Source organism: Salmo salar, chromosome 12, assembly GCF_965601325.2.
Source record: "Salmo salar chromosome 12, fSalSal1, whole genome shotgun sequence".
Lineage (NCBI taxonomy): Eukaryota > Metazoa > Chordata > Actinopteri > Salmoniformes > Salmonidae > Salmo > Salmo salar.
The window spans coordinates 12,224,268-12,285,215 of NC_138302.1; the positions used below are offsets into that span (position 1 = coordinate 12,224,268).

Here is a 60,948-nt window from a genome sequence, read left to right on the forward strand (position 1 = left end):
CACCCATTTTTCAAGCTAGCATATAATGTCACATAAACCCAGAAGACAGCTAAATGCAGCACTAACCTTTGATGATCTTCATCAGATGACAACCCTAGGACATTATGTTATACAATACATGCATGTTTTGTTCAATCAAGTTCATATTTATATCAAAAACCAGCTTTTTACATTAGCATGTGACGTTCAGAACTAGCATACCCCCCGCAAACTTCCGGTGAATTTACAAAAAATTTACTAAATTACTCACGATAAACGTTCACAAAAAGCATAACAATTATTTTAAGAATTATAGATACAGAACTCCTCTATGCACTCGATATGTCCGATTTTAAAATAGCTTTTCGGAGAAAGCACATTTTGCAATATTCTCAGTAGATAGCCCGGCATCACAGGGCTAGCTATTTAGACACCCAGCAAGTTTAGCACTCACCATAATCATATTTACTTTTATAAAAGTTTGATTACCTTTTGTTGTCTTCGTCAGAATGCACACCCAGGACTGCTACTTCAATAACAAATGTTGGTTTGGTCCAAAATAATCCATCGTTATATCCGAATAGCGGCGTTTTGTTCGTGCGTTCCAGACACTATCCGAAATAGTAAAGAAGTGTCGCGCGCATGGCGCAATTCGTGACAATAAAATTCTAAATATTCCATTACCGTACTTCGAAGCATGTCAACCGCTGTTTAAAATCAATTTTTACTACATTTTTCTCGTAGAAAAGCGATAATATTCCGACAGGGAATCTCCTTTTCGGCAAACAGAGGAAAAAATACCAAAGGCGGGGGCGGTCGGGGTCATGCGCCTAAGCCCAGTCTCCCTTGATCGGCCACTTGAGAAAGGCGATAATGTGTTTCAGCCTGGGGCTGGAATGACGACATTCTGTTTTTTCCCGGGCTCTGAGCGCCTATGGACGACGTGGGAAGTGTCACGTTAGAGCAGAGATCCTTAGTAAATGATAGAGATGGAAAAGAAGTTCAAGAAATGGTCAGACAGGCCACTTCCTGTAAAGGAATCTCTCAGGTTTTGACCTGCCATTTGAGTTCTGTTATACTCACAGACACCATTCAAACAGTTTTAGAAAATGTAGGGTGTTTTCTATCCATATGTAATAAGTATATGCATATTCTAGTTACTGGGTAGGAGTGGTAACCAGATTAAATCGGGTATGTTTTTTATCCAGCCGTGTCAATACTGCCCCCTACCCCCAACAGGTTAAGACACTTGACAGAGAATTGTTACAGGGTAACTAAGGATGAATGCCCCAGGGAGAGTTGGACATGTGGAAAATGAAAGAGGGCAATCCTACAAGAGAAGGGCTGACATAAGGATAATATACTGATCTTACCAAAGACATTGTTTAGATATGCAGCAAAATTGATACATGGCTTGAGCCATGTATAAATAGGGGGAGTATGGTAGAGCAGACGATAGAACAGGATAGGATATTACTTAAACAAAAACATTTTTTGTAGAATTTCCATTCCAACATTTGGAAATTGACTTATTGAACTATTCCGAATTGAAGGGAAGAAGGGGTGTTTAACAATAACAGATAAGTATAGCAAATGGGTAGAAGCGTTCCCAACTTACTTGGTGGACACGATTATGGTAGCTAGAATATTAGGACAAGATAATATCCTTAGGGTTGGGGTACTGGAATCTATCTCTTTAACCTCTATGGGCTAGGTGGGACGCTAGCGTGCCACCCGTGGTGCACTCCATCAACAGCAGGTGCATTTCAAGAGCGGCAAATTTGAATCCAAATAAATGTCAAAATTCTAATTTTTCAAACATACAACTATTTTACACCCTTTGAAAGATAAACATCTCCTTAATCTAACCACGTTTTACGATTTCAAAAAGGTTTTACGGCGAAAGCATAAATTTAGAGTATGTTAGGACAGTACATTTACAAGAGTTGTGTGTAATGTTTTGTCAAGTCAAAGACAGGGTCACCAAAACCATAAAACCAGCTAAAATGATGCACTAACCTTTTACAATCTCCATCAGATGACACTCCTAGGACATTATGTTAGACAATGCATGCATTTTTAGTTCTATCAAGTTCATATTTATATCCAAAAACAGCGTTTTACTATGGCATTGATGTTGAGGAAATCGTTTCCCTCCAATAACCGGCAGTCAAGTCAGCGTCACAAATTAAATAATTAAAATTAGAAAACATTGGTAAAATATTATATTGTCATTTAAAGAATTATAGATTTACATCTCTTGAACGCAATCAACTTGCCAGATTTAAAAATAACCTTACTGGGAAATCACACTTTGCAATAATCTGAGCACTGCGCCCAGAAAAATACGCGTTGCGATACAGACTAGACGTCATGTTGGGGAGATCTAAAATCGAAAATACTATGTAAATAATCCATTACCTTTGATTCTCTTCATCAGATGTCACTTCCAGGTATTACAGGTCCATAACGAATGTAGTTTTGTTCAAAAAAGCTCATCATTTATGTCCAAAAATCTCCGTCTTGTTAGCACATGATCTAAGCCAGCCGGACTTCTCGTCATGAACGAGGGGAAAAAATATATTTACGTTCGTTCAAACATGTCAAACGTTGTATAGCATAAATCATTAGGGCCTTTTTTAACCAGAACATGAATAATATTCAAGGTGGACGAATGCATACTCTTTTATAACGTATTGGAACGAGGGTACCCAACATGAACTCGCGCGCCAGGTGTCTAATGGGACATCATCGTTCCATGGCTCTTGTTCGGTCAGATCTCCCTCCAGAAGACTCAAAACACTTTGTAAAGGCTGGTGACATCTAGTGGAAGCAATAGGAAGTGCCAAAATATTCCTCAGCCCCTGTGTTTTTCAATGGGATAGGTTTAAAGTCAATACAACACATCAGGTATCCACTTCCTGTCAGAAAATGTCTCAGGGTTTTGCCTGCCAAATGAGTTCTGTTATACTCACAGACACCATTCAAACAGTTTTAGAAACTTTAGAGTGTTTTCTATCCATATATAATAAGTATATGCATATTCTAGTTACTGGGTAGGATTAGTAACCAGATTAAATCGGGTAAAAATTTTTTATCCAGACGTGCAAATGCTGCCCCCTAGCCCTAACAGGTTAAATGATGGATGACATTTCAGCTAATCAGGTAAAGCCTATAGAATGCCAGAGTTAGAGATACCAGAACAGGTAGACATAGAAGTTGAACAAATACTAGCAGAACACATGAGAAGACTGTTTGTTAACCAGACCCGTATGTCCAAGATTTTGTGTCCAACAGGTGAATTACAGGAGAAGGTGATTCACTCGATCCAACCAGGAGACTGGGTGTGGATCCAGTCCCTGAGGAGAAAAAACTGGAAGCAACACCGTTGGGAAGGCCCATACCAGGTTCTGTTAAACCATTGCCTTTGCCATTAGAGAAGCTGAGAGAGTCACTGGGGTCCACGTTATCCACTGCAAGAAGGTATGTACACATATGAGCACTGCTGATCACACACAGAGTTAGGAGAAGAACCGAGTACCAACAGGGTCCGGGGGTTACCTCCTTAACGAAGATTTCCTATCCCGACCGTTCATCACTGTGTGTGCTCCTAGAGGTGTGAGTATGGGGTGGTACCTAGCAGAGAGACTAAGGGCAGGAGAGGGTTGGCGGTTTTTGGGAAGAGTAGAGACTCTGAGCTGCATCATAGTCTAATCTTTCTGATACATTCAGATCCACCATCTTCCGGTACTAATCATACGATACCGTTGTCATTGAGAACAAGTAGAAGATAAACTATATAATACACTAATGAGTGACGTACAGAATAAGGAATCAAAAAAGATCAGGATGTAGGTTTAAGGTAAACATTAAACAATTTCCTGGGAAAGAAGACAACTGTACAGGAATTGGGGTTGGCCAGATTGAAGTACTCGGCCAACACACCTAGGTTCACTTAAATTCCTGATGAGCACCAGTGTTATAGATACAAGAATGGCACCGAGAACTTAGATGATTTTAATGGCTGAAAGGTAATCGTTAATGTGACTGACTTAGGTTTGAAAGCACAGGAGAAAATTCTAAACCTCATAGCACCTATGCAACGGCTGTCTTCTGTAGAAATGGACCAAGGCGCAGCAGGTATGTGAATACTCATCTTTAATTAAAATAAAGGAGTAGAGCATCCACTTAACAATACAAACAATATATACGACAGGAACAGTTTTGCAGGCACACAACACGCAGTGCAAAAACAACTACCCACAAAACCAAGTGACAAACATACTCCTACATATATGACTCCCAATCAGGAACAACGATCCCCAGCTGTTCCTGATCAGGAGTCACAAGACCAACACAGAACAATCACACACACAAGACTGCCACGTCCTGACCCCAAAACTACAACAACAGCTCCATCTGCTGGTCAGGACGTGACAACCTATAACTGAAGTAGGTTGGGCTAGTACCAGCAAAGGACGCATACGACAGAAAATACCACAAAGGGTGGTTAGGAACTTGCGCCCTGGGGTTATTGGTCCAACCAGTTGGAATTAGTTATCAGAGACCTGTTATAGGAGGCTAAAGTAGACACAGGAGGAATTTTGACCAGGATGGGATTAGCTTTGTCTAGATGGATGCTATTGGCATCCTCAGGGAAGTTCCAGATGAATACAAAGCTATGAATCAAATATGTGAGGGCTTTAACACTACATTATTTTAGTAGTTGACAATAAATAAAAATGTGGATTGCATTAATGACATCTTTTATAATCAACAGAGATTCATAAATGAAACCGAGGATGCAGTAAAGAGGTTCTCTGACCAATTATCCGCCACCTCCCTCATGACCTGGTAAAATAGACAGACTCGATATGTTATTGGCAAAAGAGGATGGTGTAGGTAGAATGATTAGGTTCATTGCTGTACGTACATTCCTGATAACACAGCCCATGTTTGGGAAATGGAAAAGTGTTGTCAGAACTGTATTATGGGCTGCTTTCACCTGTATGAGGTTTAATCACCAGAACTCTAGAGAGATGGATAACGGAGTAGATGGTGAGATACGGACCGAGTCAAAGTTCAGACCAATGAGACGACAAGTACCTACCGCCGAGCAAGGTGGAGGATTCATTCAATTATGAGGAGCCCATGTTAGATGAGACCATCTTTAGAGATTCCTGAATTAGTTTGAATTTGTGTGAAATTTCTGAATCCAATAAAAATAGAGGTGTTATAATGTATGTGAAATATCTAGCAAAACGGGTGGATTGTAATGGAAATTATATGATTTTAAGCCCTATTGAGACTTGACAAGCTATCTGCTGAGATGAAGGGTGTAGCAGGGGAAGGCGAGGGGAATTGGATGAATATATTTTTTGGAAAGTACACATCTATAGTGGTTACTGGATTTCTGACCCTAGTGCTTGCGTTCCTATTATTGATATGTTGTGCTGCCTGTATAATCCCATGCTTAAGAAAGTCTCTTACAGAAGTTGTCAGAGCAACCGGAATGGTGCCTTTGATGGAATTGACCCCGGAGAATACTAAATCCAGCTCTGGGCAAAAGATGGATCTGTCTGAGGACGATCCTTGGTTTGCTGTTGAGGAAGTGGTTGAATAAAGCGTATACACAATAATTTCATATGTATTGAATGTAGTGGCAGGTGGATGAGAAGGTTGTAAGTACTGGGACAAAGTGTCTGTCCCACACATGTTAGGTGTAGCCACTGTCGCAAGAAGGTCTTCTTTTTATACGTTTTTTTAAATAATATGTTCTGAATTTATCCTGTATACTATTTGTCTTTCCTTATGTGAAGGTTTGAAGTTCCTGGGTGGCTGGTAGTCAACCTAGTACAAGTGAGGTGTAGCCAGAAGGATGTGAGGGTTTTTAACGAATTATCTAATCATTAAAATGGAGATATACACATTGTGTTGAGTGACACCCTAGGGGGTGTCAGAAGGGGGAATCCTACATTTCTCTGAAATGTGTTATTGGAGTATGTTCACACCCCAAGGGGTGTGAAAAGGGGGATTTTTAGGGTTGAACTGGCTATTTGTTTGCATAACCTATATAATATACCGGGGAAGCTATGCTACAATATTAAGTATATAAACTACGGATAAATCAACTGCTGAAGACAAGAACTACACCCGGTGACAGGAAGTGCGTCACTAGGCTGGGACTTGCCTGCACGCCGACGTTAGGATGAGCAAGTTTAAACCACGCTCATCCTCCCTCTGACAGGCCAGCATTGAGCGGGAACTATCTCTGTCAGAGTATATAAGGGAGAACAATAGGATGTGACGTTCTCTTCTCTGTCTGCCCTGCGTGGTGTCACAGCGAGACCGTATAGATACGAACAACATATTTACCATTCAAGTGTTTGCAATAATTAAAGAACAAAGAAAACTTGAGTTACTCTTTGCCAAATAATTTTTTCTAATACCAGATTTGAATTGACGTGACTCGACAATATCTAGCATAACAATCACTTGTTTATCTTTAAGAACCTGTGTTGTAAATGATCACATTATTTGTTATCAAGACAAAAATCTCATATGACGTGGTAATCCATTGGCAACTCTGATCACTAGCTAGTAAATTAGTATGGCTAGCTAGTTAGGCCGTCGTTTGTTAGGTAAAGTGACTAGCTAACTTTTTCCGAGGTAAGACTGATTCAGGTTGGATATTCGACGGGTATTCGCCTGTAGTTTTCCTTACATCCACCAACAGCAGTTAGGGACCGTCAACATAGTGACAAATCAATGTTTAAAAAAAATTCAGTAGCTATTTTTAACCATTACTGCTAAAACGTTCAAAACTGGTTCTAGGTAACCTGATGGCAGAAACATATATTGCACACACTTTTTTTTGTCAATTTACATCTCACTGTTTAAAATATATATATATTTTTAAACTTCAATAGTGCCTTGGTCATGTGACCCACACACCTCAAACAAGGTTCAGAATGTCCACTCAGTGGGCCTACACATTGCACACCGTTTTGTTTGTCCATTTGCATCTCATGAGATTTTACAAAAAATGTTAAAATATAAAAATGTCAATTGCTCCTTAGTCATATGACCAACAACCCTCAAACTGCTTTCAGAATATCCACTGAGTAGTCCTATATGTAGCACAAACTTTTGTTTGTCTATTTTCATCTCATGCGATTTTACATACATTTTCAATGCTTTTCAATGTTTCTAATTTCAATAGCTCCTTGTTCATATGACCAACGACCCTCAAACTACAAAGATTGGAAAGCAGCTGCGGTCATCCCCCTCTTCAAAGGGGGGGGACACTCTTGACCCAAACTGCTACAGACCTATATCTATCCTACCCTGCCTTTCTAAGGTCTTCGAAAGCCAAGTCAACAAACAGATTACCGGCCATTTTGAATCCCACCGCACCTTCTCCTCTATGCAATCTGGCTTCAGAGCTGGTCATGGCTGCACTTCAGCCATGGTCAAGGTCCTAAATGATATCGTAACCGCCATCGATAAGAAACAATAGATTTTACATTTACATTTTAGTCATTTAGCAGATGCTCTTATCCAGAGCGACTTACAGTAGTGAATGCATACATTTCATACATTTTTTCCCCCCCTACTGGTTCCCCATGGGAATCGAACCCACAACCCTGGTGTTGCAAACACCATGCTCTATCAACTGAGCCACAGGGGACTGTGCATCCGTATTAATTGACCTGGCCAAGGCTTTCGACTCTGTCAATCACCACATCCTCATCAGCAGATTCAATAGCCTTGGTTTCTCAAATGATTGCCTCGCCTGGTTCACCAACTACTTCTCTGATAGAGTTCAGTGTGTCAAATCGGAGGGCCTGTTGTCCGGGCCCCTGGCAGTCTCTATGGGGGTGCCACAGGGTTCAATTCTTGGGCCTTTCTCTGTATACATCAATGATGTCGCTCTTGCTGCTGGTGAGTGTCTGATCCACCTCTACCCAGACGATACCATTCTGTATACTTCTGGCCCTTCTTTGGACACTGTGTTAACAACCCTCCAGGCGAGCTTCAATGCCATACAACTCTCCTTCCGTGGCCTCCAACTGCTCTTAAATACAAGTAAAACTAAATGCATGCTCTTCAACTGATCGCTGCTCGCACATGCCCGCCCGTCCAGCATCACTACTCTGGATGGTTCTGACATAGAATATGTGGACAACTACAAATACCTAGGTGTCTGGTTAGACTGTAAACTCTCCTTCCAGACTCACATCAAACATCTCCAATCCAAAGTTAAATCTAGAATTGGCTTCCTATTTCACAACAAAGCATCCTTCACTCATGCTGCCAAACATTCCCTCGTAAAACTGACCATCCTACCGATCCTCGACTTCGGCGATGTCATTTACAAAATAGCCTCCAATACCCTACTCAATAAACTAGATGCAGTCTATCACAGTGCCATCCGTTTTGTCACCAAAGCCCCATATACTACCCACCACTGCGACCTGTACGCTCTCGTTGGCTGGCCATCGCTTCATACTCGTCGCCAAACCCACTCGCTCCAGGTCATCTACAAGACCCTGCTAGGTAAAGTCCCCCCATATCTCAGCTCACTGGTCACCTTAGCAGCACCCACCTGTAGCACGCGCTCCAGCAGGTATATCTCTCTGGTCACCCCCAAAGACAATTCCTCCTTCCTCCTCTCTTCTTCCAGTTCTCTGCTGCCAATGACTGGAACGAACTACAAAAATCTCTAAAACTGGAAACACTTATCTCCCTCACTAGCTTTAAGCACCAGCTGTCAGAGCAGCTCACAGATCATTGCACCTGTACATAGCCCATCTATAATTTAGCCTAAACAACTACCTCTTCCCCTACTGTATTTATTTATTTTGCTCCTTTGCACCCCATTATTTCTATTTCTACTTTGCACTTTCTTCCACTACAAATCTACCATTCCAGTGTTTTACTTGCTATATTGTATTTACTTCGCCACCATGGCCTTTTTTGCCTTTACCTCCCTTATCTCACCTCATTTGCTCACTTTGTATATAGACTTATTTTTTTACTATATTATTGACTGTAGGTTTGTTTTACTCCATGTGTAACTCTGTTGTTGTATGTGTCAAACTGCTTTGCTTTATCTTGGCCAGGTCGCAATTGTAAATGAGAACTTGTTCTCAACTTGCCTACCTGGTTAAATAAAGGTGAAATAAAAAAATAGAAATTGTGGAGTTGATAGTTGACCATTCTCAGCTATCTATAATCACACTGACTAAATGACTTACGATTACTGAACAAGTTAGACCGAGGTAAAGACAGTTTCAGGTTGGATATATGCGCTTTCAAACCTCAATAGATTTCAAACCACTTGAGCCGCACTCTCCAAATAAGCGTCATGATGTTGGAAAAATTGCGCACAACAAGACCTTATTTTATTCTTATTTTCACAATTTCCAAAGCTAATAAACAGTAGAAAATGTGAGCAGCATTCCGTATTCCTAGTTGAATTAGTTATGGAGGGTAAACAAAGTACAAACGTTTTTTTACATTCAATTTTCAATAGCTCCTTGGTCATGTGACCTACTGACCACAAACACAGTTCAGAATGTCCACTGACTACCCTTCTATATTGCACACCCTTTAGTTTGTCCCTTTTCATCTCAGGTGATTTAAAATGAATTTTAAAAAATGTTTCATTTCAATAGCTCCTTGGTCATGTGACCTACTGACCTCAAACAAGGTTCAGAATGTACACTCAGTGGGCCTACACATTGCACACCCTTTTTGTTTGTCCATTTTCATCTCACATGATTTTACATTAATTTGCCTGCTCTGCCCCCCTGAAGGACAGTGTCACTAACACCTATTCATTGACCTGGTGACCTCTGACTCCAGGCCTCCACTCCCTGCCCTCTCCCTGTGCCTGAGAGTGTACAGCTCCTTGAGCCCCTTGTCCATGTCTTATGCCTTCTACCCGTCTGCCTGGGATCTCTCACACTGTCTGGCCTCTGGCCCTACTGTGTGCACCTGGTAACCCGTAAGTAAAGAAGGAGGATGGTGGAGGAAGACCCCTGCTCTTATTCTCCAAGGACTTTAGAGTGTCTCAGAACTTTTTTTGAGTTTGTGTTGCAGGAAGTACATTTTCTGCTTGAAAAAGCTAGCCTTTGCTTTTCTAACTGCCTGTGTATATTGGTTTCTAACTTCCATGAAAAGTTGCATATCACGGGGGCTGTTCGACGCTAATGCAGAACAACACAGGATGTTTTTGTATTGGTTAAGGGCAGTCAGGTCTGGAGAGAATGGGGCATGCTTATTTAAGACGGTGAGGGAGGCATTTAAAAAAACAAAAAAAACAGGCGTCCTCAACTGAAGGGATGAGGTCAATGTCCTTCCAGGATATCCGGGCCAGGTCGATTAGAAAGGCCTGCTCGCTGAAGTGTTTCAGGGAGCGTTTGACAGTGATGAGTGGAGGTCGTTTGACCGCTGACCCATTACGGATGCAGGCAATGAGGCAGTGACCGCTGAGATCTTGGTTGAAAACAGCAGAGGTGTATTTAGAGGGCAAGTTGGTTAGGATGCTATCTATGAGGGTGCCCGTGTTTGCGGCTTTGGGGTGGTACCTGGTAGGTTCATTGATAATTCGTGTGAGATTGAGGGCATCAAGCTTAGATTGTAGGGTGGCTGGGGTGTTAAGCATGTCCCAGTTTAGGTCACCTAGCAGCACGAGCTCTGAAGACAGATGGGGGGCAATCAGTTCACATATGGTGTCCAGAGCACAGCTGGGGGCAGAGGATGCTCTGTAGCAGGCGGCAACGGTGAGAGACTTGTTTTTAGAGTTGGATTTTTAAAAGTAGAAGTTCAAATTGTTTGGGTACAGACCTGGATAGTAGGACAGAACTCTGCAGGCTATCTCTGCAGTAGATTGTAACACCGCCCCCTTTGGCTGTTCTGTCTTGTCTGAAAACGTTGTAGTTAGGGATGGAGATTTCAGAGTTTTTGGTGGTCTTCCTAAGCCAGGATTCAGACATGGCTAGGACATCCGGGTTGGCAGAGTGTGGTAAAGCAGTGAATAAAACAAACTTAGGCTACCAAGGCTATTACGGTTACAGAAGTCATCATAAGAGAGCGCCTGGGTAATAGGAGTGGAGCTAGGCACTGCAGGGCCTGGATTCACCTCTACATCGCCAGAGGAACAGAGGAGGAGTAGGATAAGGGTACGGCTAAAAGATATGAGAATTGGTCGTCTAGGACGTCCGGAACAGAGAGTAAAAGGAGCAGGTTTCTGGGGGCGATAAAATAGCTTCAAGGTATAATGTACAGACAAAGGTATGGTAGGATGTGAATACAGTGGAGGTAAACCTAGGCAGTGAGTGATGATGAGAGAGATATTGTCTCTAGAAACATCATTGAAACCAGGTGATGTCATCGCATGTGTGGGTGGTGGAACTGAGAGGTTGGATAAGGTATAATAGCAGGGCTTGAGGCTCTACAGTGAAATAAGCCAATAAACACTAACCAGAACAGCAATGGACAAGGCATATTGACATTAAGGAGAGGCATGCTTAGCCAGGTGATCAAAAGGGTCCAGTGAGTAGTGAGGTCGGTTGTGGTCACGGCGATTCAGACAGCTAGCTGGACCATGGGTAGCAAGTTGGCAGAATATGGTCTGACGATACTCTGACGTGTGTTTTATTTAACCTTTAATTTAACTAGGCAAGTCAGTTAAGAACAAATTCTTATTTACAACAACGGCCTACCTGGGAAAAGTGGGTTAACTGCCTTGTTCAGGGGCAGAACGACAGATTTTTACCTTGTCAGCTCGGGGATTTGATCCAGCTACCTGTCGGTGTGGTGGTTTGGTCTGAGTACTCAGATTGCCAAGCTGGTGGCCCAGTCGGAGGTGTGGTGGCTTGGTCTGAGTACTCAGATTGCTAAGCTGGTGGCCCAGTTGGAGGTGTGGTGTGTAGAGCCACCTCCAGAACCAGCCATAGAGCCACCTCCAGAACCAGCCATAAGCCAGCTCCAGAACCAGCCATAGAGCCAGTTCCAGAACCAGCCATAGAGCCAGCTCCAGAACCAGCCATAGTGCCAGCTCCAGAACCAGCCATAGAGCCAGCTCCAGAACCAGCCATAGAGCCAGCTCCAGAACCAGCCATAGAGCCAGCTCCAGAACCAGCCATAGTGCCAGCTCCAGAACCAGCCATAGTGCCAGCTCCAGAACCAGCCATAGTGCCAGCTCCAGAAACCGCCATAGAGCCAGCTCCAGAACCAGCCGGCTAATATTTTGAATAAGGTGTAATAAAACAAAACCCCCAGAAACAACAGTTAGCTAGCTAGAGAAGGTTAGCATGATAGCTAGCTACACTACACTGACAGTTGTCAGTGCTCCTGTTTGTTGATGTTTAATCAACTCCAACTAGAAATTCCCAGTCCGTGAATATGTATAAGTAGCCTTCCTCATTCTTCGGAGATGGAACCTAAATGTGCATTTCCTCTCTAGGACAGGAAATTACATAGTAATAGTGGTGGGAACTTAGGTGGGGGGGTCCTTTAAGTAAATTATATTTTTCTTAAGGCAGTTACAGGTGTTTCATGGCCATCAATGCCACCGGAAAATTCGAGGTCGGTATCAGTCGATACTTGTAAAAATGTCAATTTTTTTTACCCTTTATGTCATGGTATCCAATTGGTAGTTACTCTTGTCTCATCGCAGCAACTCCCGTACGGACTCGGGAGAGGCGAAGGTTGAGAGCCATACGTCCTCTGAAACAACCCAACCAAGCCACGCTGCTTCTTGACACAATGCCTGCTTAACCCAGAAGCCAGCCACACCAATGTGTCGGAGGAAACACTGCACCTGGCGACCGTGTCAGCGTGTACTGCGCCCGGCCCGCCACAGGAGTCGATAGAGCACGATGGGACAAGGACATCCCTGCCGGCCAAAACCTCACCTAACACGAACGAAGCTGGGGTAATTGTGCGCTGCCCCATGGGTCTCCCGGTCACGGCCGGATACGACAGAGCCTGGGTTCGAATCAGGATCTCTAGTGGCACAGCTAGCAACTGCAAAGCAGTGCCTTAGACCACTGCGCCACTCGGTAGGCCTAAAATGTAAATTCTTTAATGTATACCTTATACCTATGTTTGTCCTTTGTAAAGGCGTTATTTTCTTTGGGTGCTGCAATAGGTGGTCAACATAATTTTTTTATGTGACCTCTGCCAAGTATCAAGTGGTAGTGCATGTCTGGATTACGCGTTGCAATTTGACAGAGGTCAAAATTACGGATTGCAGCATCCAAAGAAAAGAATGCCTTTACAGAGGACAAACATAGGTACGTATTAAAGAATGGACATTTTTACATGTATCGACTGATACCGACTCAATGTAGTCGGAGGTACACTTCACCACAACGCATTGCCACTCACCTCCAATGAGTATCTTGGAGTTGAACATTCTCAGCTACAGTGATTATAAATCAAATATAATTTTGGTTTGCCTTTGCTTTCAACTAACTTCTAGATATCATCTCATCCTAGTGAGAAAGGTCAGATTTGTCAGTAAGCTAAAGCTAACCCAGAGCTTAAACTCAAAATGGCTAACGTTAGCTATTGTTGTCATGGCTATAGCAACGTTAGCTAGCTAGCTAAATGTATTAGTACATTCCTCGAGGATGGAATATTGTGCATGCATGGTTTATCCCTTAATTAGATGGCTAAGCTGTTCTAGTATTTGTAATTTTATTCACCTTTCACTTGTTGCGCTTCCTCTTTTGGATCCATCTCTAGCCTTCCATGTCTGTACCCAAGTCCATAGAGTCCCCGGGTTCAGGCTGTGGTGTTCCAGCCCAGAGAAGCTCACAGCGGGGTCCAGAGATGGTCTCAGTGAAGCTGTAGGACTCCAGTCAACTGCTGGAACTCAATGTGATTGTTAAAGAGGAGGAGAGAGGAATTGAGAAGAGAGCAGTCAAAGAAGAAGAGGTGGAGGAAAGAGCAGTCAAAGAAGAACAAGAGGAGGAGAGAGCAGTCAAAGAAGAGCATGAGGAGATGGTAGTGAAAGAGGAGGTGGAGAAGAGAGGAGTGAAGGGGGAAAAAAGGAGAACAGGGAAGTGTCTGCTCCAGATCTAGAGGAAGAGGAGGAAGAAGTAGATAGTATCACTGACCCAGGTCAGTTCAGGCGTGGAGATTGGTGACTTGGCGGCCACAGGGGATTCTAAAGCTGTTATTGTGCTTCTGCTTGAATCAAGTATTTTAAAGCCCCCTTCAATGCTCTGTTCCTGATTCTAACACAATATCTGTTCATATTCCCACAGGAGAGAAAGCTCCTACCCAGGTTCAGACAGTGAGCCAAGTTCCACAGCATCAGGAAACCATGAACAACACAATGACTTTCCACTGCTCCCAGTGTGAGAAGAGTTTCAGTCAGTTAAGTCAGAAGCGTTAAAGAAACAACAGCTAACTCACACAGGAGAGAAGCCTTACCCGTGCTCTCGATGTTGGATAAGTTTCAGTAGTTCTCAAAAGGTAAAGACACACCAGCTAACACACACAGGAGAGAAACCTTTCCACTGCTCTCGGTGTGGGAAGGCGTTCAGTCGGTAGTCAAATTTGAAGACACACCAGTTAAAATATCACAGGCCTGACACCGGACAGAGTTAATCTGCATTAGAAAGTCAACTACAAGGAAAAACATGTAAACACACCATATTTTTATGTAAATAGCATTTACCCACCTCACCTGTTATTCTACAGTAGAGCAGGGGTTCTTGTATTATCCATCACACTTCTTGTCTCTGGTCATCTCGATCAGTGCTCAGTATTTACCTAATCGATTGTTTTACCACTTCAACCCTGGTAACATGTTATAAACCTTGAGTGTCCTGTAATAAAGCCTGGATGTCTGGTAATACATGATGGTAATCATGGGTTTCACAGGTAAATAAATGTTGGAGGTGAAAGACTAATTTGAGTTTGGAACATTCTATATTGAATAGGGTAACAACCTTTTAAACCTGAGTATCATGTTGTACACATTGTATATTATGTAATACAAATCATGGGGATCAAAGTATAATTTTTTATTTATTTATTTATTTCACCTTTATTTAATCAGGTAGGCAAGTTGAGAACAAGTTCTCATTTACAATTGCGACCTGGCCAAGATAAAGCAAAGCAGTTCGACAACATACAAAAACACAGAGTTACACATGGAGTAAAACAACATACAATCAATGATGCAGTAGAAGAAAAAAAAATAAGACTATATACAATGTGAGCAAATGATGTGAGATAAGGGAGGTAAAGGCAAAAAAATGCCATGGTGGCAAAGTAAATAAAGTATAGCAAGAAAAACACTGGAATGGTAGATTTGTAGTTTGAAGAAAGTTCAGAGATAAAATATAAATAATATGGTGCAAAGGAGCAAAATAAATAAAATAAACAAATACAGTAGGGGAAGAGGTAGTAGTTTGGGCTAAATTATAGATGGGCTATGTACAGGTGCAGTGATCTGTGAGCTGCTCTGACAGCTGGTGCTTAAAGCTAGTGAGGGAGATAAGTGTTTCCAGTTTCAGAGATTTTTGTAGTTCGTTCCAGTCATTGGCAGCAGAGAACTGGAAGGAGAGACGACCAAAGGAGGAGTTGGCTTTAGGGGTGACCAGAGAGATATACCTGCTGGAGTGCGTGCTACAGGTGGGTGCTGCTATGGTGACCAGTGAGCGGAGATAAGGGGGGACTTTACCTAGCAGGGTCTTGTAGATGACCTGGAGCCAATGTGTTTGGCGACGATTATGAAGCGAAGGCCAGCCAACGAGAGCGTACAGGTTGCAGTGGTGGGTAGTATATGGGGCTTTGGTGACAAAACGGATGGCACTGTGATAGACTGCATCCAGCTTGTTGAGTAGGGTATTGGAAGCTATTTTGTAAATGACATCGCCGAAGTCGAGGATTGGTAGGATGGTCAGTTTTACGAGGGTATGTTTGGCAGCATGAGTGAAGGATGCTGTGTTGCGAAATAGGAAGCCAATTCGAGATTTCACTTTGGATTGGAGATGATTGATGTGAGTCTGGAAGGAGAGTTTACAGTCTAACCAGACACCTAGGTATTTGTAGTTGTCCACAAATTCTAAGTTAGAACCGTCCAGAGAAGTGATGCTGGACAGGCGGGCAGGTGCAGGCAGCGATCGGTTGAAGAGCATGCATTTAGTTTTACTTGTGTTTAGGAGCAGTTGGAGACCATGGAAGGAGAGTTGAATGGCATTGAAGCTCGTCTGGAGGGTTGTTAACACAGTGTCCAAAGAAGGGCCAGAAGTGTACAGAATGGTGTCGTCTGCGTAGAGGTGGATCAGAGATTCACCAGCAGCAAGAGCGACATCATTTATGTATACAGAGAAAAGAGTTGGCCCAAGAATTGAACCCTGTGGTACCCCCATAGAGACTGCCAGAGGTCCAGACAGTAGGCCCTCCGATTTGACACACTGAACTCTGTCAGAGAAGTAGTTGGTGAACCAGGCGACGCAATCGTTTGAGAAACCAAGGCTACTGAGTCTGCCGATGAGGATGTGGTGATTAACAGAGTCAAAAGCTTTGGCCAGGTCAATGAATACGGCAGCACAGTATTGTTTCTTATCGATGGCGGTTACGATGTCGTTTAGGACCTTGAGCGTGGCTGAGGTGCACCCATGACCAGCTCTGAAACCAGATTGCATAGCGGAGAGGGTGCGGTGGGATTCGAAATGGTCGGTAATCTGTTTGTTGACTTGGCTTTCGAAGACCTTAGAAAGGCAGGGTAGGATGGATATAGGTCTGTAGCAATTTGGGTCAAGAGTGTCACCTCCTTTGAAGAGGGGGATGACAGCAGCTGCTTTCCAATCTATGGGAATCTCAGACGACATGAAAGAGAGGTTGAACAGGCTAGTAATAGGGGTTGCAATAATTTCTGCAGATAATTTTAGAAAGAAAGGGTCCAGATTGTCAAGCCCAGCTGATTTGTAGGGGTCCAGATTTTGCAGCTCTTTCAGAACATCAGCTGAATGGATTTGGGAGAAGGAGAAATGGGGGAGGCTTGGGCGAGTAGCTGTGGGGGGTGCAGTGCTGTTGAATGCAGTAGGGGTAGTTAGGTGGAAAGCATGGCCAGCCGTAGAAAAATGCTTATTGAAATTCTCAATTATAGTGGGCTTATCGGTGGTGACAGAGTTTCCTATCCTCAGTGCAGTGGGCAGTTGGGAGGAGGTGTTCTTATTCTCCATGGACTTTACAATGTCCCAGAACTTTTTAGAGTTGGAGTTGCACAAAGCGAATTTCTGTTTGAAAAAGCTAGCCTTGGCGTTTCTAACTGCCTGTGTGTATTGGTTTCTAACTTCCCTAAAAAGTTGCATATCGCGGGGGCAGTTCGATGCTAATGCAGAACGCCACAGGATATTTTTGTGTTGGTTAAGGGCAGTCAGGTCTGGGGAGAACCAAGGGCTATATCTGTTCCTGGTTCTAAATTTCTTGAAAGGGGCATGCTTATTTAAGATGGAGAGGAAGGCATTTAAAAAAAATAACCAGGCATCCTCTACTGACGGGATGAGGTCAATATCCTTCCAGGATACCAGGGCCAGGTCGATTAGAAAGGCTTGCTCGTTGAAATGTTTCAGGGAGCGTTTGACGGTGATGAGTGGAGGTCGTTTGACCGCTGACCCATTACGGGTGAAGGCAATGAGGCAGTGATCGCTGAGATCTTGGTTGAAAACAGCAGAGGTGTATTTAGAGGGCACGTTGGTTAGGATGATATCTATGAGGGTGCCAGTGTTTGCGGCTTTGGGGTTGTACCTGGTGGGTTCATTAATAATTTGTGTGAGATTGAGGGCATCAAGCTTGGATTGTAGGATGGCTGGGGTGTTAAGCATGTCCCAGTTTAGTTTAGAATATTCAAATGGTCGGCAGGTAGTGGTCAGAGAGGCGAGCCAGCAACTGGAGGGTTGCCAGTTTGAATCCCAGGTCTGACGGGAAAAAAGATTGCCCGGAAGTGAACTGCCTACAGGAGGGTTTCTGGTATGGAATCCTAGATGCCATTGTCTGTTATTGTGCCCATGAGCAAGGCACTTAGTCCCCCCCCCCCACAACAACTTCTCTAGGGGTGCCCAGTATGGTAGCCCTCTGCTCCAACCTCTATATGTATGTGTGTCAAGTAACATTTCAGTCACAATTTACAAATAATGTGATCTTTATCTTAATGCTTTGGAGTTGCGTTTGAGTATTATATATTGAAATGAAGCTGGCATGATGATAATTGTGTATTGTGAACATGTTGTCACTTTAGGATTCAAGAAAAAAAGCCAACTTCTGATGTTAGCAGCATTGTAGCGAACAAAATAGCCACACACCTCTGCGAACCAGTCTAGCTTAGCATTGTTAGCTTGCTCTATCAGCAAGGCCGTTTCATAGTGTTTAGCTATTACATTCTCTAGTGTTGTGGTAATGGCAGTAGTCCTTAGGGAAGCAATGTATCAATAATATAATTCGCAGATGCTTCATATATTTTTATTTACTGAAAACCGTTCAGTTGCTAACTGCCTACAGTAATAGCTAACTCACTGATGGCAGCATAAATATAACGTCACTTCTGATTCTAGAACACAATGGAAGTTTACGTCCTTCCTCAGCAAATTCATCGCTCAGCTAAACAACTGACGACAAGGACTATTTTAAAAGGTGGGTTTATGATCTGTTGAACTATTTATGATTGTAAATAAAGCCTGGCTTCCATTATCAACCGTCAGTGAAAACCAAATTGGTGGAATAACGTGTACTGAGGGCCAATAACTGATCTAGTGTTAGTTAGCAAGCTTTTTTTTGTTTCTAACAGAGGAAGTCGGCGAGCATTTACCACCACCTTTGTTAGTAGCTAGCGAGCTTACTTGGTGTTATTGCTAGCAGAAGATACTGACCCTACCGTTACATTGAACAACAGTTGGGTCAGAACGCAATCATGGTTACATTAAGACAGATGGGTCAGAAAACGAACCTCAATGCTTTGGTGACTGGAGTCTTTGAAAAAAATACTGGGCCTTCCTCTGACATCGCCTAGTATATAGGTCCTGGATGGCAGGAAGCTTGGCCACGGTGATGTACTGGGCCATAAGCACTATCCTCTGTAGCACCTTACGTTCGGAGGCCGAGCAGTTGCCATACCAGGCGGTGATGCAACCGGTCAGGATGCTCTCGATGATGCAGTTGTAGAACTTGTTTCACCTTAGTGGAACCATATTCAATTCATATTTTAAAGCTAGAACAGAAACATTTAGGCTTTCAATAACAGCTCATAAAACTGTTAAAATGAATGTGTTATTTATCTACAGTATGATATATTGAAGATTCTGGAGGCAATTTTATTTGTCTCACATTTCAGTTGGATAAAATGGTTCAGTAGGATTCTTAGGACTTATATTACACCATACAAGTATTTCAATAATCGTATCCACTCATATTGCTGACAGCGATATAGCTGCCTCAAACTGTTATTACAGTCTGAAGTTAACCGCTTAGCAGATGAGCTGGCTGAAAATATATACATATACAGTACCAGTCAACAGTTTGGACACACCTACTCATTCAAGGGTTTTTCTTTATTTTTACTATTTTCTACATAGAATAATAGTGAAGACATCAAAAGTATGAAATAACACATGGAATCATGTAGTAACTTAAAAAGTGTTAAACAAATAAAAATATTTTTTATATTCGTCAAAGTAGCCACCCTTTGCCTTGATGACAGCTTTTCACACGCTTGGCATTCTCTCAACCAGCTTCACCTGGAATGCTATTCCAACAGTCTTGAAGGAGTTCCCACATATGCTGAGCACTTGTTGGCTGAGGTCGGGGGATTGTGGAAGCCAGGTCATCTGATGCAGAACTCCATCACTCTCCTTCTTGGTCAAATAGACCTTACACTGCCTGGAGGTGTTTTGGGTCATTGTGATAGTCCCACTAAGTCCAAACCAGATGGGATGGCATATTGCTGCAGAATGCAGAATGCGTGATGGTTTTTGCTTCACTTGGTCATGCGACAGGCCATAGCTCGGTGCAACCCAGGCCAGTTTGATCGAATCCCCTCATTGGCATGACCCTTCACAACAAGTTGATTCAGCTGAAGCCTCTGTGTTAGTGCTGGGATGGAACAAGAGCCTGCAAACCATGTGGATGGGCTGTCCAGAACAGGAGTTGCATGCCCCCTTTTTAACTAGGAGATGTCATTAAGCAGTTGAGTAATCTGTCATTATAAAACTGTTATTGTACATATTTGACACATTTTAGTAGGGCTTTGGGAGGATTGGATAGTAACTCTTGATCCAATACATGTTAAGGGTGCTTTAAATGACTGTCTGTGCTCACAAAGTAGTTTATCACCACAGACAGGAGTTTGGCTGAGACACCCCACCGCCAGTTCAAATCTAAATCTGGATATGAAATGTCACATGCTGTGGCATTGATCCAAAAAAACAACCAAGCTTGGGTCAGATAATTCAGATTTTATTTCCCAGGTCATATGTCTCTCTGTAAAACTATTACGGTGTCAGCAATGTGAGAACCTCATGGTCGACTAATAAGGTCAACATAATGTGCTGGACTGTATTGGGGTGGCAGGTAGCCTAGTGGTTAGAGCGTTGGGATAGTAACTGAAAGGTTGCTGGATCGAATGCCAGAGCCGACAAGGTATAAATCTGTTGTTCTGTCCCTGAACAAGGCAGTTAACCAACTGTTCCCCGGTAGGCTGTCATTGTAAATTAGAATTTGTTCTTAATTGACTTGCCTAGTTAAATAAAGGTATAAAATTGGATATCTCTGTGGTCTACAGTATAGGTATGAGGTCTTCACTCTTCATCATGCAGTGTGAAGTCAATGGAGGACTAAATGTAATATGAGTCTAATACATTTACAAGGAGAAACACTTGGATCAAATGGGGAGCTGTTGGGTTTTTCAGCAAGCTGTACAGATCTTTAGACAAACAAGTCTAAAAGTATTACTTCCTGTTAGTAACCTTCTCCAAACATTGCCTTGTTCCAAAACTGGGTGTCAGAAATACATGCAGCCTAAAGTCATTTAGGATTGCATGAAACCTGCTGAGCTGTTCTTGAATCTCTGTGATCCCATACAGTCGATGGCAGAGTTACAGGAAGTGTACCAAAGCAATAGATCATTTACAAGCCCAATATGTCCATGTTCAGAAACAGGTGTGTCAGAAATCACTGAACTCCCCTTCAGCTGCAGCTGTTGGAACACAAGCGTCTCTGGGGGAGCAGGGACTCGTCCTAGCCAAGCCTTTTAAAACAGAAAGGAGAAGTGACAGCCCAATCCACTAGATGACCCCACCAAGGATCACTGTTTAGAAGTTAAACCCTTCACATTCAGACTCACAATTGGAAGACTGATTTAAATCATGGGGAAAATTGAAAGCGTTCCTGTCTGCCTGTGAATGAGTTGAATAGAAGTTGTCCAGTTTAACTGCTGCTTTGGTAATAGCCTTGACCTCCAGGGTTGTGTTCATTAGGCACAGTGTAGCAAAACATTAATTAAGAAGCCCGCCACCACCACCTTCAATCTGTTTGATCGGAACCAGGGTTGTGTTCATTAGGCACAGTGTAGCAAAATATTAATTAAGAAGCCCGCCACCACCACCTTCAATCTGTTGGATCGGAACCAGGGTTGTGTTCATTAGGCACAGTGTAGCAAAACATTAAAAGGTGGTGGCCACCGGCTTCCTGAGTTGGTATTGATAAATGTTAAATTAATTAACCATCACAACTAAGCCAATATGACAACAATTAGGATCAACTTGAATTTGCAAATCAATTTTAATCAAGGTCAACAACACACTCCGTGCCTCTTGTCATGTTCGATTCAGTGGCCGTTACAGAGAACCTCATAACAAGTCCGTTAAATGTCACAAATGTTCCAACTTTAATATTTTTTTCCTCAATTACGCTTTAACATAATGTCCAATATATGTCACAAAATGCTTCCTCCAAAGGACCCTTCTAAGGTTTAAATTAAAAAATATATATATATCATAAATCATTAAAAAAATAAAAATCTGTATTTTGTTGTTCTAGTTTGGTGAGGAATCACCCCAACAGCTTTCTAATAGCTACAATAATGTGGCATACAGACTGTGACTTTCTAGTTAACCTTCCTTTCTCAAGTAGTTAATGTTTCTTCTTTCAGAACCTGTTCATAATCCTCTTCCTATTTACATGTTGAACTCTACATCTGAAACTATGAAAATCACAACATTGAAATAACCAACGGCAACAAATACAATAAGGTTTCTTGCCGCTTCACTTCATGAACCCCTGATGACATCAGAGTGGGATGAATGTGTCTGATCAACTTGCCCTCGCACTCCCTTGGGGCAAAACCTTTATATAGAATTATGATCCCAGAGTATCTTATTGGTTGCATTGCATCAACCAATGGTTGCATGCCACGTCAAATTGCTATATCATATGATGTGGTTAGCTGATATGCAGACTCAGGCGTTCTGAGATCTGGCATGCTTCTCCAATGTAGTTAGCATGGAGGGTGGCCATTGTGTTTCAGAACCACAGATTTCACAAATCCTGCAACTAAAGTAATTTCACAGAGTAGGTAACTGCTCACTGCTCCAAAAACGACCTTCTGACACCATGTATCTAGTCTGTGTTGACTGACTGTTTGGCCTTCATTCCAACCTTTTCCTGCCACCGTGGATTCTATTTATAGTCATCTCATAAAAGTGTGAAGCCTTGGCTATGTGTGAAGCCTCCGCTATGCTGACAAAGCGGTCTTGCCTCCAACTCATTGCAATTTGAACCCTCTGGTAAATCTGGATAAGTATAACATTACCGAATACATTAAAATACTTTTTTTCCTAAACGGGTCTAGACTTGTTATTGCTTGTTTAGCAGATGGGGATTTCTGAAACTTACTCCTCAGGACTTGAACTCCATTGAAAACCTGTGGTTTGAATTGAAGAGGGCAGTCCATCAGTGCAGACATCCAAGATTTACCACCATATTTGACAGTAGGTATGTTCTTTACTGCTTATGCATCCTAATTTCCATGCCAAACACACCACTGGTGTATGTGGGCAAAGAGCTCTAATTTTATGTCTACTGAAACTCTCTAAACTGGAACAACCATCTCAGTAAACGGTGTAATAAGTCTAAATACTAACAGATTGGATTAGTTTAGAAAAATGTTATTTATTAATTAATTAATCAACCAATGTTGAGTAAGGTTGGTGGAATCTTATTCAAAATGATTCACAACTTATGGCTGTCAAAGGTGCTTTCACCAAGTTAACTTTGGGGGCCTCCCGAGTGGCGCAGCGGTCTAAGGCACTGTATCGCAGTGCTAGAGGCGTCACTACAGACCCAGGATCGATCCCAGGCTGTGTCGCAATGTCCTTGTCCCATCGCGCACTGACTTGGGTAGCCAGTTTAGAACAATCCCTCCTTGGCTCATCATCCTGGCATCTGGGAAACTAAGCCGGTGTAGTGTTTTTTAACAGGTGCCTCTCACCGCTGGGCAGGTTGTTCCCGGGTGGACATCAGTCAGGCTGGGCTGGACCTATCCATGTGGATGGCCTTCATATCCCATTCAGATCTTCATTCTGAGGCAGATGGTCTCCAATACAACTCAAAAGATGATCTGGTCCCAGATGACTGTGAGACTGACTAAAGAGCAAAATGAACTTCGGCTTTTAGCTCTAAAATTTAAGCATTGTAATTCCATTAGTGCATCAAAATATTTATTTTACAAGTCGATGACATGAAACAGTACAGGGAAACTCAGTACATGTGTGAGAATTGTCTTAGCATGGTTAGCATGGTGGAAAATGCTGATACAAAAGGTGTACTGCAGGAGCTGTGGCAATAGGAAAGACTGAAAGGTCATTTAAAAAAGATATATTTGCCATTAGAAGAGCACATTCAGAATATGTTGCAGGAATCTGACATTACAAACAATTTAAAGCATTGATTTGATAGAGTTCAAAAGAAAATCCAGCTTCTATAGATAATGTACAGTGCCTTTGGAAAGTATTCAGAGCCCTTGACTTTTTCCACATTTAGTTACGCTACAGACATATTCTGAAATAGATTGTATTTCCCCCTCAATCTACACACAATACCCCATAATGACAAAGCAAAAATCAGTTTAAAAAAAAATAAAAATGTTGATAATGTATAAAAAAATAATGTAAAACTGATATCACATTTACATAAGTATTCAGACCCTTTACTCAGTACTTTGTTGAAGCACCTTTGGCAGCGATTACAGCCTCAAGTCATCTTGAGTATGACGCTACAATTTTGGCACACCTGCATTTGAGGAGTTTCTCACATTCTTCTCTAAAGATCCTCCCAAGCTCTGTCAGGTTGGATGGGGAACATTGCTCCACAGTTATTTTCAGGTCTCTCTAGAGATGTTCAAGTGCAGGCTCTGGCTGGGCCATTCAAGGACATTCAGAGACTTGTCCCGAAGCCAATCCTGTATTGTCTTGGCAGTGTGCTTAGGGTCATTGTCCTGATGAAAGGTGATCCTTTGCCCCAGTCTGAAGTCCTGAGCACTCTGGAGCAGGTTTTCATCAAGGATCTCTTTGTACTTTGCTCCGTTTATCTTTGTCTCGATCCTGGCTTGTCTCCCAGTCCCTGCCGCTGAAAAAGATCCCCAGACTATGATGCTGCCAGCACCATTCTTCACCGTAGGGATGGTGCCAGGTTTCCTCCAGACGTGACGCTTGGCATTCAGGCCAAATAGTTCAATCTTGGTTTCATCGGACCAGGGAATCTTGTTTCTCATGGTCTAAGTCTTTAGGTGTCTTTTGGCAAACTCCAAGCGGGCTGTCATGTTCCTTTTACTGAGGAGTGGCTTCCGTCTGGCCACTCTACCATAAAGGCCTGATTGGTGAAGTGCTGCAGAGATAGTTGTCCTTCTGTCAGAGTGACCATCGGGTTCTCGGTCACCTCCCTGACGAAGGCCCTTCTCCCCCGATTTCTCAGTTTGGCCAGGCGGCCAGTTCTAGGAAGAGTCTTGTAGGTTCCAAACTTCTTCCATTAAGAATGATGGCTGCCACTGTGTTCTTGGGGACCTTCAATGCTGCAGAAATATGTTGGTACCCTTCCTCAGATCTGTGCCTCAACACGGTCCTGCCTCTGAGCTCCAAGGACAATTCCTTCAACCCCATGGCTTGGTTTTTGCTCTGACATGCACTGTCGACAGTGGGAACTTATATAGACAGGTGTGTGCCTTTCCAAATCATGTCCAATCAATTGAATTTACCAAAGGTGGACTCCACAATCAAGTTGTAGAAACATCTCAAGGATGATCAATGGGAACAGGATGCACCTGAGCTCAATTTTGAGTCTCATAGCAAAGGGTCTGAATACTTATGTAAATAAGGTATTTCTGTTTTTGTAAAAAAAATATATATACATTAGCAAAAATAAAACCTATTTTTGCTTTGTCATTATGGGGTATTGTGTGTAGATTGCTGAGGGATTACATATTTTTTTGAATAAGGCTGTAATTTAACAAAACGTGGAAAAAGTCAAGGGGTCTGATTACTTACTAGGCACTGTATATGATGGGAAGATGTGTAAGTGTAACCGATGTAAAATGGCTAGCTAGTTAGCGGGGTGCGCGCTAATAGCATTTCAATCGGTGACGTCATTCACGCTGAGACCTTGAAGTAGTTGTTCCCCTTGCTCTGCAAGGGCCGCGGATTTTGTGGAGCGATGGGTAACAATGCTTCGAGGGTGGCTGTTGTCGGTGTGTGCAGAGGGTCCCTGGTTCGAGCCCAGGTAGGTGCGAGGAGAGGGACGGAACTGTTACATAAGGAACTGTCGCCTCTAAATTCCCGTGATAATCTCACCCTTCAGTTCATTTGTGACGGAGTTCAAATGTTTTAATCCTCTTCATTTAGCATTTGGCCGCTCCTTTGTACTGTTAATGAGCTTCCTGTACATCTGAGAAACAAACGTCCTTGTCTGCAGTTTATGTTTTGAGCTCCAAAAGCCACACATGAACACGTACTTGAAACCTTTTGTAGATGAATGTATTACTTTGCAAGATCAAGGTGTCAAAATAAAAAAATCCTGAAGTTGCTTTTGTGACTAGCAAAGTATTTCCTTTAATTTTTTTATCAGTGACTCAGTTGACAGACCTCTTCTTCAAAACTTTAAACAGTGTAATGGGGAATTTGAACAGTTTAATGGGGAATTTAAACAGTTTAACCTTTCTTGGGCAGGTGGGATGCTACCGTCCCACCCACGTTTCACACTATTCAACAGCCAGTGAAAAATCAGAGCGCCAAATTCAAAACAACAAAATGTCATAATTCAAAGTTCTCAAACATACGACTATTTTACACCATTTTAAAGATACACTTCTCCTTAATGTAACCAAATTGTCCTATTTCAAAAAGGCTTTACAGCGAAAGCATAAAGTTAGATTTTGTTAGGACAGCGACAACACAAGAAAAACCACACAGCCATTTTCCAAGCAGGAGAGGGGTCACAAAAACCAGAAATTCAGCTAAAATTAAGCACTAATCTTTGACAATCTTCATCAGATGACACTCCTAGGACTCAATGTTAGACAATACATGTATGTTTTGTTCGATAAAGTTCATATTTATATCCAAAAACAGCATTTTACATTGGCGCATGATGTTCAGAAAATCTTTTGCCTCCAATACTGCCGGTGAATCAGCACAACAATTTACAAAAATACTCATCATAAACGTTCATAAAATATTAAACTGTTATTCAAAGAATTATAGATAAACATCTCCTTTATGCAACCGCTGTGACAGATTTCAAAAAAGCTTCACAGGGAAAGCACACTTTGCAATAATCTGAGTACAGCGCTCAGAAAAATACACCAGGCAATACAGATACTCGCCATTTTGGAGTCATCTAAAATCATAAATAGCATTATAAATATTCACTTACCTTTGATCTTCATCAGAAGGCACTTCCAGGATTTCCCAGGTCCACAATAAATGTTGTTTTGTTCGATAAAGTCCATCATTTATGTCCAAATACCTCCTTGTTGTTAGCTGTTCAGTAAGCTACTCCAAATGTAGGAAGCGCGCCCAAAATTTCACGACAAAAAGTTAAAAAAAGTTATATTTACGTTCGTTGAAACATGTCAAACGTTGTATAGCATCAATCTTTAGGGCCTTTTTAACATAAAACTTCAATAATATTCCAACCGGACGATTCCAATGTCTTGAAAAACGTTATGGAACACAGCTACCTCATCACGTGAATGCGCACCACAAAACTCATGTCGTTTTCTGAGTCACCAACTTCCCGGCCTTCTTGTTCGCTCTCTGTTCACTGTAAAAGCCTGAAACTAGGTTCTAAAGACTGTTGACATCTAGTGGAAGTCTTAGGAAGTGCAAAATTAACCCTAAGTCACTGTGTGTTTAGATAGGCAATGACTTAAAGTCTACAAGCATCAGATTACCCACTTCCGGGTTGGATTTTTCTCTGTTATACTCACAGACAACATTCAAACAGTTTTAGAAAATCCAGAGTGTTTTCTATCCAAATCTACTAATAATATAGATATTGTAGTTTCTGGGCCCGAGTAGCAGGCTGTTTAATTTGGGTACGTTTTTCATCCGGCCGTGAAAATACTGCCCCCTACCCAAGAGAGGTTAATGGGGAATTTGGCTGCTCTTTTTTTGCCTCCAAAAAGGTTCTAGAGTGGCAAAGGGAAGAGGGTATACACATGCATATCCTTTTGAGGAAAACTATCAACTCAGAAATCAGTCTGACTTATTTATAGATTCAGCACTATAGTCTGGCAAAACTGGAAAGGGAATTAATGGCCCCAGTATTTTATCTCGGCTTGAACATTTTGACATAAGGGTGGGACCTATCCCAGATTATATGGACAATGTGCAATTGGCGGTTGCCAGGAGCATGACCAGGTCATGATTAAACAGTGAATGAGACGTCATGGTGTATATACTGTGTAGGTACAGTGAGGGAAAAAAGTATTTGATCCCCTGCTGATTTTGTACGTTTGCCCACTGACAAAGAAATTATCAGTCTATAATTTTAATGGTAGATTTATTTGAACAGTGAGAGACAGAATAACAACAAATAAATCCTGAAAAACACATGTCAAAAATGTTATAAATATTTGCATTTTAATGAGGGAAATTAGTATTTGACCCCCTCTCAATCAGAAAGATTTCTGGCTCCCAGGTGTCTTTTATACAGGTAACGAGCTGAGATTAGGAGCACACTCTTAAAGGGAGTGCTCCTAATCTCAGTTTGTTACCTGTATAAAAGACACCTGTCCACAGAAGCAATCAATCAATCAGATTCCAAACTCTCCACCATGGCCAAGACCAAAGAGCTCTCCAAGGATGTCAGGGACAAGATTGTAGACCTACACAAAGCTGGAATGGGCTACGAGACCATCGCCAAGCAGCTTGGTGAGAAGGTGACAACAGTTGGTGCAATTATTCGCAAATGAATAAAAGAACTGTCAATCTCCCTCAGCCTGGGTCTCCATGCAAGATCTCACCTCGTAGAGTTGCAATGATCATGAGAACAGTGAGGAATCAGCCCAGAACTACACGGGAGGATCTTGTCAATGATCTCAAGGCAGCTGGGACCATAGTCACCAAGAAAACAATTGGTAACACACTACGCCGTGAAGGACTGAAATCCTGCAGCGCCCGCAAGGTCCCCCTGCTCAAGAAAGCACATATACATGCCCGTCTGAAATTTGCCAATGAACATCTGAATGATTCAGAGGACAACTGGGTGAAAGTGTTGTGGTCAGATGAGACCAAAATTGAGTTCTTTGGCATCAACTCAACTCGCCGTGTTTGAAGGGGGAGGAATGCTGCCAATGACCCCAAGAGCACCATCCCCACTGTCAAACATGGAGGTGGAAACATTATGCTTTGGGGGTGTTTCTCTGCTAAGTGGACAGGATGACTTCACCACATTAAAGGGACGATGGGCGGGGCCATGTACCGTCAAATCTTGGGTGAGAACCTCCTTCCCTCAGCCAGGGCATTGAAAATGGGTCGTGGATGGGTTTTCCAGCATGACAATGACCCAAAACACCCGGCCAAGGCAACAAAGGAGTGGCTCAAGAAGAAGCACATTAAGGTCCTGGAGTGGCCTAGCCAGTCTCCAGACCTTAATCCCATAGAAAATCTGTGGAGGGAGCTGAAGGTTCGAGTTGCCAAACGTCAGCCTCGAAACCTTAACTTCTCTAGGGTCGGTGGGACGAAATCGTCCCACCTACGTAACAGCCAGTGGAATCCTGTGGTGCGTTATTCAAATACCTTAGAAATGCTATAACTTCATTTTCTCAAACATATGACTATTTTACACCATTTTAAAGACAAGACTCTCGTTAATCTAACCACACTGTCCGATTTCAAAAAGGCTTTACAACGAAAGCAAAACATTAGATTATGTCAGCAGTGTACCCAGCCAGAAATAATCAGACACCCATTTTTCAAGCTAGCATATAATGTCACATAAACCGAAACCACAGCTAAATGCAGCACTAACCTTTGATGATCTTCATCAGATGACACACCTAGGACATTATGTTATACAATACATGCATGTTTTGTTCAATCAAGTTCATATTTATATCAAAAACCAGCTTTTTACATTAGCATGTGACGTTCAGAACTAGCATACCAGTGAATTTACTCAATTACTCACGATAAACGTTCACAAAAAACATAACAATTATTTTAAGAATTATAGATACAGAACTCCTCTATGCACTCGATATGTCCGATTTTAAAATAGCTTTTCGGTGAAAGCACATTTTGCAATATTCTAAGTAGATAGCCCGGCATCACAGGGCTAGCTATTTAGACACCCACCAAGTTTAGCCCTCACCAAAGTCAGATTTACTATAAGAAAAATGTTATTACCTTTGCTGTTCTTCATCAGAATGCACTCCCAGGACTTCTACTTCAATAACAAATGTTGGTTTGGTTCAAAATAATCCATAGTTATGTTCAAATATCCTCTGTTTTGTTTGTGCGTTCAAGACACTATCCGAAGTGTAAAGAAGGGTGACGCGCACGACGCGTTTCGTGACAAAAAAAATCTAAATATTCCATTACCGTACTTCGAAGCATGTCAACCGCTGATTAAAATCAATTTTTATGGCATTTTTCTCGTAAAAAAGCGATAATATTCCGACCGGGAATCTGTGTTTTAGTACAAAGAGAGAGAAAATAAAAACATGGGGTCGCCTCGTGCACGCGCCTCAGTCTCATAGTACTCTGACCGACCACTATCCAAACGCGCTAATGTTTTTCAGCCAGGGGCTGCCTCGACATCATTCAGCTTTTTCCCGGGTTCTGAGAGCCTATGGGAGCCGTAGGAAGTGTCACGTTACAGCAAAGATCCTAAGTTTTCAATAAAAAGAGTCAAGAAGCTCAAGGAATGGTCAGAGAGGGCACTTCCTGTACAGAATCTTCTCAGGTTTTTGCCTGCCATATGAGTTCTGTTATACTCACAGACACCATTCAAACAGTTTTAGAAACTTTAGGGTGTTTTCTATCCAAAGCCAATAATTATATGCATATTCTAGTTTCTGGGCAGTAGTAATAACCAGATTAAATCGGGTACGTTTTTTATCCGGCCGTGTAAATACTGCCCCCTAGCCCTAACAGGTTAATGACTTGGAGAAAATCTGCAAAGAGGAGTGGGACAAAATCCCTCCTGAGATGTGTGCAAACCTGGTGGCCAACTACAAGAAATATCTGACCTCTGTGATTGCCAACAAGGGTTTTGCCACCAAGTACTAAGTCATGTTTTGCAGAGGGGTCAAATACTTATTTCCCTCATTAACATGCAAATCATTTTATAACATTTTTGACATGTGTTTTTCTGGATTTTTGTTGTTGTTGTCATTCTGTCTCTCACTGTTCAAATAAACCTACCATTAAAATTATAGACTGATCATTTCTTTGTCAGTGGGCAAATGTACAAAATCAGCAGGGTATCAAATACCTTTTTCCCTCACTGTAGATCAGCTCAACGTCTAGATGACATACGTTTCAATATTAAGCCACCATGCCACAGCTCACGTGACCAATGTTTGATGACCCAAATAACATTTTTGAAAGGCACACAAATGGTACGTGTAGCTTCTGTACTATAGTGTTCCACTACTTAAAGGAATTTTGCTAATTGGTTTAAACTCGTTAAGGGAGTATCTCTACTACTTGGCGAGAGCATTACAGAAAGTCTGATTTCTGAGGCAGAGGTTTTTATGCGGTGGGTAATGTTTCTTGCAACGTGTATCTTTGCCTCCACCTGCCAAGAAGTGTTTGCAATTGGGGTCCTCTCTGGACTTTTTTCATCTTGAACAATGTTTTACAAAAACAATGAATATACTGTATGTTGCCCTAAGAGTTGTGCAAAGTGTCAAAATGATTACAGCTGTCAAAGGTGCATCCAACAAGTATTAACTCTGAGGTGTGAAGAAATACGAAAACAAGACATCTTTATTTTAAATTATTTTGGAAATGTTTCTATAATTTGTTCCTTCACTTTAGAAATTTGGATGATAAGAACATTTTTATATAGAATTTTAAGGCAGTAAAAAAGGGCTGTGTAGCCGTTTACTGGGCACTTTACTGTATATGTTAAGTCCATTCCCTTTACCTGGTCACCTGGCATTACCTTGTAATTCATGCACCTTTTATGTTGATGTGTTCCTAATATGTTTCCCTCTTGTTTCTCTTCCAGACCACCACATCCTTCCACAACCTAACCTTCCTACCGGCCTTTCAAGCTCCAACTCCTAAACCTTAATCAACATCCATTCCAAACCCTCCCCTATGAATTCTGTGTTCCTGTTCCACTGTGTATTAAATACCCTAAACCTGGATTCCTAATCTCCCTCCCCTCATTGCATTTTGACCGATGCGCCATGTTGGCAGCAGAAATCCTTAACCAGTCAGTTCTATAGAAAACATCCTAATACAATCCTTCCTTAGTCCTGAGGCAAAGCTAAGAAACACACAGGTCATATGTCTTGCAAGATCTTTGCACATTAAAAGAACTTGAACGTCAAACTCTTAGTCTTGCATGCTGCTAAAGTTCTCTCCCCCCACAAACACGGCGAGTAAATATCTTGTCAAATAACAGTGGCATCGGTGCCAGAATTAGACTGTGTTGGCAGATATACCAAACAATAAACCTTGGCTGCAGTGAAGATGAGAGCACAGTCCAAGAAATGAAAAGGCCTTGATGGGATCCTTCCAGATGGTCAGTGTACTAGTGTATCCAGCAGATATGGGGCTTCTTGTACTGATGTGCTGGGAGGACACTGAACCTGAACAAACAGGGTGTATTCAGGGAGGTGAAATGTTCTGAATATTGCTGATAGAAATGTATTGAATAGAGACAACATGATTTCCTGTTCTACCTGACAGAGAGTAGCTGCAACATATGAGACACAAAGAACATTAAACTACTATTTGAATGCAGAAGTTTGAAAACAGAAAACAAACAGTGCTGAGGAGTATTTCTGTCTGTAATAAAGCCCTTTAGTGGTGAAAAATTCATTCTGATTGGCTTGGCCTGGCTCCCCAGTGGGTGAGCCTATGCCCTTCCAGGCCTGCCCATGGCTGCGCCTCTGCCCAGTCATGTGAAATCCACAGATTAGGGCCTAATGAATTTATTTCAATTGACTGATTTCCTTCAATTAACTGTAACTCAGTAAAATCTTTGAAATTGTTGTGTTTATATTTTTGTTCACTGTGTGTGTGTGTATATATATATATATATATATATATATAGCAGCACCATGCTGTGGGGATGTTTTTCAGCGACAGGGACTAGGAGACTGGTCAGGATCGAGGCAAAGTACAGAGAGATCCTTGATGAAAACATGCTCCAGAGCGCACAGGACCTCAGACTGGGGCGAAGGTTCACCTTCCAACAGGACAATGGCCCTACGCACACTGCCAAGACAACGCAGGAGTGGCTTCGGGACAAGTCTCGGAATGTCCTTGAGTGGCCCAGCCAGAGCCCGGACTTAAACCTGATCGAATATCACTGGAGAAACCTGAAAATAGCTGTGCAACAGTGCTCCCAATCCAACTTGACAGAGCTTGAGAGGATCTGCAGAGAAGAAGCTTGTAGCATCATACCCAAGAAGACTCAAGGCTGTAATCACTGCCAAAGGTGCTTCAACAAAGTACTTAGTAAAGGGTCTGAATACTTATGTAAATATAATATTTCAGTATTTTTACATTTTTATATAAATTAGCAACAATAAAAACATATTTTTGCTTTGCATATGTGTGTGTGTGTATATATATATATATATAAAATCACAGGAGGTTGGCACTTTGATTGGGGATTAGCTCATGGTAATAGCTGGGGCGGAATCAGTGGAATGATATTAAAGACACCAAACACATGGTTTCCATGTGTTTGGCGACATTCCATTTGCTCCGTTCGAGCCATTTTTATGAGCCGTCCTCCCCTCAGCAGTCTCCAGAGATATATATAATTTTATTAGCCAGCTCATCTGCTAAGCGGTTAACTTCAGAGTGTAATAAAAGTTTGAGGCAGCTATATCGCTGTCAGCAATATGAGTGGATAAGATTATTGAAATACTGGTATGGTGTAATATTTTTTGGAATGTTTTTCTACACTGTGCCTAATGAACACAACACTGGTTCCGATCCAACAAATTGCGTACAACATTATTGAGATGATTGCGATATTAAAGTTGAGCCAACTCTTAAGTGGGATAAATTGCAGGACTATAAAGCAGAGGCTGCTATCATCAGATCATCAGATATAACAGCGGCCATAGAGGTCAAGACTATTACCAAAGCAGCAGTTAAACTAGACAACCTTCTATTCAACACCTTCTATTCAACTCATTCACAGGCAGACAGGATCACTTCCCATTTTTCCCATAATTTAAATCAGTCTTCTAATTGTGGGACTGAATGTGAAGGGTTTAACTGTGATCGTTGGTGGGGTCATCTAGTGGATTGGACTGTCACTTGTCTTTTCTGTTCTAAAAGGCTTGGCTAGGACGAGTCCCTGCTCCCCCAGAGACGCTTGTGTTCCAACAGCTGCAGCTGAAGGGGAGTTCAGTGATTTCTGACACATCTGTTTCTGAACATGGACATATTGGGCTTGTAAATTATCTGTTGCTTTGGTACACTTCCTGTAACTCTGCCATCGACTGTATGGGATCACAGAGATTCAAGAACAGCTCAGCAGGTTTGATACCATCTCTATGACGCAGGGTCATAAAGCAATCCTAAACTACTTTAGGCTGCATGTATTTCTGACACCCAGTTTTGGATCATGGCCATGTTTGGAGAAGGTTACTGACAGGAAGTAATACTTTAAGACTTGTTTGTCTAAAGATCTGTAAATCTTGCTGAAAAACACAACAGCTCCCCATTTGATCCAAGTGTTTCTCCTTGTAAATGTATTAGATTAATATTACATTTAGTCCTCCATTGACTTCACACTGCATGCTGAAAGGTGAAGACCTCATACCTATACTGTAGACCACAGAGAGATCTGATACAGGCCAGCACATTGTTTTGACCTTATTAGTTAACCAGACGGTCCTCACATTGCTGACACCGTAATAGATTTACAGAGAGACATGTGATCTGGGAAATAAAATCTGAATTATCTGACCCAAGCTTGGTTGTTTTTTGGATCCATGCCACAACTTGTGACATTTCATATCCAGATTTAGATTTGAACTGGCGGTGGGGTGTCTCAGCCAAACTCCTGTCTGTGGTGATAAACTACTTTGTGAGCACAGACAGTCATTAAAAGCACCCTTAACATGTATTGGATCAAGAGTTACTATCCAATCCTACCAAAGCCCTGATAAAATACTTCAAATAGGTACAATACCAGTTTTATAATGACAGTTTACTCAACTGCTTAATGACATCTGTCAGTTAATTACACTACATCAGGGGCCTTCAACTCCTGATCTGGACAGCCCATCCACATGGTGTGCAGGCTTTTATTCTGCCCCAGCACTAGCACAGTGGCTTCAGCTGAATCAACTTGTTGTGAAGGGTCATGCCAATGAGGGGATTTGATTATTCTGGCCTTGGTTGCACCGAGCTATGGCCTGTCACGTGACCAAGTGAAGCAGGTGAGGGAAGCTCACCCTGCTGAAATTGAACAGCAATTTGTGGCGCTTAGTCATATTGTCAACAACGCAGCATGATGCATCATACAGAAACATACGATATCTCTTTAACATAAAATACTGCATTTGATCGAATTTTCTAACCAGTTTTTATTGGGAAGGCAGATAAAGCGTTTGTATCAAAAGCAATCACTTTTGCATGTGACAATACAGAATCGTACTCATTACTGCACCTGCTTAACCTACGTCACCTTAGTTTTAAGCTGACTTTGCCGTCGACCAGAGCAAGGTCTTGCAAGGCAGCTTGTTCCAAAACCCAAACTTTTGGTCGGGCCATCTTAAATCGAGTCGACTCACTCCTATAGGACTCCCAATTGCTCCGGCAATGTTTGTTTTTTGGCCTTCTAAAATTGTTAGTGAATTTTTTTGTAATGTTTTTTTTTCAATGACAACTACAAAAAACAAGTGAAATCACCAGGAATTCAGGAAATATTTTTTAAATTTAGGTAATCTATTCCCACGAATAAAAAATTGATATTTAATCAATGTAATCAAGGTATGAATTATTGTTATTTTCAAATACAATCTCTTTTTGGGCTTAGTTGTGGTCAATTTGTAGAGTACAAAAATATTATAATTATGTTCCTGCCCCCTGACCATACGCTCTGACAAAAATCGTCCCACAGCTGAATCTAGTTGCCTACCCATGCCCCTTCCCGCCACACCAGGGGTGTATTCATTAGTCGGATTCTATTGCAAAACGTTTTGCAAGGGATATTGTTTACCGTTTACTCTAGGAACCAAACGGAAGCAAACAGAAATTAAACAGGGATGGACCTACCTTCATTTGTCCAATATAAACTCTTGTTATTGTTGCAAATCCGTTTTGCAACAGACCGAACGTTTTGCAACTGAATTTGACTAATGAATATGCCCCTGTTCCCTCCCCCTAATCACTTCTTCTCTCCCCAGTTCCGATCTTATCTCATCGCTGCAACTCCCCAACAGGATTGGGAGGCGAAGGTCGAGTCATGCGTCCTCCGAAACATGACTCGCCAATCCGCGCTTCTTAACACCCGCCTGCTTAACCCGGAAGCCAGCCGCACCAATGTGTCAGAGGAAACACTCTTCACCTGATGACCAAGGTCAACCTGCAGGAGCCCGGCCCGCCACAAGGAGTCGCTAGAGCGTGATGAGCCAGGTAAAGCCTCCCCGGGCCAAACCCTCTACTAACCCTGACGACCCTGGGCAAATTGTGTGCCGCCCTATGGGACTCCCAATCACGGCCGGCTGTGTTACAGCCCGGGATCGAACCCAGGTCTGTAGTGAAGCCTCTAGCACTGCGATGCAGTGCTTTAGACCGCTGTTATGTAGTGCCTTAGACCGCTGCGATGCAGTGCCTTAGACCGCTGCGATGCAGTGCTTTAGACCGCTGCGATGCAGTGCTTTAGACCGCTGCGATGCAGTGTTTTAGACCGCTGCGATGCAGTGCCTTAGACCGCTGCGATGCAGTGCCTTAGACCGCTGCGATGCAGTGCCTTAGACCGCTGCGCCACTCGGGAGGCGCCTTCTCTGCCTTTTTCACCCCTTTTATTTCCCATATAAGCAGTATGCTTCTACCTGAGTAATAAATCATGGTTGGTGATACCATGGGGTGGCCTGACTACTTCCTTCCTTTGTGTGTGAAATGAGAAAGGAGGTGCCTTTATATTATTATAGAAGAAGTAAGGAAATCCTATATACAGTCACCTTTATTGACAACCTTGATAAAGTTGAGCAATAAAGACTGAATATAATAAATAATACAAACACTGAGCTATATTGTATACAGTGAAGACGAGACTCCGGGATGCTGGCCTTCTAGGCAGAGTTCCTCTGTCCAGTGCTCAAAGAACTTGGGAAATTATGTGATTTTAAACTAATACAATTGATAAGAGAAATAGATTTTGTTTAACAAGTCATATTTTTTTATTTAAAAATTATACATGTCAAAATAATTGGCACCCCTGTTTTCACTACTTTGTTCACCCTCCCCTTGCGAGGATAAGGGCACTTAGCCTTTTACTATAATGTTTAATGAGATGGGACAACACATTGGGTGGGATCTTAGACCATTCCTCCATACAGAAGTTTGTGAGACACAGAGTAGGTGAACGGATGATCTCCGCATGTGCGGTTCCCACCGTGAAGCATGGAGGAGGTGTGATGGTGTGGGGGTGCTTTGCTGGTGACACTGTCAGTGATTTATTTAGAATTCAAGGCACATTTAACCAGCATGGCTACCACAGCATTCTGCAGCAATACGCCATCCCATCTGGTTTCGACTTAGTGGGACTATCATTTGTTTTTCAACAGGACAATGACCCAACCACACATCCGCTGTGTAAGGGCTGTTTTACCAAGAAGGAGAGTGATGGATTGCTGCATCAGATGACTTGGCCTCCACAATCACCCGACCTCAACCCAAGTGAGATGGTTTGGGATGAGTTGGACTGCAGAGTGAAGGAAAAGCAGCCAACAAGTGCTCAGCATATGTGGGAACTCCTTCAAGAATGTTGGAAGAAAATGCCAAGAGTGTGATAAGCTGTCATCAAGGCAAAGTGTGGCTACTTTGAAGAAGCTAAAATATACCATTTTTTGGTTTCTACATGATTCCACAAGTGTTATTTCATTGTTTTGATGTCTTCACTATTATTCTACAATGTAGAAAATAGTAAAAAATAAAGAAAAACCTTTGAATGAGTAGGTGTGTCCAAACTTTTGACTGGTACTGTATATACATCATACATACAACCGGTCAAAAGTTTTAGAACACCTACTCATTCAAGAGTTTTTCTTTATTTTTTACTATTTTCTGCAATGTAGAAAATCGTCAAAATAAAGAAAAACCCTTGAATGAGTACGTGTTCTAAAACTTTTGACCGGTAGTGTGTGTGTGTGTGTGTGTGTGTGTATATACAGTTAATATATATCATTTGAATCAGCCAGCTCTAAGCTGTTTACTTCAGACTGTGAGAACAGTTTGTAGCTATATCGCTGTCAGCAATATGAGTGGATAAGATTATTGAAATACTGGTATGGTGTAATTTAAGTCGGAAGAATCCTACTGGACCGTTTTAGCCAACTGAAATGTGAGACAAATAAAAGCACCTCCAGAATCTTCAATATGTCATACTGTAGATAAATAACACATTAGATTGAACACTTTTATAAGCGGTTATTGAAAGCCTAAATGTTTCTGTTCTAGCTTTTAAATATTAATTTAATATGGTTGCACCAGGGTGATAAATCAAAGTAACCAAATCACGAGGTAACGGCCATCTACGTTATAAGCATGAGGTGAGGAGACAGTTCAGATGTGTTTACAAGCTAAATATTAGAAATAACAGGTGAACATATATATAAAGTTGTTGATGAGGATTAATGCCACTAAAATGGAACTAAATCAGGTCAGATTAGATTTAATGAAAACTATTTTAGTGGTAGTGGGGCAACATGGAATTACTCCATTACAGTATTTGAGGGTCAGTGGGAGTAACATTGGAATCAATTTGACTAATCAAACAAATTTTTTGACATTATAATAATTATTAGTAGTGACATATCTACTTTATGTAAATTCAGTGTAATTCAATTCAGAGACAAATATGACATTAAAAAGTAATGTAATGGGAGTGTGGTGTTCCTGGAAGTGGGAGGTGCTAGTGAGAGACAGACACACAGGTCTGGGGGGAGGTCTCTCCTACAATCCATGTCCTTCCCCAGAGTGGTCCATAATTAACTGTTGCTTGGTTAGCACTTCCAACCAGATATAAGGAGGCTGAGGCCCCAGCATCCATAAGTCAGATACCTTCTTCCTCTGTGGTAAGACCTCTCCAACTTTTACATTTGTCTCATGTTTGCGCTCAGCAACTGAGGCAGTAGCTAACTGCAGTGTTTGAATTAAGTTATGCATGTCTCTTGTAAGATTTGAAAGTATGCAATAAAGTGGCATTGATTTAAAATGTTTTACTTCCAATCTGTAACTTTCATTTACATAAATTGAGGGGGTTCTAGAATGTAACTGGGCTTTCAGGGGTAATTATTTGAATGTGTAGTAAAGTGAGTTGCCAAAATGTTTTCGAACCCTTCGACAGCTAAATGATGAGCCTTTAGACTTGTGTGTTTTCACAACACCCTAATGTTTCACAGAGTCCTCCAAGAAGTACACATTCATCCGTAGGAGGGGGAAAAGAAGGTGAGACATGGTTTGAGTCTTCACATAAAAAGTGATGAGAATATTCTGAGAAATACTGTTCACTTAACTCTGTTGACTGGGGAGGAAGCACCACAGAGTGAATCATGTTTCATCTCTTTCCTAGTTATCAGTCACCATGAGTACGGACGCGGAGATGCAAATCTACGGCAAGGCTGCCATATACCTCCGTAAGCCTGAGAGGGAGAGGATTGAGGCACAAACCGCACCCTTTGATTCAAAGAACTCCTGCTATGTGACAGACAAGGCGGAGCTGTACCTTAAGGGTCTGGTCACTGCCAGGGCCGATGGGAAGTGTACTGTAACAGTCACGAAACCTGATGGCAGTAAGGAGGTAAGTCTGATCTGAAAAGTATTCAAGTTTGTGCAATTACACTATTCCTTGAAAAATCATCTAAATTATCAAAGAAAATATCAACAATATGAAATCAGAAAAAATAAAAATAAAAGATAAACATACAGTTCCTTCAGAATGGATTCTTGAATTTTTCAAAATGTTGTTGGTGTGTTACAGCTTGAATTTAAGATTTTGTATTTGTATCACTGGCCTACACACACACACAATACCACATAACGTCAAAGTGGAATTATGTTTTTAGAAATATTTACGGATTGACTAAAATTAAAAGCTGAAATGTCTTGAGTCAGTAAGTATTCAACCCCTTTGTTACGGCAAGCTTAAATAAGTTCAGGAGTAAACATTTGCACAACAAGTCACATAATAAGTTGCATGGACTCACTCTGTGTACAACAATAGTGTTTAACATCATTTTTGAATGACTACCTCATCTCTGATTCCCACACATACAATTATCTGTAAGGTCCCTCAGTCAAGCAGTGAATTTTAAACACAGAGTCAACCACTAAGACCAGTGAGGTTTTCCAGTGCCTTGCAAAGAAAGGCACCTACTGGTAGATGGGTAAAAAAACAAAAAAAAAACATTTTAATTACATTTTGGATGGTATATCAATACACTCAGTCACTATGAAGATACAGGCGCCCTTCCTAACTCAGTTGCCAAAGAGGAAAGAAATCACTCATGGATTTCACCATGAAGCCAATGGTGACTTTAAAACAGTTACAGAGTTTAATGGCTGTGATAGAAGAAAACTGAGGATGGAGCAACAACATTATAACAATGCTAACCTAAATGAAAGCGCGAAAAGAAGAAATCTTATACAGAATAGAAATATTCCAAAATATGCATCCTATTTGCAATAAGTCATTAAAAGTAAAACTCTAAAGAATGTGGCAAAGAAATTAACTTCATGTCCTGAAGACAAAGTGTTATGTTTGGAGCAAATCCAACACATGACTGAATACCACTCTTCATATTTTCAGCAGGACAATAACCTAAAACACAAGGCCAAATATACGGTGGAGTTGTTTACCAAGACAACATTGAATGGCCTAGTTACATTTGACTTAAATTTGCTTGAAACTCTATGACAAGACTTGAAAATGGCTGTCTAGCAATGATCAACAACCAGCTTGACAGGGCTTGAAGAATAAAAAAATAAATAATGCACAATTATTGTACTAACCAGGTGTGTAAAGCTCTTGGAGACTTACCCAGAAAGACTCACAGCTGTAATCTCTGCCAAAGGTTATTCTAACATGTATTGACTCAGGTGTGTGAATACTTATGTAAATTAGATATTTCTGTATTTCATTATCAATAAATGTGCAAAAATGTATTTTAAAAATATCTGTTTAATACATTTTGAAACCAGGCTGTAATACAACAAAATCTGGACTAAATTAAGGGGTATGAATACTTTTTGAAGCATTTCATTGTTTTTTGAAGGCAGTATATAACTAACACATTTCTCATGTTGACTAGTCAAGAATCACCATGTATGTGTCAGTGGGTGATAACTAGGTAGTTGGATTAAATGTGAAAATGTATTTTTTTTAAATTATTAAACTTGTATTTAATGAGCAAAAAAATCATTCAGTCATGTCCAGTTTGATCTGTGTGTAATCTAGATTTCTGATTGTTTCAGGAAGGAAAAGAGTTCAAAGATGCAGACATCTATGAGATGAACCCCCCTAAGTACGACAAGATTGAGGACATGGCCATGATGACCTACCTGAATGAAGCCTCTGTGTTGTATAACCTCAAAGAGCGTTATGCAGCATGGATGATCTATGTAAGAAACCTGCAAATACAAACACACACATACATGAACATAAGAAATACATAAATACAGTACTACCCATACAGAGGAGTCTAAAAATATTGACACTCTTGATAAATATGAGCAAAAATGTATTCTAAAATCTTTTATGAGTTGGGAGGGATCTTACACCACTCATCCATACAGAATCCTTCCTGATCCTTGACATTCTTATGGACTGCCCTCTTGAATTCAAACCGCAGGTTTTCAATGGGTTTCAAGTCCCGAGACTGAGATGGCCTTTGCCAAATGTTGACTTTGTGGTCAATTAACCATTTCATTGTAGATTTTCATGTGAACGTGGGTTTATTGTCCTGCTGGAAGATTAACTTGCGGCCAAGTTTCAGCCTTCTGGCAGAGGCAACGAGGTGTTCGGCTAAAATATCCTGGTACTTGATAATGTTCATGATACCATTGACCTTAACAAGGGCCCCAGGACCAGTGGAAGCAAAATAGCACCATAACATCAAAGATCCACAACCATATTTTACAGTAGGAATGGGGTTCTTTTCTGCTTATGTATTCTAATTTCAGCACCAAACCCATTACTGGTTGGCTTACCCAAAGAGCTCTATTTTCGTGTCATCCAACAAATGTAAACGGCTTTACTAAAATGGAACTGGCACTTGGATTTGAACCAGTGCTTTGGTTGAATGACATGAAAATAGACCTCTATAATTTTGACCCCTATCTCTTTGAGAGAAAAATATATTACTTGTTAAAAACAAAATACTTTTTTACAAGCAATTGTATTAGTATAAAATAATATACTTTTGCAGCCTACAATATAGCTCAGTAAAGTGACCCCACTGTAAATGAATGGTAGAAACCAAAACATATCAATACAGTAGACCCACATCAGTATACCAAAGAACACCCACATCCTCACATAAATCCAGGTAAAAGAACATCTGACTTTACTAATCCCCTAATTTATTTATTCTTTCATCCAGACCTACTCTGGGCTCTTCTGTGCCACGGTGAACCCCTACAAGTGGCTCCCCGTATACGACATGGAGGTTGTCAACGCCTACAGAGGGAAGAAGAGGATGGAGGCTCCACCCCATATCTTCTCCGTCTCTGACAACGCCTTTCAGTTCATGCTGATTGGTACGAGCTCTCATTCATGAATGATGGATGGATGGATGGATGGATGGATGGATGGATGGATGGATGGATGGATGGATGGATCTCAAAGTCCAATAGAAATTAAAATATGCTTCAGAGAGGTATCTACTGTTTTCTAGTCTAGGTAATAACAGTTTGCTGGGAATATCTGATTTCACTACCCTTGAATAGAATGTTCCAAAGTAAAATTCATGATGATGCTATGAATTAAATAATGTCCCCATAATGTTGCTTGAGTATGATAAGCAATGTGTTTTTTTGGTTCCAGATAAGGAGAACCAGTCCGTCCTGATTACGTAAGTTGTTTACTAAAATGGCACTTGAGAAAGTGTTTCTATTGTAATAAGTTGGGTCACTTGGTGTGATGAAATACATTACATTATGATTAGATTAGAGCATTAGGTTATGTGTAAAAATGAGTCGATGAGAAGGAATATTTGGTAATGATTTACTTATGTTAGAAAACAGGTCAACAGTATATTTTTCTATGCTATTTCTTAGTGAAAGCCAATCTGACACTCAAACATGTAACTAAAACCCCTCATTCTCTGTCATATAAACCAGTGGAGAATCCGGTGCAGGAAAGACTGTCAACACCAAGCGTGTCATCCAGTACTTCGCCACCATTGCAGTGTCTGGTGGAGAGAAGAAGAAGGAAGCAGACCCCGGCAAAATGCAGGTAGGTTGTTCTTATGTTTGCCATTTTAACACATTTCAAGCAATGAAGAAAAAATTACTTTACCACTTTACCAGTTTCTGAGCAACTTATGTTTGTCTCAATCAGGGGTCTCTTGAGGATCAGATCATTGCAGCTAATCCTCTGCTGGAGGCTTACGGTAATGCCAAGACAGTGAGGAACGACAACTCGTCTCGCTTTGTAAGTATGAAGGGCATACTATGGAAGTTAACTTATATTGGTAAAATGTATTTCATTAGTTCCCTATAGTTACATTTTAACATTTCAGACTTGATTTGCTGTAGTAATAAAAAAATAAAAAAATGTTTTAATTATTTGCAATCCACGTAATAATTCAAATTTCCTGTTGCTGCAGGATTTTTTCCCCTGCTGTAGCAAAATGGATCCTACATCAAGATCCTATATCTGTATCAATAGATCCAACATCTGTCCAACAAACTGTAACATTTTAAAGGGGTCTATCAAAGTAAAATGTTAATTTATTTGTTGGCCTATTTCTAACCCCCATGCTCTACTACAGGGTAAATTCATCAGGATTCACTTCCAAGGTGGCAAACTGGCTAAAGCTGACATTGAGACCTGTGAGTTGGTTTTGATTGTTTCTCAATGCTTTCCTAAATTCACACATATTATTTTTTGTGAGATTATATCATCAAATGTAATTTTATCACGTTCTCTCCTCTCTTTCTCTTTGTTTAATTCGTTCTCTCTCTTTCTCAGACCTGCTGGAGAAGTCCAGAGTGACCTTCCAGCTGCCCGATGAGAGAGGCTACCACATCTTCTTCCAGATGATGACCAACCACAAACCTGAGATAGTTGGTACGACAAAGTTAAGGTTCAGAGAAAATTATTCCCACCCATATTTCCCCCTAATCCTACCAACCCTCCCCTAAACCCCTCCCCCAACCCTACCATCCCTCCCCTAATTGGAGTAAACTAATGGACAACAATACTTAGGCTTCTACTTCCAGTTTATACATACTATATACATTTTACATACACAATATTTTTACAATAGTTGTCTTTTGATTGTTTTTAGTCCCATCCTTCATCTACCATCAACACTAATAATACTATTACAATGATTACATCCAAGGTAACAAGGCATCTAGACATGGGTCAGGTCTCTGGGAAATATCTATCTAGTGATGCACTAGTCCACAAGTCTCAGTCTCCTCTTTTGATGCTATTTATTATATACTACATGTATCATTGAGTCCATCTATTGAGTAAAGGAGGGAGAGATAGTGTAGAAGGTAGGACAGCAGAATTCTAAGAGATTTAACTGACAAGCTGTTCTCTATTGTCCACAGAAATGTCGCTCATCACCACCAACCCCTACGACTTCCCCATGTGCAGCCAGGGACAGATCACTGTGGCCAGCATCAATGACAATGAAGAGCTGGATGCCACAGATGTGAGTCAAACAAAGGGTTAACCAAACTCTAGATAGGGAATGGGTAGGACCACCATACACACTGAATGCACTGTGAAATTCCAACTTGGTGGCAGCTGGGAATTTTCATGTATTTTTTTTTTCACATACCAAACTACCCTTCAGTTTATCACTGTTGTACTTCCTCTTTAATGCCAGGATGCCATTACCATCCTGGGCTTCAGTAATGAAGAGAAGCAGGCCATCTACAAGCTGACAGGAGCTGTATTGCACCATGGCAACTTGAAATTCAAGCAGAAGCAACGTGAGGAGCAGGCCGAGCCAGACGGCACAGAGGGTGAGTCCCACTCATAGATATACAATATGTAAAGCATTAGTCCCATTCCCAAAGATATAAATATACTGAGTGTACAAAACATTAGGAACACCTTCCTAACATTGAGTTGCACCCCCTTTTGCCCTCAGAACAGCATACATTTGTCAGGGCTTGGACTTGAAAACATGTCGAAAATGTTCCACAGGGATGGTGGCCCATGCTGGCTCTAATGCTTCCCACAATTGTGTCAAGTTGTCTGGATGTCCTTTGGGTGGTGGATCATTCTTTATACACACAGGAAATTGTTGAGTGTGAAAAACCCAGCAGCGTTGCAGTTCTTGACAAACTCAAATTGGTGCGCCTGGCACCTACTACCATACCCCGTTCAAAGGCACGTAAATATTTTGTCCTGTCCATTCAGCTTCTAAATGGCACACATACACAATCCATGTCTCGACTGTATCAAGGCTTAAAAATCCTTCTTTAACCTGTCTCCCCCCTTCATCTAAACTGATTGAAGTGGAATTAACAGGTGACATCAACAAGGGATCATAGCTTTCACCTAGATTCACCTGATCAGTCTGTCATGGAAAAGAACAGGTGTTCCTAATGTTTTGTACACCCAGTGTAGAACACGTAAGTTTCATATGAAAGTCAGGCAGGAGTCTTTTTTAAGACAAAATTCCAACCTCCAGAAATGATTTGAAATGATGGATATGTGAGAAAACCTAAACCTAACCTACAAAAACGTTAGCCACACTATTTTGTCAGTGTGAAATCAGAAACAAGTGATCTTGTGTCCCTGAGTCTGTTGTTGTTGGTTCTCTCTCCAGTGGCTGATAAAATCGCCTACCTGCTGGGCCTGAACTCAGCTGAGATGTTGAAAGCTCTGTGCTACCCCAGAGTGAAGGTTGGCAACGAGTATGTGACCAAGGGACAGACTGTGCCTCAGGTAAGTCAGCCAAACACAGCATCTACCATTTTCTGAGCGCCATCATTATTTTGAGGATGAGTGCATAGCTTTAAAAATATATATTTATGTTGATTTTCCCTAGCTCTTATCACAAGACATGGTCAATATCTCACATATTAATTTGAGGTATTATCATTGCAGGTTAATAACTCAGTCAGTGCTCTGGCCAAGTCTATCTATGAGAGGATGTTCTTGTGGATGGTCATCCGTATCAATGAGATGTTGGACACCAAGCAGCCAAGGCAGTTCTATATCGGTGTGCTTGACATTGCCGGGTTTGAGATCTTTGATGTGAGTATGACACCAGAACAAGACAATTAGTTGTGATTGAGATGGATTACAGCCTTGTATGATGAAATGATCCCTTTTAAAACTCCATCAACAGTACAACAGCATGGAGCAGCTGTGCATCAACTTCACCAATGAGAAACTGCAACAGTTTTTCAACCACACCATGTTCGTCCTGGAGCAAGAGGAGTACAAGAAGGAGGGAATCGTCTGGGCCTTCATTGACTTCGGCATGGATTTGGCTGCCTGCATTGAGCTTATTGAGAAGGTAAGCTGTCTGTGAGGATTTTAATGGTACAGCGTATCTGACTGTTGAGAACTCAATATGTTTCCTATTATGTGCCCCTAAATGAATATAATCCTATAATAGCCTGTTTGCCAAAGGAATTAACGTGATCAAAAATGTAAATATCACTAATTTGATATACATCTCTTTTTGTAAAGCCATTGGGCATCTTCTCCATCCTTGAAGAGGAGTGCATGTTCCCCAAGTCTTCAGACACTACCTTCAAGGACAAGCTGTACTCCCAGCATCTTGGCAAAACAAAGGCGTTTGAGAAGCCCAAGCCTGCCAAAGGCAAAGCAGAGGCCCACTTCTCCCTGGTGCACTACGCCGGTACTGTGGACTACAACATCACTGGGTGGCTGGAGAAGAACAAGGACCCCCTGAACGACTCAGTTTGTCAACTGTATGGGAAGTCTTCAGTCAAACTTTTGGCTGCCCTGTATCCCGCTGCCCCACCTGAGGGTAAGACTGGCATCAAGTCAAAATATTTAATTAAGCACTTGTTACAACCAAATGTTCTTTAAAGTCTTTGAATGTATCAGAATTTCTCAGGGTTTATTACTGGGTTAATTTAATCATACAATAGGTGTTATTCTACACAATCTCATTGGCAGCATTTGCCTCTAGATAAGTGTGAAGTTAACCAGATATTCTCTGGTTTATAATTAGTGTGCTTGCTGAAGACAAGACCACTATAGATTTCTTACATACTCTTATTATGATTCTATTTATTCCACCAACTCTAGGAAATGTACTTTTCTAGTTATCTTTTACCTTTCCCCATTTTAACAGATACAACCAAGAAAGGAGGCAAGAAGAAGGGTGGTTCCATGCAGACTGTGTCCTCCCAGTTCAGGGTGAGCTTTTGAAATGTGTATATTCAGTCCTTCAAAAGGTGCACGATTATCATAAACTACAGTATGTCTGAGAAAATGGTTTGTAACCCTCCTCACAGGAGAACTTACATAAGCTGATGACCAACTTGAGGAGCACTCATCCTCACTTTGTGCGCTGCCTGATCCCCAATGAGTCAAAGACTCCAGGTACAATAAATATTGAGTTAAATATGGAATCTTATCAGTACAGTATCAGTAACCTCAACCATTCCAATCTTTAACCTGTTTATGAGTATTAAATAGACTTGGTTTGTTTTACCAGGTCTGATGGAGAACTTCCTGGTTATCCACCAGCTCAGGTGTAATGGTGTACTGGAGGGTATCAGGATCTGCAGAAAGGGCTTCCCCAGCAGAATCATCTATGCTGACTTCAAGCAGAGGTATACAAACATAAATGCACACAGATCTGCTCCAAGGATAAGCTTACCTTTTATGTAATATAACCAACCTACAACTTCACATATGTAAATAATCTATCTTTATTCAGGTACAAAGTACTGAATGCCAGTGTCATCCCTGAGGGCCAGTTCATGGACAACAAGAAGGCTTCTGAGAAGCTGCTTGGATCCATTGATGTGAATCATGAGGATTACAAGTTTGGACACACCAAGGTCAGTCAAATACCCCCAGCAAAAGCTGACAACAAAACACAACTTCAATGCTAATTTAAACCCGTACCATATAAAATCTCTCCAGGTGATCTATCCATTATTTTGTTCTTTCTTCTTCATTTAACTTATGGAAAAGGTGGAAAAACATTGTACTATTTTTTTCTTCAAAGTCATGCATCACAAGTATAGAAGAGAAACTAAACTCATTATCATGTACATTGTGTTAGAGTGGTATGGCTGCAGCTATCTGTATCTGTGTAGATTATTAATCTACTGTACAATAACTAACAACTTAGAAACAACCTATCCCATGGTTTGTTTGCAACTATTGCAAAGTTAATGTTGTTTAAATCAATCTAGTGGTGTTGTTCGCCTCTTTTGATTCAACCGTTTCTATCTGTCACCATCTGTGGTTCCATTTACCATGTTAACCTGTGTCTCAGGTGTTCTTCAAAGCCGGTCTGCTGGGTGTCCTGGAGGAGATGAGAGACGAGAAGCTGGCCACTCTGGTCGGCATGGTCCAGGCTCTCAGCCGTGGATTCCTCATGAGGAGAGAGTTCACCAAGATGATGGAGAGGAGGTGAGGAATAGTAGACATCTTGACAAAGCTTTCTGTCAACCACCTGTATCTAATGCATTATGATTACATACTGTATATGCTGTGAGTTGTTCAGAATGAGAAAGTACGTCTTATAATGGTCTACTAAAGCTTTTGGGTTAATTCATTTAGTCCAGAAATGGATGTAGCAACTAAGGATTCTAGCTTTATAGCTGCAGTTTGGGATTTGGATGTTCAATTGACATTTAAATGTGTGGTATTTACCCATTTATTCTTGAAGAATATAAAATGTCTCATGAGCTTAGCATGACTGTCAGTCCTTGCATCTGGAGAGCTGTCTAGGAATTTAAGAGGAGTTACATTTCCCTAGCCCCATTCCTCAGCTGTAAACAAACAGTGGCAGGTGGTTCTGTTTTGTTGTTCATCTAATCACAGAATGTAGCTTTAAGCATGCCACTCACCATGCCACTCCATCCTTTCTGTCGACCAGAGAATCAATTTACGCCATCCAGTACAACATCCGCTCATTCATGAATGTGAAAACGTGGCCATGGATGAAGTTGTACTTCAAGATCAAGCCCCTGCTGCAGAGCGCTGAGACTGAGAAGGAGCTGGCCAACATGAAGGAGAACTATGATAAGATGACAGCAGACCTGGCCAAGGCTCTGTCCACAAAGAAGCAAATGGAGGAGAAGTTGGTGGCCCTGACGCAGGAGAAGAACGATCTGGCGCTCCAAGTCGCATCTGTGAGTGAAAAAACAACCCTCATTACAGGCACATTTACATACACATGAATACACATACATATGAACACACATTTTTATTGCCCTATTTATTGTCCTATTGATTTGCTCTGACCTCTTTGAGTAAAATGTATACTTTGATACACAAAGTGAGGCCTCTGATTTTGTTTCTCCTGTTCTGAAATCAGGAAGGAGAGAGTCTGAATGATGCTGAGGAAAGGTGTGAGGGGCTCATCAAGAGCAAGATCCAGCTGGAGGCCAAACTCAAAGAGACGACCGAGAGGCTGGAGGATGAGGAGGAGATCAATGCTGAGTTGACTGCCAAGAAGAGGAAGCTGGAGGATGAGTGCTCTGAGCTGAAGAAGGACATTGATGACCTGGAGCTCACTCTGGCCAAAGTGGAGAAGGAGAAGCACGCCACTGAAAACAAGGTCTTGTGTCTTACCATAGACAGTCTAACCAAACAATAATCAAATCAATAATCAAATCAAAACATAGCTTAACAGAAATGGAAGTCACGTTGTATTGTGGGTGCAGGAACAATTAGGACACAATAGTAGAATTTCAGTTGTGGGGTACTCCCAAATATATTGCATGTTCTGCTCCCCCCTCATCGGGCGGCAGGTAGCCTAGTGGTTAGAGCGTTGGACTAGTAACAGAAAGGTTACACAAGCAAAAAAATGAATGAAAAAATATATATATCTGTTGTTCTGCCCCTGAAAAAGGCACTGTTCCTTGGCCGTCATTGAAAATAAGAATTTGTTCTTAACTGACTTGCCTATTTAAATAAAGGTAAAAAAAGTAATGTTTGACTTCCATTCAGTAGACTGGCATGGTGAACACTGCCACCTAGTGTTGAATCTATAGTACAGTAATTCTTGAGGCATTTCTAATCTAAATTAATTGAAAGCAATATATAACAAACTATGTCTGTCTTTTATGGTGAAGTATAATTATGTTGTGGCCATTTACAGGTTAAAAACCTGACAGAGGAGATGGCGTCTATGGATGAGAGTGTTGCCAAGCTGACCAAGGAGAAGAAAGCCCTCCAAGAGGCCCACCAGCAGACACTGGATGACCTGCAGGCAGAGGAGGACAAAGTCAACACTCTGACCAAGGCCAAGACCAAGCTGGAACAGCAAGTGGACGACGTGAGTGGAGTTTGACATTTTGGCCATGATAGCATGTAAGATGATATTATCTTCAGTTGTTTAGATTTTAACAATATATGTGTTTTTATCATCTAGCTTGAGGGTTCTCTGGAGCAAGAGAAGAAGCTCCGTATGGACCTTGAGAGATCCAAGAGAAAGCTGGAGGGAGATCTGAAACTGGCCCAGGAGTCCATAATGGACCTGGAGAATGACAAGCAGCAAGCTGATGAGAAAATCAAGAAGTAAACACAAACAAATGACTACAGTATTACCTGCTATGATGGTTGTTTTGGGCTAATTCTTGTAATGATGAAAGAGCACTTGAATGGTATGATCCTCTCCCTTTACACTATCGAACCAAAACAAACTCTGCAATTGACATATTTTTGTTTCTTAGGAAGGAGTTTGAGACCACCCAGCTCCTCAGCAAGATTGAGGATGAGCAGTCTCTGGGAGCTCAGCTGCAGAAGAAGATCAAGGAACTCCAGGTACAGTACAGGATACAAGTTCAAGTACAGAAAAGCACACAACAGAATCATTTCCTTTAAAAAAAAATACACTTTTTCTGGCAGCAGACAGTATTCCAGGTGGCTTCTGATGGCTCAGTAGGTTGGAAGATGTTTTTTCTTGTTGGTGCTTCTTACCATCCCCACTCAGCCCTCAATGACAATATCCATGTTAAAATGGCTAATGAGGGTTTGGCTCCTGCATGGGACACTCTCTGCTGAATATATTAGTGTAACTGACTTTTTATTAAACACATTTATGCAAAATATACATACTGTTATTATTTTGTGAGGTTCAATTGTTTCAACTGTACTGTAGTGTTCATCCCCCTGCTCCTACCCCCTGGTCTAGGCCCGTATTGAGGAGCTGGAGGAGGAAATTGAGGCTGAGCGTGCTGCCAGGGCTAAGGTTGAGAAGCAGAGGGCCGATCTCTCCAGGGAACTTGAGGAGATCAGCGAGAGGCTGGAGGAAGCCGGAGGCGCCACTGCTGCTCAGATTGAGATGAACAAGAAGCGTGAGGCTGAGTTCCAGAAGCTGCGTCGTGATCTTGAAGAGTCCACCCTGCAGCATGAGGCCACAGCCGCCGCTCTGCGCAAGAAGCAGGCCGACAGTGTGGCTGAGCTCGGGGAGCAGATCGACAACCTGCAGCGCGTCAAGCAGAAGCTAGAGAAGGAGAAGAGCGAATACAAGATGGAGATTGATGACCTCTCCAGCAACATGGAGGCCGTTGCCAAGGCTAAGGTGAGTAGTAATGTTTTGATCAAGCAGTGTTGAGGATGGTCAACTACATTACCATTCGATTGAACTGAAGTTGACAGAAGTCACATATATAAAGTAATGATGGAACATGTTTCACTAACAGGGCAATCTGGAGAAGATGTGCCGTACTCTTGAGGACCAGCTGAGCGAGCTCAAGACTAAGAATGATGAGAATGTTCGCCAGGTGAACGACATCAGCGGACAGAGGGCCAGACTCCTGACAGAAAATGGTACCATCAACAATAAACAACAAGCCAATGCTTTCCTTCAGTAGAAGCCAACATGTATTAGGGGCTATAGGCACATAGTCCACTCCACATATGTGGTGAACAGTACAGTAGAAACTAACATTGCCCTACGATACCTCAAAATACATTTTCAATCTTAGAGAACAGAGACCCTATTAACAAGATGTCCCTCTGTCCCTGCAGGTGAGTTTGGTCGCCAGCTGGAGGAGAAGGAAGCCCTGGTGTCTCAGCTGACCAGAGGAAAACAGGCCTTCACCCAGCAGGTGGAGGAACTGAAGAGGGCGACTGAGGAGGAGGTCAAGGTAAGGGACCCAAAATGGACTCCACCGTCCACAGAGTTTAGAGCAATATCTTCACATAGATGGTGACTACGCCACCCTCTGAGACTCCTAATGTCTATCCACCCTCAGAGGCTTCAACTGTCTCTCCACCCTCAGAGCCTTCAACTGTCTCACCACCCTCAGAGACTCCTATTGTCTCTCCACCCTCAGAGACTTCGACCATAATGTGTTTGACTATCTCACTCATTTCTCCTTGTCTTTCATTCTCACAGGCTAAAAATGCACTGGCCCACAGTGTCCAGTCTGCTCGCCATGACTGTGATCTCCTGAGGGAGCAGTTTGAGGAGGAGCAGGAGGCCAAGGCAGAGCTGCAACGCGGCATGTCCAAGGCCAACAGTGAGGTGGCTCAGTGGAGGACTAAGTATGAAACTGATGCTATCCAGCGCACAGAGGAGCTGGAGGAGGCCAAGTGAGTCGCACGCAACAGAAAAACTCAGATATGGTGTGGATGGTGAGGGTGGTAGGGGGCTCTGACAAAATGTTACATCAATATGTATTGTAACATATCTCTCACTCCATAAAACCTCCCTCTGTCGTCCAACAGGAAGAAGCTGGCCCAGCGTCTGCAGGAGGCTGAGGAGACCATTGAGGCGACCAACTCCAAGTGCGCCTCCCTGGAGAAGACCAAGCAGAGGCTGCAGGGAGAGGTGGAGGACCTCATGATTGATGTTGAGAGAGCCAACGCATTGGCCGCCAACCTCGACAAGAAGCAGAGGAACTTTGACAAGGTGAAAATGAATAAACCTCACCACAGGCTGATATTTACTGTTTGAAATATGATCAATTGTAGCATATTTCTGATTCAAAACTCTTCATCAATGACTTCTGATGAAAATCCCATGGATTCTCCTAGGTTCTGGCAGAGTGGAAGCAGAAGTATGAGGAGGGTCAGGCTGAGCTGGAAGGAGCTCAGAAGGAAGCTCGCTCTATGAGCACTGAACTCTTCAAGATGAAAAACTCCTACGAGGAGGCTCTGGATCATCTGGAGACTCTGAAGAGAGAGAACAAGAACCTGCAACGTGAGCATTTGACAGCAATTCTATTTGGCTCATGTTTCAATAGCAATATTAATTGCTGTTAATTAATTCACTGTTATTATGATTCAATGTCAACTTCAGTGCATTGGCGATATCCACTGAAAATCTCCCAAGTCTAAACTGCTCTTCTGTGTGTGTGTGCAGAGGAGATCTCTGACCTGACTGAGCAGATTGGAGAGACTGGCAAGAGCATCCATGAGCTGGAGAAGGCCAAGAAGACCGTGGAGACAGAGAAGTCTGAGATCCAGACCGCTCTGGAGGAGGCTGAGGTACAAACTACAGCTGTTTGATGGGAAAAGCAGTGTTAAACTAGAGAAAGCCAGCTACAGTCCAATGATCCCTGTATTGGAGTTTATTGTAGTCGTATATATATTTACTTCCTTGTGTTATATACATCCAAATGTATTTAACACAATTCACATGACTGCTTCTGTTTGTCCAGGGAACACTGGAGCACGAGGAATCCAAGATTCTGCGTGTGCAGCTGGAGCTGAACCAGATCAAGGGTGAGGTGGACAGGAAGATCGCTGAGAAGGATGAGGAGATGGAGCAGATCAAGAGGAACAGCCAGAGGGTGGTTGACTCCATGCAGAGCACCCTGGACTCTGAGGTCAGGAGCAGGAATGATGCCCTGAGGGTGAAGAAGAAGATGGAGGGAGATCTGAACGAGATGGAGATCCAGCTGAGCCACTCCAACAGGCAGGCCGCTGAGGCCCAGAAACAGCTGAGGAACGTCCAGGGACAGCTCAAGGTAAAGGGACTGGGACATCACTCTCAAAAATCTGAACATGGCTAGAGATTTGTGAGAGATGTGTTTGCAGATTTGTGAATCTGTAGAAAAGAATAGAACAGAGGATTTCAATAGAGTGGTTTATGTACTAAAGGTAGCGATACTGGGGAAATTCTTACCAATGAACATTTCTATCACTGATCGATCCTATCACCTCTACTTCCACAAGTCCTAATGAACGTATGTCATTGTGAACTCCAGGATGCCCAATTGCACCTTGATGACGCCGTCCGTGTTGCAGAAGATATGAAGGAGCAGGCAGCCATGGTGGAGCGCAGAAACGGTCTGATGGTGGCTGAAATTGAGGAGCTGAGAGTTGCTCTGGAGCAGACAGAGAGAGGCCGCAAAGTGGCTGAGACTGAGCTGGTAGACGCCAGTGAGCGTGTTGGACTGCTGCACTCCCAGGTATGGGTCAAAGCCATTTATAATGACACTCAACCAAGCATACAGTTTAAACACACCTGGAATTTGACAGTGCTTGCTTTAGATTGTCAGAATTTCAGTCTGGTGACTTGCAAGTTCTCTTGAGAGTGAAACAAATCGTCTTGTTTCCTTCTTCAGAACACCAGCCTTCTGAACACCAAGAAGAAGCTGGAGACTGACCTGGTGCAGGTGCAGGGAGAGGTGGACGACATCGTCCAGGAGGCCAGGAATGCAGAGGAGAAGGCCAAAAAGGCAATCACTGATGTGAGTCCTTGAATTACATCAACTTCATTTGTCCCCAAGTGCCAATGGTAACTGGGCTGGTTATAAACAACAAAGATCTGAGAGGGACATTATGATTGGTGCATAAATTAAACAAACTACTTTTCCAGGCGGCAATGATGGCTGAGGAGCTGAAGAAGGAGCAGGACACCAGCTCTCACCTGGAGAGGATGAAGAAGAACCTGGAGGTCACAGTCAAGGACCTGCAGCACCGCCTGGATGAGGCTGAGAATCTGGCCATGAAGGGAGGCAAGAAGCAGCTCCAGAAACTGGAGTCCAGGGTGAGTTATCAGCAGGGCGGATTAGGGGGGATTAAAAGACAGATTGCTGGAAATGTATTTGATCATGTAAAAATACACAGGAGCATTGTTTAATGACTTGTTCTCGCAATAACCCATTTAGATCAGGGGTTCCCAAACTGTTTTGTGGCAAGGACCACTTCTGTGATAGCGAATTCATCAGTGACCCCCCTCATAATATCAGAACACAACTCCTACTTTAAAGTGCATCAAAAATAGCATCCACGCAGATTTACTATGACTTCTGCAGTGCATGACTGGACTAATCAAGTCTCAGGCCCTGGGAAATAACATTTTTAAGTCCCCCTTCTTTGCACCAGAGAGAAAATGTTGCAGTTTTAAAGCTTAAATTACTGTGCATTTATGATCACAACAAAACAAATTATAATAATTGTACGCTTATTTAGTGGAGTTGATCCAAGACCTTTACATAAACGCAAATGTATTACTCTAGTTGCTTCGTTCAGGCTTAAACTGTTGTCACAGCAGACGTCTTCTAATCTGCCATTTCAATCAAAATAATAACTCACAATAAATATCAACACACAATATAATATACATTCATCGAATTAATGTCATAGTAATAATTTCTCTCTCTCTTGTTACGTCTCATTCACCGGCCGTTGCTAGGGAAGCTAGCGTTGCTATGCGGGGCTACCAGCTAGCGGGCTAACAGCTGAATTAGCTTTTAGGCTAGCGGACTTTAATAAGTTCATAAAACCTGAAAATACAACATAATATCTCAACAAACATATGTACATACTCCAGAAACATTACCGTCTTGAATATGGTGATTTTACACTCGCTTACCTTCAAAATAAAGATATAAAAATGTATTTATGTCGGTGTTTCTGTCTTGCTCAATTGGCGAATTTCTCTCAACTGTCATAGCGCGAGCTCCATAATAGAAGAAATGTCCCAACATTAAAATATGCGAGTGGCGGCATCTAGTGGCCATTCTGGTACTGCACCATACACCACTAAACGCATGACAACATCGACAGTCATATTACTAACACAAGAAGAATTGAGTTGTGAGCCTCCCAGACCCGTTGTTTATCTAAGAGTTAATAACATAAATTGTGGATGAATAATATTACATTGTACTGTATTGCACCCTCTAAACGTTTTCCAAAGATCCCTGGCTGTTTAATCTATTCTTGCTAGAAATATACATAAACAAATTGAAATGTAAATTCCACTTTGAGAACCACTACCTAAATAATGAAAAGTTGTTGTTATTATTACAGAGTACATAGGAACAGATAACAACTGTGCCCCCTTGACTGGGTAGAAGACTATACCTCTGTTTTACAAATATTTGTTACGTCTGATTTCACGGCCTCAAACAAATGCCTACATTTATTTCTTCCACAAAGGTGCGTGAGCTCGAGACTGAGGTGGAGGCCGAGCAGAGAAGAGGTGTAGATGCTGTCAAGGGAGTCCGCAAGTATGAGCGCAGAGTCAAGGAGCTCACTTACCAGGTAAGAGAAAGTGCCTTCTTCACACACTTGACACTAACACAGATAGGTTTGTGTATAAAACTATACTGACATTGATTATTTGATCTTCTCCCACAGACTGAGGAGGATAAGAAGAACGTTAACAGACTTCAGGACCTGGTAGATAAGCTGCAGATGAAAGTGAAGGCCTACAAGAGGCAGGCTGAGGAAGCGGTAAGTCACAGACTTAGTCAAATTCTCTGAAAGCATACAATCGAAAATGTATTTTTTCCCTACAAAATGTAATGTCCATACGGTTTAGTTGAATTCTTGCTACAGCACACCAATTGATAGTGCAAGTAATTGCTGAAGAAATTATACACATTTCCGAGTGCCTCCTATGCCTATGTGTTACCAACTTAAAGAAGAGGGGGTTGAATATGAATTTGCTGGTCTAGTGGTAGTGCTGGAGGCAGCGGTTTGTTCCCACTCACTTCCTCTGCTGTATCATCTATCTCCCTATATACATTGCTATCCTAAATCTGCCAATATGTGTTTTGTTGAAAATAATATTTTAATTTGCTACCTGAAGCTCCAAATGCTGATGTTCTGCTCTCCCTCTCTTTTCCTCACCCAGGAGGAAGCAGCAAACCAGCACATGTCTAAGTTCAGGAAGGTTCAGCATGAGCTGGAGGAGGCTGAGGAGCGTGCTGACATCGCTGAGACTCAGGTCAACAAGCTCAGAGCCAAGACCCGTGACTCTGGAAAGGTACAGAACTGCTGCTAAACCTGTACCTGACTCATGTTCAGATATGACCACATCAACACCACCTATGATTCAGTCTTCAATACTGACCTTTTACACTCAACTGTATTTAAGATCTGCAAGAAGCACATTTCAGGTAGGGCAACAACAACAAAAAATATTATATAGTACATATATATATATATATATATATACACATACACAGACAGACAGACAGACAGACAGACAGACAGACAGACAGACAGACAGACAGACAGACAGACAGACAGACAGACAGACAGACAGACAGACAGACAGACAGACAGACAGACAGACAGACAGACAGATAGTACTTCAACATCTAAAATCCAAGCTGAGCACTGAGCACTAGACTTGATCCATTATATTCTATCCAAGTCTATCCATATATTTATCATGTTCATTATTACTACTGTTCCATTACATTCTTTATTTCTTCTTACAGGGAAAAGAAGCTGCTGAATAAACATGACCAAAGTCTTATCATTTTCCTGTGTTGCATAAAATATGATTTTCATGGTAAAATGTTGAGCATTGATTAAAAACATGAAGGCCTTCATAAACTTCCTTTGTGACTGTGGACTTATTACTCAGCAAACAGCTTTTTCATACAATAAAAGTACTGTACTTTAATTAAAGAAGCACTCTTGATTTTCAACAACAACAAAGCGTTTACCCCCAAAAGCGGTCACTTTTTTTGGTAAACAGCTGAGGGATGAGGCTGGAGAAATGTAACCACTCTCAAAATTCAATGACTAAGCTATGGATCACAGGGACTGACCTTCCAAACATCAGCAAGATAATTTAAACTATGGACAGGCCCAAATGTAAATGTTTCAAAAATAAAAAGATATGAGCAGCATATGTATGCATAACCATAGTAGCAATTGAAAGGGAACAATTTGGAGATTGTTGGGAAATTCTCAGAACAAAGTTCTAAGGAAACAACAAACCGTATTTTTGCATGTGAACGTCATCACAGATTATGCAAATATTAATCTCTTGTAAAAACACTACTTAAACATACATGGTAATCGAGCATCTGACCAAATTATGTGAGACTTTAGTTCTGAGTTCAATTGATATTATGCCCACATAAATGGGGAAAGAAATGACAAATGTGATATTGATTTATCATTAGACAATTTGCATTATCCAATAGATTTTCTGCAGATATGCACTTCCATAACAATTAGCGTTCCCCTCCAGTCCTCAAGTGGGAAAATTATGGTAATACACCTTCTAAACACAGTAATAGACCTTCTAAACACAGTAATACACCTTCTAAACACAGAAATACACCTTCTAAACACAGAAATACACCTTCTAAACACAGTAATACACCTTCTAAACACAGTAATACACCTTCTAAACACAGTAATACACCTTCTAAACACAGTAATACACATTGTAAACACAGTAATACACATTCCAAACAGTAATATACATCCTGATAAATGTACCTTTCACGAGGAAAATACCCTGTGAAAGTGACGTCATCCTATGTCATATTTCATTTCATGGTCATGTCCTCGACTCTTTTGAATGAAATTCGTGAAAATGTGGTCATTGAAAATGATATCCATGTTTGTGGATGAATTTGCTAGATGCTTTTTATTAGGTTTTTGCGCTGAATACAGGGGCGGAAATCCCGGGGGGGGCACGACCCCCCCATCCTGGGAAAAATATGATTTGTCCCCCCCAATATATCACTGAAACATAACTATGTAATTTAAATAATATTAATAATACGCAATGAAAGCAATTGTGCTGATTATAGACACTTAATAGCGTGTTTTTAAGTTTCAAAAGATTGCGACACCCCCACCCTTTGCCTCACAATGGTTTGATCCACTGCCAGTTCCTTAGCTTGCTCCGTAACAGAGAGGCCGTATCTACTGTCTGAAAGGCACTCAATGCACGTAACTGACGTGAGGTTAATCCAGTCAATTGCGCACACACACTAGCTGAATATGCAGAGCTAGCGCGCAAATATTAACTATTAAGCTAGCTAGTACCTATTCCATTTATGTGGCCTCGTCAAAGATGGAATCTTTGCTATCGTCAATTTATTCCGAGATCAGCATGCAGATGCTGTAAGTTAGTGCTTCAAAGTCCCTGTGATAAGGTTAGCGATAAACTGAAATCCAAACTGAACAGAACTACACTCTCTTCTAATTTAGCTTTTGCAACGAGACCATTAAATATATTTAAGACAATGGTCTTAAATATATTTAATGGTCTCGTTGCAAAAGCTAAATTGTCGCAAGGGAACTTTTATTTATTTTATTTCAACTTTATTTAACCCGGGTAGCAAAGATTATAGCAAACACCACTGAAACGGAATTGGTGCTCACTAGCTTTGCAAATTCAGCTATTGTTGGAAGCCAGCCAATATGAAACAAACGATTAAAATTACAAAAGGCTGCAGCATATGTTGTGTAAATGGTGAACTCATACAGCTGTCAACTCTTGTCATTTTAATCCGTTTCACATTTGCTAGCTACCTTTTAGATCGAAGTCCATATAGAATGATAGAAGATAAGATGATAGAAGCCCATCTCCTACTGTAAATAACCTACACACTCTGTGTGTGTGTAGCCAGCCAGCCAAGTAGAAAAATGGCAGAAAAATAAAAGACGGACATCAGAGTATTTTTCAGTACACCAAAACGCATAATAAGAACCCTAGTAGCCTAATATCTCAAAGACTAGTTGATAAAATGTTCATAAGAAAGAAGTGAAATGCTAATAGAAATGTTTCACAATGATGTCATTAGGCAGAGCAGGCAACAGATGGCACACAGACAGCAGAGTTGGGGACAGATATGCAGGGACATACTGGCAGAGACAGGGAGTCTCAGGTAAGTTTGAGTCTTTGTTTGGTAACATTATGAAAGGTTCTAATTTTTTTAAACTTGTAAAATAGGGACATAATTGGAAAATGCCATAGATACCCCAACTCTCAACTTAAACTGGTGACTGAACTAAGATTTGTTTAAGGCAATGGTATTGCTGTTTTGATTAATTGTGTACTTTTGGGTACCAGTAGTTAGGAGTACAGAATGAAATTCTGAACATCATGGCCAATACAGTCATTCAAGGCATTGCAGCTGAGATTAGGTCTCTTCCGATTGTACAATTTTCAGTAATTGTTGATGGTACTCAAGATGTCTCTGGTGCTGAACAGGAGAGTGTCTGCCTGCGTTATGTTGACCATGACCTTGTCCCTCACAAGGAGTTTATTGGGGTATACAGGGTGTCGGAGACAACAGGCGAGGGCATTGCGAAAGTAGCAACTGATGTGTTGTTGAGGCTCAATTTGCCCATGTCTGGCTTACGTGGGCAGAGCTACGATGGTGACTCTAAACATGGCAGGAAAATACACAGGTGCACAGGCAATTGTGCGGAGGC

The 60,948-nt window shown here is 41.7% G+C and overlaps 1 protein-coding gene across 1 annotated transcript; it reads left to right on the forward strand.

Moving 5' to 3' along the window:
* Nucleotides 1–38,945: 38,945 nt before the first annotated feature.
* Nucleotides 38,946–58,102, forward strand: LOC106596216 (myosin heavy chain, fast skeletal muscle). Its single transcript, XM_045690683.2, has 41 exons — nt 38,946–39,007; nt 39,335–39,380; nt 39,505–39,732; nt 41,406–41,552; nt 42,533–42,689; nt 42,976–43,003; nt 43,272–43,386; nt 43,492–43,584; nt 43,925–43,985; nt 44,125–44,223; nt 44,718–44,821; nt 44,999–45,137; nt 45,950–46,068; nt 46,231–46,380; nt 46,475–46,645; nt 46,822–47,125; nt 47,456–47,520; nt 47,619–47,706; nt 47,822–47,939; nt 48,047–48,170; nt 48,614–48,750; nt 49,220–49,475; nt 49,661–49,903; nt 50,447–50,623; nt 50,720–50,865; nt 51,021–51,111; nt 51,482–51,871; nt 51,993–52,119; nt 52,321–52,439; nt 52,691–52,887; nt 53,023–53,206; nt 53,332–53,497; nt 53,660–53,784; nt 53,958–54,266; nt 54,507–54,710; nt 54,867–54,992; nt 55,121–55,291; nt 56,689–56,793; nt 56,890–56,985; nt 57,389–57,520; nt 57,981–58,102. The coding sequence occupies exons 3-41, from the start codon at nt 39,517–39,519 to the stop codon at nt 57,999–58,001; spliced, it is 5,820 nt and encodes a 1,939-aa protein (XP_045546639.2). The 5' UTR covers nt 38,946–39,007; nt 39,335–39,380; nt 39,505–39,516; the 3' UTR covers nt 58,002–58,102.
* The last annotated feature ends 2,846 nt before the right edge of the window (nt 58,103–60,948 follow it).

Bases quoted from the DNA above. Each gene is read 5' to 3' on its own strand.
- LOC106596216 (XM_045690683.2), top strand. From the start codon at position 39,517: ATGAGTACGGACGCGGAGATGCAAATCTACGGCAAGGCTGCCATATAC. The intron at 54,711-54,866 runs GTATGGGTCAAA...TTCCTTCTTCAG, and splicing joins TTGGACTGCTGCACTCCCAG to AACACCAGCCTTCTGAACAC. The intron at 54,993-55,120 runs GTGAGTCCTTGA...CTACTTTTCCAG, and splicing joins CCAAAAAGGCAATCACTGAT to GCGGCAATGATGGCTGAGGA.